Consider the following 60,948-nt stretch of genomic DNA (forward strand, 5'->3'; position numbering starts at 1 on the left):
ATTTGCGGGAATTATATCAAATGGCAAGTAACATAGCAGTTAGCACCCGGATGTAAGGTCTCATATTTTGAGTTCGTTAAAAACCCATATAACATAACACTTAAGTCAGTAAATAAGATTATAATTTGATCGTAATATCTAAGCGATTAGTGCACAGAAGCCGTACGAGATTTCCTCCGCCGTTTGCACCTGCGCGTAGTTCTCACGTATGTTACACAATAAATGCTTTTTTTATTCATTCGCAATCATTTTAGAGCCTCCGTCAGCTCAGGATGTGATTTTTTATCCGGACAACCTTGTTTGCAACAGGTTGTATTCTATTAGCCATTTGCTAAAAAATGTTCTTATCGCATGCAAACACGTTCTGTTCTGTCTGAGAATTTTCTGGCCTCCGTTTTCGCATACGATTTTCTATTTATGTTTGAAAAGGATTAGTTATAATAAAGGGTTAGTTGTAATGTTCTATTTAGACTTGTTTATGACTTATTTTTCAGCTTCAAGCTGTACTGAAATAAGTAAAAACTTTACTGTTTTGGACCGGCATTTCGAACCAGTGGTAGGTAAATTAAACTAGTTGACAATTCAAAAGCACTTGTAAAAGTTTACTTGAATAAAAATTATAAATAAATATTTTGTTCATTGGTATAATATACGTACACGGTGGTACCTTATAACTTGCAGTGATTTAAGACTGAAGATTCTGAAAAACAACATTGCTGGTTAAGCCAGAATTTTCCTAGAACCGGCCACCTACCTAAATAAAAATGTACAAATTAAATTAACAGTACCTGCGGTTCAATGTTATAGGTACCTATTAGGTACCCATAAAATCAATGATTAAATGGATATTAGCAAATTGCAATCCAGCAACTCTAAAAAATACAGTTAAACCAACCGCAGCGTCGTCAACCAGTCGCCGGTTATGAAAGATAAGGTGAGATTGCAAATACTCGTATGTCTTTAAAAGGCATAATAATTTTCGTATACTCATTACCTTCGGCCAGAACACCTGCCGAGGTTCCCACGCCGCAACCTTACTGCAACACCATGACCGCACGCGTAACGACTCCCAATCAATCAATCTCATAATCTATGGTAATTAATTTTTGACGTGTATATTAGGTAGGTAGGTATGCTCTACGGGTTTTTCTTGCACCGTCCATATTCATTGATTGCTTAAATTGAATGAAGATAAACTAGTAACGTAGCAATGGTAAGTACCTACCTATAAACATTGACAATCCTCGGCTGATGTGCGGCGAGAAATGCCTATAAAACCGAGGGCCCAATTGGCGGGTCCTCTTTTAGGTAAGGAGAAGAAACGCGCGCCATTTTAACTCTATGGGTCAACTGTCTACAACTAAGGACTAAAATCGTACCTACTTGACACAAAAAGTTAAAATTGCGCGTAAGGAGTTAAATTTTACTACTTTAAGTATATACTTAATAGGTACCTAGTCGCAATAGGTCGCAGTCCCGAACACTCTATCAAACAAAAATAATTAGACGCCATGGGCGCCATCTCCACGAAGGAGTGAATCGCGGCGATAGTCTCGCCGTGTGACAAAATTCGATACAAACTATCGCCCCGTGCAGATGGCATATTCTAGTGTTGACAATAATTAGATAATAATGTATAATACATAAATTTAACAGGCTATGCTTCGTCATTTCTGTGACGTTATTTCTCTTTATTTGAACGAAAACAGAACGTCGTCATTTAGGTACCCAACCTTGATTCAGTTCGTAAGAAAATACGTGTACAAATAAAAAAATTGTTTGCTTCTAGATACGCATATAAGTAATTACAAACTTCATATGTACCTACTTGCATATTTTTTGTACAGAAATGTACCGTTAGTGTACGGTAAACAGTGACAGGTTTCGTGTACATTGGCGTACATACTGGACAAGTTTGCGATATTCGGAGCAATCTCGTGGAAAAAATGTTACAAGGCATAATATTCTGCAAATTACCATTCACTGTCGGTGTCAGGACGGACATAATGTGGACAGTACCTACTTTAATTTTTGTATAGTTTATGGATATCGCGTTTAAAGCCTTTTTCTGTCATTCAGTAAAGGTTTATAGCGATAGTTTCCTATTCGTACACAGTTTTTATAGAATACTGGCTTATGGTCGCAACTTCGTACGCGTGGGTTTAGGTGTTTAAAAATCCTGTGGAAACTCTTTGATTGTTCGGGGTAAATAGGAGCCTATGTCAATTTCCAGATCTTAATCTATATCCATACAAAAATCGCGTCAATCCGTTGCTCCATTGCGACGTGATTGAAGGACAAACCAATAAACAAACACACTTTCGCATATGGGTAGTGGTTGAACTATAGGTATATGTAGATAATTCTCGTGAGAAAGGACGGGATGAGGAAGAGGCTGCTACGACCTCCATCCCGCTGGACTGATGATCTGAAGAAGGCAGCGGGAAGTGGGGGGATAAAGAAGGACTTTTTTTTTGAGACATAGCCTCGAAGATAGTTTTGTCCAGAAAATACACGTGTAGGCTGTTGAGTTGGATTGGATTCCTTGGATTAAGGAGAAAGGAGGATTCAGCGTACCTGCCTACGCTAACTTACTCATATTGTAATATCATTTTCTTAATTTTCAGGTAACTTTAAATAGAACAGAATATTTTAGTTAGGCAGTAAACAGTTGGTAGGTACCTACTGTTTTTAAATGCTTTAATAATTTTATAAGTAAACCTATTAAAAAGTGAAATCCCAAGAAATGGCTACAACTTGGCTTCAATTTAAAGCGATTGCAGGATAACAGGAGCGGTTAATAAATTAAACGTACACTATCGATTTCCAATTAAAATCAGATGCCGATGTGGAACCTCGAGTAGCAACTTGTCTGAACTTGAACAGCAATTGGATAAGTTAACGACATTGTCCTTTTGTCAGTGCGCAGGTGCAGTGATGTCGGCCCTGAGAATATCCCTGCTCTGGACACTCTCACGCCTCCACTGTTTGCAAACCAGTTCCTGCATTAAAACCGTGTAAGTGCCGTCAGTGGTACCTAAGGCTGCTTGTAGACTGTAGCATTTACAGCCTATGAACCATTCAGCTAGTCAATCAACTGGACTCATACAGAGATCAAGAAACTAAGTTGAAAAACACTTAGAGACAGTACCTAAATCAAAATCAAAAATCATCTTTATTTCCAAAAACATTGTTCTATTGTGGTTGGTATAATAGATCTTAGTTTAAATTGCATTTAGTAAAATTTGAGATCAAAAGTGGTAAGTAAGTATTCTGCTGACAGGAACATCTGCAGTACCTATAATTATGGTCTTGTAAAACTGAAATAAAATACATGAAACATTCATTGTTGCAGGTTGCCAACTAGTGTCGGTGTTGATCAATGTCCACGTCATCGCCGCCGCCGTGAGCGTGAAGACAGACCAAGCGCGGTGTCCGACAAGTATACGAATTTCGAACATTTGCGCCTCCCTGCGCGAAACTTTTAGCTGGACGAAGACGTCACGCAAGTGGTCTGCGGAGAAAATAAAATATCATAAAAATATCTTTGAAACCAGCCTTAGATAACTTGCAAATGAAAAAAGACATCTAGACTGGTATCAATTCAAGTTGAAAGTTACTAGATCTGTTTAATTGCTCTTCTTGTTTGAAACTTGTAATATCAGTTGCAGATATAATTAATTACCCTGAATACACTTCAAGTATCTTTATTAATGTTAAGCTGTGATAGCGTAGTGGTTAGGACGTCCGCCTCCTAATCAGAGGTTGGGGGTTCGTTCCCAGGCACGCACCTCTAACTTTTCGGTGTGTGTGTGTGTGTGTGTGTTTTAACGGCGAAGAAAATTATCGTGAGGAAACCTGCAGGCCGCATGCCTAAGAGCTCTCAAGTCTGGCAATCCGCATTTGGCCAGCGTGGTAGACTATGGCCAAAGCCAAAGCCCTTCTCACTCTGAGAGGAGACCGCGTGCTCTGTAGTGAGCCGGTGCGGCGGCGGGTTGCTCATAAAGATGACGTAGGTACCTATCTATCTTTTATTGCGTTCTGCTTTCCTCAACTGTATTCAGGGAGTGAAATACATTTCATAAGAGTTGAACACTATGTACAGTACGCGGCAGAAAGCCTTTAGAAGAGAAGATAGCAGATTTGTCGAGCGTTGTCCCTGTCGTTGAGACCGATAAAACGTCATAGGTACAAGTGACAGAGACAACGCTCTACAAATCCGAAATGTCATTTTAAAGGCCGATGTACATTACTTTCGGTCGCGTACTGTAAAGTTCACACGGATGCAAATCAATAATGAATCAAAGTCACCCCGGTTTATTTGAAAATTACCATAAAATCAGTCGCACGACGACATCAATTGTTTGCGAGGGTGTCCGTGTGAATGGCCGACCGGAAGCGGCGTTGATGCGTGTAATCTATTCCAATTCCGACGCGTTGCAATAATAATGGTGCGTACGCGCAGACAATTGGGGCAGTTTACATTTTGTAATTGGGGCAAAAGTCACTTTCAAGCTTTCATAGTAGGCGATCCTGCAGCATGAGTTGGAATAAAAACTAAGATGTTGATTTTGATGAATAAAAAAATATCAGAAGTGAAAACTTAAAACTATAAAAATAACAGTGGTTTTATTTGGATTTTCTAATTCATTGTAGTAGTAGAGAGAGAGCCAGCGCGTGAAAGACCTTCGTTTATCGTTATTTTATAAAAGCTGAAAGTTTCTCTGCGTATTGTCCCCAGCACAGGGAGGAACGCTCAGCAAAAATAACGAAGTTTTGGCACGCGCTGGCTCTTGCCTCTTTGTCCATAGATACTTATCAAAAATTTAATTTTCATAATTTATTAAAACCAAACACTAAATAGTTTAATTTATACATATAGATACATCTATCGACACTCCGAGCACTAATAGGTAACGTTAGCATGTCGGTGATGCGACCTTGCAGTTTTACCTATTCTAAAATCACCCAATGCGCCTAATCTCTATCATCGTCATCATTTTATAGCCCTACTATAAAATGATTAACAATTTTCACTTCAAAAACTTCAGTGATTGGCTCAGATCAGTTTATGAACATGAATGCAAAAAAACCTACCAATAAATGCACTAAGCAATACCTTATTACTTATTAAGTTATTTGTCAGGTTTTCAGGTAATTGACAAAAGAATTTGCCTTCAGACATGAAAGTTATTAATCATCGTCATTATCGATAGTATTATTTATGCCACATTGATTAATCAGGCCTGTTTATGAAATCCATACACCGTATCTCCTTTAAAGGCAGCAGCCGCTCGTACCATATTCCGAGAGAAGGTAGTAAGGTGATACGGCGTCAGGCGGTAACCGAATCTCAGTTACGAGGCAGCCAGGGTGACCATATTACTGTGTCAACATACGAGTATCAAGTGCTTCTAGGTCCCCTACTGAAGTAATATTCCATTACAACTTTTCTAATTATCTATGCAGCATTTCTGCCCACTAAAACTCCGAGATCTCTCATGAACACATCTAAACCTAGAGAAACTTAAGACAGTAATTGTCTGTACGACAACATGACACTTGACAAATGCCTACTATTCTAGATACCTACCAACAGCCTTTAATGCAGAGAATGCATGGAGAGTCACATTAGGTCCCCAGCAACAATCCCTGAATTCTTTGCCGATCTGGGTGGTCTGCTTTGGATAGAGTGAGCTCGGCAGGCTTTAGTGTTCCAGTGGCGAGTTATACCAGCAGTCACCTTTGCAACAAACGACGGTATCTACGAAACCCAGGACCAAAGAAGAAGAATCGTATCCAACGACAAATCGGTTGTCAAAAAATCTGTCTTCGTGAATGAGCTAAGTAACTTCAATCGAGTACATAGTTTCACTTTCCAGCAGCACAAAATTCGCTGAGGATGGGCTCCGAAGGGGGTTTTAATGGGTAGAAACCCCACATAATCCAATCTTTCCTATCCTATCTAGAGCTACTAGAAGTGAAGTTCATCTGGTGCTCGTTGCGGTAGAATGACAGCTACAATGTCACAATCGCAATCACCTCTGATTGGTTGAGGCTCGCTTACTTATTACCTACAATGCACTGTTGCAACAAGAATACCATAAATTCAGCCAATCACACCCATTGAGATTGTAATAATGATTAATGCAGTTTTTCCGCAATCGAGTGGCAGAATTCGCAGTAAGTAAATTGATACACTTTTCAATGTGCTCAAATAAATTATTATTAGTGAGACTTTCATGGTTAAAGTTACATCATGGTAACCCTGGCTGCAGAGCACACGTCACAGCGCGCGCTGCGCTCTGCTGGACAGACAGACGGACCGCCGAACCTTTGGCATATGGATGACAACTTGTATCATGCAAACATAGCCGATCGGTCCGGCTTGGGTCCGCACATTTATGCTAGAGTCCTATCACACTAAGTACGACAAACTTAGCGAAGTAATGAGCCTAAGAAATCGCATGTGCGTATAGATATAATATTAGGTATACACGCTTATTTACTTTGCAGTCATAAATAAACCACTACATAATTACAAATTTTACAAATTAAATTCCAGCATCGCACTGATTTCATGTTTTTTCGGGCGATTTCGTGTCTTAGATATTATTGTACGTGTTTTCATTCGATTTTCACCAATAGAAAAAGGGATTATCTAAGAAGGTTAATATATAGGTTCTAATTTCGAAAATAAGCTACTAACACAGTTTTACAATGTATAAAACTGTGCTACTGGTATGATGGTAATTGTGAATTAAGTCTGAAATAATTGCCCAATCTGAGAGCTTCTGTGGCGTGCTCCGCGTAAATAAATAGCTAAAGTTACATGAAAACAATGTACTTACTTACCTACAGTGGAATAGTTCTTCTCAAGCTACCTATGCAAAGCCGAGACGGGTCGCTAGGTAATTATCATTTTGGAATAAGTACGATAATTAATTTATTTTGGAAAAGTTGAAATCTCAGATTGTGTAAAGATTTTTATTCTACGAAGATTTTTGTCTAGGAAGTTTCTTTCAATTTTCATGGTTTGCTTGATAAGTCCACAAAGCATAGGTATAAATGTGATTTCATTCTTCTAAAGTTTCTACTACATCGATCAGTGCACAGTGCACACTGCACACAGTACCTACATGTGTGAAGAGGTCTTTACAAGTAATTCACGCCGAGTTGAATTTTTCACGCTTGTACACGTACCAATGGGAAGCTATTAAGCGTGTTTAAATTCGATCATACCACTGTCTTAGTGGATTAATGAGTCATTTACTTGTGTTACATACAGCGATGAAATATTAGGTGTCTGCGCGTCATTAAATATTTTAAGTACCAGTCAATGTGAAAGCCATAAAGTTTTATTAGATATACGAATGCGATTTCAGATAAGTACAATCTTATGCCGAGAACACATTGCTTGAAAGCGTGCTGAACAGCTCTATGAAAATCTAGGAATCCAGAAGAAATAATATTACATTACGATACGTGTGACTTATAAGTAGTCCATTATTGCACGGTGCACAAATATAATAGTGAAGGCACAAGCATCGCTGTGTGATCTAAAGGCCTCGTAACGCTTCCGGAATAGGAACTGGAGGTTCCATTCCATGCCATTTTTACACCGTGCAAAAAAGACGAGTTATATTCAAAAGCGTGTTAGGTCACGCAGTGCTATTTAACAACGTCCATAACTGAAACCAACACCAAAATAAAAACAGTTGTTCTAATAAATTTGTCCTTTTTTAGGGTTCCGTACCTCAAAAGGAAAAAGAAACCCTTATAAGATCACTATATTATTGTCTGTCTGGTTGTTTTATAAGGTACTTCCCGTTGACTTAGAATCATGAAATTTGGTAGGTAGGTAGATCTTAAAGCACAAGTAAAGGAATAAATCTGAAAACCGTTTTGTGGTTACATCACAAAAAAAAATTTAAATGTGTTCATGAAAAAATAATTAGTATTTTCAATTTTCAAAGTAGGATAACTAGACCATATGAAAGGGCTACCTATACTTGTACATCCTAAAACTGATTTTTATTTATTTTTATGCCTAATAAAATTGATCGTGCAAAATGTCGAAAAAATATGACGTAGTTCGGAAAATTCTGTGCGCGAGGCTGACTCGCACTTTTGTTATAATATTATCATCGGCACATCCGCAATGGCCCACTATTTAGCACAGGTCTCTACTCTCCTTTCAGAATGAATGAGAAGTGGTCAGACCCATACTCCATTAGATTGGCAAGTGCGGATTTTTTCACACTAAAATTTAAAACTTAGTATTCTAAATTTTAAGTCTCTCTAAGTAATACCAAATTCTAGTAAAGTTTCCGTTTAACAATAAAATGTTCAAAAATAAATTACAATTAGCTGAAACAGACGTAACCAATTGTTTCCTTATTAAAGCAACCCCTCTTCCTGTCGTAAAGCAGACCTTATTAACCATTACTCAGTTTAACGTCTCTTCCTAAGTAGCTGAAGTACGCAAAACGCACAAGTTTCATTGAAAGAGATAATTAGATTATTGCACTGGTTGTGGTTATTTTTTGGGTTCCGTACCTCAAAAGGAAAAACGGATCCCTTACAGGATCACTTCGTCTGTTTGTCTGTCCGTCATGTCTGTCAAGAAAACCTATAGGGTACTTACTTTCTGTTGACCTAGAATCATGAAATTTGGTAGGTAGGTAGGTAGGTCTTATAGAACAAGTATAGGAATAAATTCGAAAACCGTGATATTGTGGTTACATCATTTTGAAAAAATGTGGTCATGAAAAATAAGTAGTATCTTCAACTTTCAAAGTAAAATTACTACCTATCATATTATATCAGGGCTTTACCTTTACATTCTAACCACCAAGTAGTTTCTAAAGCAGATTTTTATTTATTTTTCTGCATCTTAGTTTTTGATTTATCGTGCAAAATGTCGAAAAAAATACCTGAATACGGAACCCTCGGTGCGCGATTCTCTAATATAAATATTAACTTAATAAGAACCTAATATAAATTTAATTTTAAACTTTGTATTGACCATTGTTTATCTTCATGCTACAATATGAAAAGTTCGCCATCGACCAGCATACCCAATCAGTAAGTAGGTACCTACCAATTAACGGGCTTAAAAATAAAACGACAACAGATACGAAATGAAAAATACCTGTAACGAGAGCATTACCGGTGAAGTAAATTATCGACTTGCGGTTACTTGACCGTGGTGCCCTATGCCCATAATCGGAGACTATAATGATGCCCAATTCTTGAAGTTGCACCGCAATTGTAATTTGTAATTTGACGATCGGAATCGGATTTTTTTCGCCTTTATTAACTGCTCTTATACTTACATATTTGTTTGCCATGGAAACTTTGTCGTGATGGTAGTCTTAGTAAACAAAAACTTCTTGCAACGTTTCATCTTTTTACTCATTCATAGTAAAGAAATTGCGGAAATTATGACTTCTTGATTTTATACTATTCCACACAGATATATCTACTAATATTAGTAGGTACTTACAAGTATATAATTACAACTTATTATAATTTAACTTATTTAGCAAGCACGCAGGCATATCTTATACAGTAAGTAGGTATTAGTTCAACTTTTACGACGAATACAAAACAAAAGAAACTTTTACAAGAGAATCTGAAAACTTTTGTTTGTTTTTAGAGCTTTCCTAACATTATTAGATACTTCATCTTTACCAACATCACGACAAAAATTCTTACAAGACTCCGTGGTAAAATTGCCTCATCAGGTGACAATTTTTGACAATCTGACTGACTGAAAACTATGCTGAAAACACAGTCATTATTTTTGGCACTATTCCACGTGGGCATGATTTGTACAGTAATTAGATAAATCTTGAGTAAGAATAAAGTAAGTACCTAATAGGTTCGACTTCGAATACGGCTTCAATGATGTCGATTACCGGCATACAATTTCAGATCAGCTCAATACCGATCGAACAGAAATTACCGCTACAAAGAAATTATTTTAATGCGTTTTCGAATTCAAATTTAGAGCGAATTGTGTAATTATTGTTAAAGTTAACTGTTAAAGCTCATAAGGCCAGTTATTGAGATTTTTATTGAAGTACCTAGGTATTTATAGTTTTATCTACCTACCCCTTTTTGATTTCATGTTTCGAAGACGGAAGAAGAATCCTTAAATAAATGCAAAAATATCTACTCGTCAAATTGTCTAGTTAATTTTGGTAATAATATTAATTAAGTAATTAAAGAAAGTTCTTTCTTGAGAAGGTAATCACTGAATTTGTATTTCACTTTTATACTTAGCCAATTTTTAAGGTAGGTAGTTAATTGTTGTCATGACAGTCTGTCAGAAAATCTTTTAAACGAATAAATATCTACTTTGCTCCTACTCAATGGTATGTAATTGGAAAAGTGTTATTGACATTGGGAGGTATGTACTAAGTATGGGCAATTTATGGCATTTTTCAATATTTATTTTTAAGTCGAGACAGAAACGATATGTTTACGTAGACCCCACTTTTACGGCAATCTCATCTGAAGACCAACACCCCAAAATTCGCAAACCGTAATTTCAAATCAAAACTCTTTACAGCTTATCTTCTTCTTCTTCACAATATATCTACATTATTGACAGCATCATGAAGAATTCCAGGCTGCAGATCTCCACACAATGTTTTCCTTCACCGTTAAAGCAAGTAATATTTAATTGCTTGAAACGCACATACCTAACTCCGAAAAGGTAGAGGTGCGTGACCGGGATCGAACCTCACTGCTTAGTATATGAAATATCTACCAAACCTACCTACTTTTATACCAAACTAAGCCTTAAAGGCATCGATGTTTAAAGGTAATCAATAATAATAAGTTGTAATAAAATCGTCGTTTTTCTGCAAGTTTAATACCCTCAGATGACCTGAGTCATGCCTATAAATAACGTACCCTTTATAAGGACTACAGATCAATCCTTCCAGCGATCAAGTGTCCACGTTTGGACGTTCGGAGTAACATGTGGCAATCCGCAACATATATGCGGATGAGAAACCAGTCTAAGACCCTGATGTCCACTGTCGGTGCAAATACGCAGTACGCCCCTTATCCGATGAGAATGATAATAATAAAAAAACCGGCCAAGTGCGAGTCAGGCTCGCGTAATGAGGGTTCCGTACTACAGTCGTATTTTTTCGACATTTTGCTCGATAATTCAAAAACTATGATGCATAAAAATAAATAAAAATCTGTTTTAGAATGTACAGGTGAAGACCTTTCATATGATACCCCACTTGATATAGTCACTTACTTCGAAAGTTGAAAATACTAATTATTAGTTCATGATCACAATTTAATTTTTTTTGTGTGATCTAACCCTAATTTCACGGTTTTCAGATTTTTCCCCAAATGTCAGCTATAAGATCTACCTACCTGCCAAATTTCATGATTCTAGGTCAACGGGAAGTACCCTGTAGGTTGACAGACAGACGAACAGACAGACAGACAGACAGACAGACAGACAGACAACAAAGTGATCCTATAAGGGTTCCGTTTTTCCATTTGAGGTACGGAACCCTAAAAAGAACGATGATTACTTATTTCCATTCCACGAATAAATCACTTCTATCATTTTTTATTTATTTATTTATTTAGGGCATGAACATAAAGTGACAAACCCGCACAAATATTTTAAAACTATAACTAAAGCAGAAAACTCTTTACAACTTGGCCATTTGCGTGGGTGATGGATCTGACTCCTAACTAGATAACCTGTGTCTAGGATGTCAAACATGGACTTCGAAGTCCTAAATAATTATTTGGTACTACTACGTAAGATACGGATCTCAAATTACTGCTTTTTTAGGGTTACGGAAAAGGAAAAACGGAACCCCTATAGGATCACTTTGTTGTCTGTCTGTCAAGAAACCTTCAGGGTACTTCCCGTTGACCTAGAATCATGAAATTTGGCAGGTAGGTAGGTCTTATAACAGACATATGGGGAAAAATCTGAAAACCGTGAATTTGTGGTTACATCAACAAAAAAATTAAATTGTGGTCATGAATTACTAATAATTAGTGTTTTAAATTTTCAAAGTAAGATAATTACATCAAGACGTGGCCACGTGGGGTATCATATTATGAAAGGTCTTCACCTGTGCATTCTAAAACAGATTTTTATTTATTTTTATGCATCATAGTTTTTGAATTATCGTGCAAAATGTCGCAAAAATACGACTGTATTACGGAACCCTCGTTGCGCGAGCCTGACTCGCACTTGGCCGGTTTTTATTCGATGAACTCACGTTTTTGTCGGACTATGCCCGACTAGTTTCACCGCCGCGTCGCCGAACAGCCCCATGAATAAAAGAACCGAAAGTTAGTAAAGAATAAATTAGTCAGGCATACCTACTTGCTCCGAAAAGAAACGTGAGTTAGCCGTTTTATTTAAAAGCATATTTTATAATTATCACACAATCTATACTATGACGTGACTATTATTATGACGTAGACATCCGCTAAGAAAGGATTTTTTAAAATACAACACAATAAAATAGGGATTTGAAATTTATGTAGGTAGGTACCTAGTCCACGCGGACGAAGTGAATAAGCTAGTTGATAAATAATTCAATTCATTAATACTGCTTATCTACTAGGTAGATGATGCCCGCGACTAGTCTGCGTGGATACCTATAGGTATTTTAGAAATCTTTCAACAACTCTTTGATTTTTCGGGATAAAAAGTAGTCAATGTGTTACTTCATTCTTCAGCCGAGTCGGTTTGTCTAACAAACATTTAAACTTAAACATGTAGAATATTATTAACTAGGATTTTATTCAAACCAATTAGCAAATGTAATTGGTAGAATCCCATTCAATCCATGGCGTCACCTCTAACAAAGTGCAACTTTACTCCATACCTATGCAACACAGAGCACATCTCGTTAGTCAACATTACGCGTGTTTCGTATATCAAACGCCTTACATCTGTGGGAATTGCGTAAGCGCCGTTTTGGTATTCGCCTTCTCGCCTGTTTGCAACTACAAGGTGTTATTTCAGAAAAGTGTCATTTGTAACTAACAATCATCATCATCATCATCCTATAGATTCCGTCCACTTCTGGACATAGGCAACAATGCTCAAACCTATATACCTATCCATCCTATATCTTCTTCTGAAGATATAAAAGGAAAAGGTGACTGACTGACTGATCTATCAACGCACAGCCCAAACTACTGGACTGATCGGGCTGAAATTTGGCATGCGCAGTTAGCTATTATAACGTAGGCATCCGCTAAAAAGGATTTTGTAAAAAACAACCCCTAAGGGGGTGAAATAGAAGTTTGAATTTTGTGTAGTCCACGCGGACTAAGTCGCGGGAATAAGCTAATTCAATCCATAAGGGGTAAAACAGGGGTTTGAAATTTGTGTAGTCCACGCGGACGAAGTTGCGGGCATAAGCCAGTTAATAATAAAACTTACATTCAATGCACCTATTGTTCACGGAACACACCATCCTTCTAAACTCGATAGAAACTAATAATAATTTACAGCCATTGCAAATATTTTTCTTAAAAATATTTTTTTTTGAAATAACACGTCACAAACAGACGTTTATTCAGATTTCACTTCTTTTACATGTGTAGGTAGTATAGGTACAGGTAAGTAGATACATTTACAGTAAAACAAAAGATTGATTAAATCCAAATCAATTTTGTATTAAAGTAAACCTAGCCAGCATTATACAATACTAGATGATGTACGCGACTTCATCCGCGTGAGATTCCCGTGGGATTTGATTTATCGGGATAAAAAGTAGCCGTCCCCGGGATGCAAGGGCAAGCTATCTCTGTACCAAATTTCGTCAAAATGAGCCACGAAAAGCTAGCGGACAGGCAGACACACTTTCGCATTTATTATTATACGTATTATACATAGTATGGATAAGTAAATTAAAAACAAATTGCGGTAAATCGAGAATATTATCATTTAACTAGCTTATGCTCGCGACTTCGTCCGCGTGGACTACACAAATTTCAAACCCCTATTTCACGCCCTTAGGAGTTGAAGTTTCAAAAATCCTTTCTTAGCGGATGCCTACGTCATAATAGCTATCTGCATGCCAAATTTCAGCCCGATCCGTCCAGTAGTTTGAGCTGTGCGTTGATAGATCAGTCAGTCAGTCAGTCAGTCACCTTTTCCTTTTATATATTTAGAAGAAAACTTCAATATTTTTATTTCCACACAAACAGAAAAAAAAAATTATTGGTTATCAATATTGGTACCAATACCAATATTGGTTTCTTCGTGCTCGTAAGCGCTTGGCGGCTTGTCTGAGCACTGCACATTCCTCTGTAGTCTTATACTTACATACATACTATACATACTATTAATGTAGGTAGGTAGTTTTAAAATAAAATAATTATGTCCGCGTATACCAGCTTCAATTTCTGCATACGAGTTGGACCTCACCACGCCAAAATGTACTATAAGCACCGAAACAAAAACTTTACTTTTTCGCTAAGCTATGCAGTGCCTCCATAGCTCAGGGGTTAGAGCACTGGTCTTGTAAACCAGGGGTCGAGAGTTCAAATCTCTCTGGAGGCAACACACCAAACTCACTTTTTCTAATTTTTTGAGATTGATCGTTACTAAATAAAATTGCTGTTTTCTAACACACGGTGACTTGGTAGGTACTACTTTTTATCATAAACGTATATATAATACGCGACAGGTGGAGATGGCAATCGGGGAGGGAACCCCCCGCACACCCGCACAGCTCCCGCGCCAAGCCGGTGTGGGTGACCGCGTGTGCGGTGCGTCCCCGTGCCTGATACTTCGATTGCCACCTCAACCTGTCGCGGACATACATAGGTAGTAGGTACTAGGTAGGCGTCCTGCCTTATTCTACGAGTATAAAGCTAATATTACGTAACACCGATGTACCTACATAATTTTTTTATACCTGAATTTTGAAGATTGGACTATTTATTTTATTCGCACTTTACCTACTACGTAATAACACAAAGAAAGTCTGCAATGCGCACCCTACATTATCAAAAATTAGGTTTAAAAAAAGATGAGTTCCATCCGAGTAAGCCCCATTTGGTTATGGACAGTGTGTCCTTTGCAACATCAACTGTGCTCTGAGCAACGCTACGAGCTGTCATCGCGCAGGTTAACCTTCCCTACGATGCCAAAGCTCAGCCTTCATCTTCACGATGCGGCGCTTTCCGCCCTGTCTCCGGGGACTTTCCACAGGGTGAGAGAACCATAGAGGTTCGTATGTGACCCCGATAGCTGAACTGGTTGGAACTCGTACAATGTTTCATAGAACAAGCGTATATATACCCTAAAAGTTAAAAAACTTTAATAGCGCGATATAAACTTTGCCAATCTTTATAATTTTTCTTAATAAACATTATTATTATCTTTCTAGAAATATTATTTATGCTATTTTATGGTTGTTTGTGATTTTTAGACGAGGTTTTAGGAGGTTTCTCCAGTACTTATGTCTAAAATCGAGACATCTTTTCAAGCAGCCACTTGGGCCTAACAGTGCCATCTATGAGCAATGTAACGTACTGGTACTATTAAGTTAATTGAGAAAATTATATGAAAATTCTATATTCCTAGAGGCTAAATTGTTCATCGAAGCTAGGGGCCAATTTTTCCGTCATCTTTTATTTGAGGAATTTAGAGTTTCTTATCTCTCTGTAAAAATGACAAAAATCATCAATTAAATTTTATCTGGCAATTGAAAAAGTAACTTATGTGCCCGTCAACTGACCGTAAAAAAAATATAAACATAATATTATAATAAATATTAGCATTTTTTTACTACTCTTGCTTGATGAATAAGAAAGCATAAAAAGCAGCCATGACCATAACTCTTCGTCTGGAATCTCAGCCTCAGATGGCCGTAAAACCCAACTTTGCTGTAAATGGTACAGAGTTTTGAATATATTTGTTTGTTATGTCCATGATTCGTAATGAGAGTATAACTCGTACAATTTAAAATGATCTCAATTCAAAAGAGATAAGGTTGATAAACAATCGTGTGCTTCGAGATGCGCAAGCGCAGGTGTGCGGCCGCCTGGTCGTCGCCGCGGCTACTACTCTCGGTTATGGTATCTCATTTATTAATTTGCACTGACCAATATGGCAATACATAATAATATTATCGATGGGATTGAGATAACAAAGATACCTAAATTATTTGTATTTCTTGATTAATGGACTCCATTTTGATTTTTTTGTTGCATTATGCTAAACGTATTACTTATATCTTAATAATACAAGAAAATATATGTACGGTTCTGGGTTTTTAAATAATATAAAATAGCACTGTTTTAAGTAATACTCTTTTGAACTAGGTTATATAAATTTTGTTATAGTTATCGACGTTTTAATCTGCAGTACAAGTTACAACTATTACGTTAGATACAATTGCTCGAGTTAATGCTGTAGGCGTCTACTCTGTTTTTCTAGTTTACATGGGATGCTAATTGCTAATATTAGGTACATACCTAATTATTTTAATGTTCCATATTTCATAGAATACGCTACCATCTCAATCTTGTATTTATGAGTATTTAAACGTCACATGAAAGGACATATTAAAACAAACGTTAGTATTATAATTTATAATCCTAACGTTTGTTAGAATTCCAGAACTGGGACATTTGCTCAGAATGCTCAGCATATTATGTGCTTTTAATGTAACGTTTAGATACTCTTAAATACTGCCTTAGTTCTACTAGGTAATGTGATATTTGTCTGTCTGTCTGTCTGTCTACTAGCTTTTCACAGCCTATACATTTTTAACCGATTTTGACGGAATTTAGTAGGTACATAGATAGCTTGCATCTCGGGGACGGATATAGGATAGATAGGTACTTTTATCACGAAAAATCAAAGAGTTCCCACGGAATCTAAAAAATCTTAATCCACACGAGCGGAGCCGCGGGCATCATCTAGTAAACAATAATGTTAAGTTAAAAATAATGACTTTTCCTTACAGCCCAATAAGGTGAGAAAGCCTCTTCGTTATGGATAATCTACTTAACCTCATTTGGTTTTCCAGTTTCCCATTCTTCCAAGGACTTTTTGGATCCGCTTTTTAACTTTAACGCTTACTTAGTTTATGAGATACTCCAAAACAAACCAGGCTCTATCAAAACAAAGCAGTCAGCAACTGTCACAAAACCAGTATCTACTCAAGTTGGAAATAATATTATGTTAAGCCCAACCACCTGAAGGCTGTTCTAAATAAATCGTTAGAGATTAATTCCTGACGGCATTCTTCGGCCGGTCGTCGCCAAACACGGAACTTCTAATGCAAAATTCCGGCTGTTTTTGCACGAACCAGTTTTTGGAAAAAACCCAATCGGGCACGAGCTTGCTCTGTTTGTTAATTTTGGCATGAATACCTATTAAAGTTTGTTGTGCAACACCATAGGCTTATATAAACTGTAATTTAAAAGTAGTACCTAGTACCATAGGCTAAAGTTTTATCGGCGCTCGCTCTAATCAAAATAATGCATAAATAATTATTATACTCGTATAACGATCTTATGTCGAACGAATTTAGGGTTTTTCAATCTATCTGTAAACTGTTGAGAAATTACTTAGCAACGTTGTTAGTTGTCAAAAAAACGAAAAACCATACATATTTTGACAAATAATAATAATGCAAGTTGCTGTACCTTGTACCTATATCCACTTATCGACTGATTAGAGATAGATCGATTATAATGCCTTAGGTAGTGAGTATGTACGTATTTTGTTAGCACAAAATTGGCAGTGCTAGCCGTCATTTGTCAATGATTCCTATCATAGCAGACCAATGCTAATAGCTAGATCCAATTCGGCAAAAGAACTTTCGAACGTTAATTAAATTCAATGTTTCGAGAATAAAGCAACTAACAAGCATTTTCTTGTAAAAGCGATAATTTAACAGATGCTATCTAAATGTTTACTGACTTGACATATTTCTCAATTCGACTCAGTAATCATGCTCTCTAACGGCCAAAGGTATGACAAAACAAATTGAACTGAGCACTGTAGAATGTGACACTTCTATAGCTGAATCTGAATAATGCAAAGAATATTCAGTACTATCTCTTTAATGTTAAGATGGGTTTCAGAACGATTGGAATCAACTCAGGATATTTGGATTGGTATAATGTGGTAAATTCTGTACTCAATTATAATGTCACAGGTGTATGTTGTGCACATAGCGGCTCATTAAAATATTTATTTTTAACACTAAATTAGATACTTGTCAGAATATTTAAATTACTTGTCCACTCTATTTTATCCAGTGATTTAAATATTATAATTATTAAAAGATGGGACGGGTTACGGGGTAAAAGTCGGGACATGGTCGGGACAGGAATAATATAAAGTCAAATTGTTTTCTTTTTCTTCTTTCTCTCAGTTATCTCTATATATAAAAATGAATCGCTAAATGTGTTGCTGATCGCAAATCTCGAGAACAGCTGAACCGATTTCGCTAATTATTTTTTATAATATTCCTTGAAATACGAGGATGGTTCTTACGGAGAGAAAAATTTAAAAAACATAGAATCGACTGTTAGGCGGTACGAAGTTCGCCAGGACAGCTAGTAACTAATAATAATAGAACATAATTACTTATTCTTAAAATAAGCTAAAATCTATAAGTAGGTACCTACAAAATAAATACGAAGTGTGCCTGTCTCTACTCTTTATTTTACGTTTTGACGGCTCAACACTTTCTAAACCGATTTTTATAAAATAGCACAGAATTTGAAGAAGAAAAAAATGAGAATTTTGGCAGAGATAATCTGGGTAGGTACCTGAATAATGGGTTACTACTCTAGTCAGGGTTATTAAAAACTCATATTCACACAGATGTACCTAGTCCCAAACAAAAGCAAGTCTACTATAACTTACTTATTTAGTGAGATATGCTTCATGGCGTGAAATTTTATTTTTAAATCGGGACGTTTCTTTCCATTGAAGATGGTAGACCGGACAACACTAAATACGAGTCTTTCGGTAGTCGACATATGCTCAGTTTAATTATAAAAACGTCAAATAAAAATGTGATAAGTGAACAAAATATTAAACTTTCTCCTTAAAAGCCATGTTTAATGAGAGAGGTGTTTTTATGGCACCATTAAACTCCACGTAATATTATGTTAACGAAATTTGTTTCTGTTGTAAATTAATTTTGATTGTGTTTAAACGTTTGAACGTGTTTTAACGGCAATTCATATAATTATTTGCTTCTTATTAAAACAAGAAAATGAAAAAAAACGAGAATTGAATGGTAATAAAATATAAGTAAGTAGCTACTGACCTATTTGAAATTACAATAGCTCCTTTCCTCCTTTTACAATAGGCTATACGGGTGATTGTCTGAATTTCCCGAATAGTAGCAGTTTCTAGGCTCATCAAATCAAATCAAATGGTTTATTCAAAATATGTAATAAATTAAACTTTTTAAAATTCAGTCCAGTTCAAAGTCAGTCATCTATATCCCTATAGGTAACTACCTCCCAGGAGATGCTTAGTAGGTAGGGGGAGTAAGAGAAATAAATAGTAATCTCTTGCTTGAATATTTTTCTATGTATAAAAGGAAAAGCTGATTGACTGACAGTCTGACTGACTGATCTATCAGATATCTATTATGACGTAGACATCCGCTTAGAAAGGATTTTTGAAAAATCAACCTCTAAAGGTTCGTACGCACCTGAGCGGCGCGGCGCGGCGCTTCAGTCCGACTGCAGAACGCGTCACCTCAGGCCGCTCGACGGTGCCTACCGCACTACAACTTCAGTACGCGGCACCTCGCGTCACTTGCGCGTCACTTTTATACCCGTTCGCGTACGAGCGCGAAGCGCCGTGCCGCGCCGCTGGGTATGTCGCACTAGCGTCACTGCACTGCGCGTCGCTTCGCTGCGCTTCAAAATATTCTCTCCAGCCGTGCCGCGCGGTGAAGCGCTGTGCAGCGCCGCTCTAGTGCGATATGCGCCATACAAAATGATAGAAATGATATTTTGACGCTCTGTGCCGCGACGTGCAGCTCGCTGAAGCGCCGCGCCGCGCCGCTCAGGTGCGTACGAACCTTAAAGGGGTAAAATATGGAACTGAAATTTGTGTGGGTCACGCGGACGAAGTCGCGAGCATAAGCTAGTTAAGAAATATAAAGGGTGTGTTGTAGATGTAGACCCTCTTAATTATTTTATCCCCTTTAATATTATCTCATCAAAATGTTTTTATGTTCACCCAACGATGGATATCAAAATGTCGTGTTTACAGAGTCTGTTGATAAGGCTTTTGTGCATAAGAGATTTCTAACCACACAATACGTGATGTGTGAGTGTGACCCATCGAACGTGATATACGGACCTCAGGGTGACCCAGTCAAGCAATGTACCTATATATTTTTAGACCTGACAATTTACGTATCCGGTTAGCTTTAGACCGTACAAAAAGTGAAGACGAAAAACATACAGACAGCAAAAACTTGAGCACTTCACTACAGCCGTACTTAGTTACTTCATACAGGATCTAAGGCGATCAAACGTCATATAGACATATGACGTTTGACCCTCAGTACTTTACTGTTTTTTTGTTTATTACTTCTCAGTTAAATCTGAGTTGCAAACCAGTAGTAGAGTCACTGATGAACGGCCTACATAGGCCTTAGGCGCATACATAGCGAAATCAAATTCTCTTTCCCAAGATTATAACGTGTTAGTTACAAGAGAGGACTCCATGCACTGTAGGTCGCCAATAAGTCATTGGTCGTTATAAGGAGTTGGATACTTGAGATATGACTTAGCTACCCAAGAGAAGATTTCCATTCGTTGACAGGCAGTGGCGTGCACAGAGTTCGAAGCCAGGGTAAGCATTAGTAAGATAGGCCTTAGATACACCTTATATAGACCTACTGAATGGCAGGTCATAAAGAAAATGGGCACTGGTCATTTCAACTAGGGTAAGCAGCACTTTTATGCTTCTATGAATTGCACGCCACTGTTGACAGGTTACACAAGGGCTCTCTAAGAAGCTTGATTTTAACATTTTCAAATAACGTGCCTAAATCTGTATATATATCTATGTATATAGGATAGACGGGAAAAATTCGTAAGTTGTTTCTTGAAGACCCCATACAATTTTGACAGATTCACGAAAATTTACGTTACTCCAGTGTTTTGAGATAAAAACTTGGAGCACAGAAACGAGTTTTCTCACTAGAATTTAAATGACATTATATTTTCAGTATATCTAAATATGGGAACAATAAAACACGTGAATTATACTAACGACTACACATTACACACGGACGCAGTGATAAGAATCACACTCTCAGGTGTAAGGGTAATTAAGCTAATCTTCACCTTTGACACTGGATTTTCGAGAAACACGAGTCGTAAAGCAAGATACACACTAGCGAATTTAAGGTTTCATCTATCTATATCTATACTTTTATCATCATCACCATTGAAATTCTTAAAATGGCATTTAAATGTAGCCTAGGTTCTTTTCACTAAAAAGAGTTTAATACTAATAAATATTTTAAGGTAAATAATTACAAGACTGCCAAAAAAAGGAGTAAGTATACTTACCTGAATGTTTTCAGGGTTCCTGTATGGGAGTTTCTTTATTCCACCATAACTTCTAAATACCTGAGCAGATCTGTAAGTGTATAGGTATAGGGTCTCCTTGAATCCTTACATCTTTTCAATTGCGATTCCTTGTCTGTCTGACAAGAAAACCTACAGGGTACTTCCCGTTCACCTAGAATCATGAAATTCGGGAGGTAGAACAAGTAAAGGAATAAATCCGAAAACCGTGAATTTGTGGCATCATAAAAAAAATTAAAATGTGTTCATGAACAAATAATTAGTATTTTCAACTTTTAAATTAAGATTACTATATCAAATGGGGTATCATATGAAAGGGTTTTGCCAGTACATTCTAAAACAGATTTTTATTTATTTTTATGCATATTAGTTTTTGATTTATCGTGCAATATTTCAAAAAAATGCGACTGTAGTGCGGAACCCTCGGTGCGCGGGTCTGACTCGCACTTGGCCGGTTTTTTTCCGACTGCGGCGAAGACCAAAGGAGGTTTATGTGTTTGATTATACTTACTAAGCTCTATGTAATAAGCCACATTTCGACACCTCCCACGTAAGTTGTTGTATCCCCAAAACCGCAACTTTTCAGTAGAGCGTTTTAAAGATACAAATTGAAATTAAAGCTTCATTTTTCAATATTTTTTTGTGAAATTCGGTATATGGTTATAATTTACAGTACTTTTAACTATTCTGAAAAATATTTAATAAAAATACTTCAAATTTCTGAGATTTTGTTCATACAACATTTTACGTGGTGTTTTATCTTTGGAAAATGTTGTATGTGATACTTACAACAACTTACAGGGGAAAACAAGGACTGTGTGTCATTGTATGTGTTAATTACAACGGTGTACGTTGCTTAAATTATAAAAATAGTATTGTATATGTGATACTATTCATCATTTTCAACAAATAGAAGTCTTCTGCTGGACATAGGTCTCTTGTAGGGACTTTCAGTCACCACGCTCTTGCGTCTCCTGAATCCAGCGGCTCCCTGAGACTCATTCGATGTCATTTGTATACATAGTGTGGGTCTGCCAACGCTACGCTTTCTGGTGTGAGGTTCAAGTACTTTAGGACCCCAACGTCTATGAGTCCTTTGAATTATGTGCCCCGGCCATTGCCACTTCAGCTTCCTTAACCGTTCATGTCAGGTACTCTGGCTTTTGGACAAATATCCTCATTGCAGATTTGATCACGTAGAGAAACTTCAAGTATAGCTGTCTCCATCACCCACTTAGTGACTCTGAACTTTCTTATGTGTCACATCTCAAATCCATAATATTATGTCATCACTGGCAACATGCGCTGTTCGAAGACTTTAGTTTCCGTACGCTGCCTAGCTGAATCGGACTCGGTGGCTGATCTGTTTCTCGAAATTGGACTTACCTAACTTGGTTGTGTGTCCCAGTTTTACACACTCTTCTATAATTTTAAGCAAAGAGCTCTCAAACACTACTGGGTGGGCCAAAACATAGGTATTAGACATGCTTTTCGTCTTAGTCATGTTCATTTTCAGGCCCACCTGTTATGAAACTTTAATAAGGTCACTGTGCAGTACATCCGGTTTCCCAGTCTCTGCGATAACAACTATGTCATCGAAAAATCGAAGGTGAGTAGCTATTGATGTTAATGTCAAGTTCATTCCAATCCAGAAGCTTAAAGACGTGTTCTAAAGTAGCAGTAAAGAGCTTCGGAGAGTTGCGTCTCCCGTTAAGTGTTACTCTCTGTCACTGCAATTGGATTGGTCTCCTCGTCTGGCCCTGTATGTGGACTGACATGGTGGTGTTTTCGTACAGGTACCTACTTCAGCAATCCGGAATCTCAATAGCGACCTTAATACAGCCCAAATTTCCACTGAATCGAAAGCTTTCTCAAAGTTCACAAACGCTTAGCAAAGTGGCCGATTATAGTCTTCAGTTATATGTATGTATAAAATGTTGCAGCTTCTGAATGTGATCTATGGTGCTTAAGCTATTTGAGAATCAAGCTTGTTCAGGATGCTGAAAGTCGTCGAACCTATAAGACTGACTTACGATAACAACAGCTTGTAGACATGTCTCTAAAGCGAAATGAGTCTATGTTTCTTCTTGAGTAATGTTTAACTTTGTAATTACAGTATGCAATAAACCAAATTAACTTGAATATAAGATTCACTATTAATTTGCACACCAGAAGGTACCTAGTAGAATGTGTAAGGTGACTCAATTAATACAAAAACTGCTTCTGTATGCAAATTCCAGTGAATAAACTATTATTTATTAAGGTGTTATCGCCTTTTTTGAAGAACAGGACCGTTACACTACAAACAAATCATCTTTTAAAATTTTGAAAATAAAATAATAAGAACCACTACGCTCCTGTGCCAAGCTCTTATATTTTGCCAATATTTTTAAGCTCCTGCTCCACTCTATGATATCTTTCTTCTTCTGAGTCGTTCACTCTTGACAGAGTGGTCGTGGCTATGAATTTTTCACTGATGCTCGTGCGATCTCCCTCCAGCGACTTCTGTTGGTGGCATTATGTGCACACGTGGAGACAGGCGTGTTGGTTGCGGAGTGGATTAAGTCTGTCCACCTAGGGGAACGCCCACGTGGCCGTGTACCCTCCACCTGACCTTATACCACGAGGTGTTCGATGGTACCACTCTTCCTCGTAATGTGCCCAAAGAACTTGGTATGGTATCTTTAATCCGGCGTTAAAGTTCCGAAGTTGCGTGTTTGTGTATCAGAGATCTACCGGTAGGCAAATGCATCTGCTCTAGATTGTAGTCACATTTGTTGTCTTTTTTCCATGAGCTTGAGAGTATGGTCATAGAAATTATTTATTATTTTCGGATAGGTCGTAAAGAAAGTCTCAACCACCTGGACAGTCCCTAAGTTATTGGTAAGGTAGGCTCTGAAATAATACAATATTGTGTTGATTTTTGGTTACTTACATGATATCCTAGTGGTATTATAAGCGAGTACTTATTTCACTATCTATCATAGGTTTACATCGTCAACAATCGAAACTTTAGCTTTGTTTTATTGGCGTACAATGTTGTATGTAAGAAAAAAAAATGTCATAGCAACGTAAAATATAGCATGTGATCATACAATAAAATTTTGAGTAACAAATGCCGATGTAAAATGTTGTATGTATTACTTAACACAAAAATCAATATAATTCTGCAACGTAAACGGTTGTATGTCATTATACAACACAGTTTTTTGTATCCTCAACGACGTAAATTGTTGTAAGTAATCTATACAATAGTTTAGCTTGGCATCACTATTAACTTAGTAAAATATGATAATAGAATAAAAAAATGCGTAGACAACCAAGATATATCGGAGACTTGACTCACAAACCTGGTGTTTGAAGTCCGGCGTGATCTGTTGTATGTGTTACATACAAGGCGCAAATGCGTGACTTCGTCCTACGTAAAACGTTGTAAAGGTCGATGTGATGTTTAACGTCGTCATCGTTTGTAAAATACAACATTATACGTCTCATAAGTACCTTAAAAAATAGCATTTTTAGCATTTTTTAAATTTGAATGTGTAAAATAGATAAAAATAGGCATTGTTATGTAAAAAACGCAAAATGCCAATTTTGTGGCTTACAACAACTTACGTGGGAGGTGTCGATTTGATCAGTTGCATAGTCACCAGTGTGCGCCGGCTAGTACCTTCTACCTACCTACCTACTAGAAGAAGTAGTAGATACAACCTGTACGAGTCGAACATAACTTCGGGGACCTTAGAACTGTTTAATGGTTATCGCCAACAGAATCCGTCTCGCCTAATGGCCGTTTAATTCACAGACTTATCGAGGCGTCGTCGTTTATGTACTTATCTAATTAAAGACATGGCAGACATTGTCAACGATTACACCCTCAAGTTATTCTTACGACTTCCTCGACGTCAATACATCGTCTGAAGATGATAATAGTTATATTATCTATATCATCTTCAGTTACCTCCACAGATAAGAGAAGTAAGGGTTGCCTCCGTTCCGTTCCGTCGAAAAATGATTTGAGTTATACCTATAGTACTCTCAAGTAGCGTAGTACTTTACTGCTATAGATATAGTCAAAAACGTTTCAAATCAAATCAAATGAATTCCATAAAGCACGTACTTATATATATATATATATATTATTTGTAAATCATTGGTTTATTCAAAATAGGTAATAAATTACACTTTTTGAAACTCGGTTGTTGCATTTGTAAGATCATTTATTATAGTGGTGATAATTTTTACGCGAACTTAAAAACTAAAGCTACGAGGGTTCCAAACGCGCCCAGGTCTGAGAAGAGCCCACAACAAACTCGGCCGGCTTTCTCTATATATTATGTTTTATAAACGCTACACTTTCATGCTGTTTGTTAAAAGTTAAAACACAATTTATTACAAATCTTTTCGTATCCTGTCACGCAACTCAAACTTGTTGAAGAACGTTCCATAAAGCACGTACTTTACGGTATATTATTTGTAAATGCAAGGAAACGTTTATTTTTACATATCTTCGCAGCATTTCCTCTATGCATAACTGAAATTAATTTTAATAATATGATTACCTACTATTATTCTTCTTAGCACTAGCTTAACTCTTTATGTTGGTTTAGTTAAGTAGGTAGGTAGGTACTTTGTATCTGAAGTTTATCCCGTTTGGTTTCAATTATATTACCTATACTAGCTTATGCTCGCGACTTCGTCCGCGTGGACTACACAAATTTCAAACCCCGTTTTCACCCCCTTAGGGGTTGAATTTTCAAAAATCCTTTCTTAGCGGTTGCCTACGTCACAATAGCTATCTGCATGCCAAATTTCAGCCCGATCCGTCCAGTAGTTTGAGCTGTGCGTTGATAGATCAGTCAGTCAGTCAGTCAGTCAGTCAGTCAGTCAGTCAGTCAGTCACCTTTTCCTTTTATATATTTAGATTAATATATTCTATAGGCCAAAATCTTTAGCGATGTTCCAGCATTCCTCTACCCATTATATTGGACCGTAACCTTACTTATTATGTAGTAAGTACGTCGCACAATAATCATAATAAAATAAGCGCCTATACCTATTTCCAAAAGATAAATCCGTAAGTACTTTATAAATAACTAAGTAATAGGTTACTAATGTCGAATAATTAAAAAAGTTTTTTTAAATGATTTGAACTTTGAAAATCATGAAAAATACTAAACAACATTACCTACGTCATCATCCCTAAACGTTGCATAGCGGTTGATGCTTGGCCGTCTTCTTCCGAATATTACTTAATCAATAAATACATAACAAAAAGAAATCGTTGAAATACTCACTCCCTGTACAACGTTCATTAAGTATCTATCTACCTTTAATCACGATAGGTACATTTTTAGTGTCTTCTATTTGTTGTATTTCTAATAGAGAAACAAACATTTCCTTGCCCAGTGGGTGCATACGAGTACATGGTGCTGTGATGCGAGTGCAGGTGTTTATAATCTCGGCGAGGAATGCAGGGGCAGGTGACAGGACGAGCGTTCTCCGGCGTTAGAGCTCAAATCACGTCTATAAACCGCAGGACTATGACCACCCATAGACTTGGGAACATCTTAGGAAGATATGTTTTTGAATATTAATATTACCATCTATTACTTATAATAATAAAATTATCTTTATAGCAAATCAGTGTGGCTATTGTTGTACACAATCTCTAAACTGAAACCGGTAGGTACCTACTGTAGATTTTGCCCCTTCCTTTTATGATGCTTCCTGCGGAAAAGGATATAATTTTTAAAGCTATCAATTTAGTTAGGTATAGTTTAGACTTTAGAGATCATAGAATTAGGTACAACTTGTAACGCATTAAACCTGCCTCTACATTCCGGGTTGGAAGATGTTTTCTCAACAAAATCAATCAAGCTAGGGATGTTCTGGCTGAAGCCCCAACACCTCTTTATTCGCCGACAAGCATGCATGGAGAGGAGACACCAGGACATGTACTGCTTAAATACAGCGGTGTATCCACTATCTACCCAACGAGAAGCGTACATTGGCTCCCTCAACATTTCCTGAAGTCCTCGCCGACCTGGGTATCCTGGATTCTAGAGTGTGTTTGGCTGGCTGGTGGCTGGAGTGATCCGGCGAGAAGCTGTACCAGTAGCGGTCTCACTTACAACGGACAACGTCTAAATGCGCCAAAGAAACCCAGGACAAAGAAGATGAAGCCCGCGGACTCTAGCATTACTATAATATTGAATGTTTTTTCTTAGCACCATATCTAAGTCTATGGCAGTGTAATAGCGTAATTCTAGACTACTGCATATATATTACGGTATGGTAAGTAGGTAGTAACAGGATTAAAAAGTGTCGCGACAGGTGGCCAGCGGGCCGGGCGGTGTTAGAAAATCGTTAGAACAGAGATAGACGTTCGCTTCCTTCAGCTTGCCTTGCTTGTAATTTATACAGACTTGTTTCTAAAGGGGAAAAATGTACCTACCTATACAACATTTAAATCACTTTAATTAAACGTGATATTTTTATCTCTACACGGATGTGGTTTTTTTTCAACTATCTTCTATTTTCTATCTACATATACTTATAAAAGGAATGACTGATTGACTGATTTATCAACGCACAGCTCAAACTACGGGACGGATCGGGCTGAAATTTGGCATTCCGCTAAGAAAGGATTTTTGAAAATTCAACCCCTAAAGGCGTGAAATAGGGGTTTGAAATTTGTGTTGTCCACGCGGACGAAGTCGCGAGCATAAGCTAATTTTTCATATGATTAGAAGTTGTTTTATAGTAAGTATTCTTGTTTTGTATCTATTCTATCGTTTTGTACTATATTTTAGTAAGTACATTCCGGGTAATAGAGATCCTGTTTTCTGTGGCTAGGTACCTAGATATTACAAAGGTATGACTTTGAAACCTTGTTGAGTCTATATACGACTGCAATGATTTCTCTAGTCTGCCTTTTGTCTATTGCCATACACTAACTATTGAAATAGTTATGCAGATAGCCATAGTTTTTTTAGCAGATTGAAATTTTATACTGATAGGAGCGTGAATTAATGATTATTTTATGAAAACTAACAATGGCTTTTATATACATCGGCTGTGATTTCTGTTACTATATGTCAATAGATAAATGAGTCTTGTATTCTATGTGGGCGCCTTGCACCTGCCAGTTCTTACGCAGGGCTGCGCTCTGAAGGAAACCCATTTTCTCCTTCTAGTTGGTCATCTATTTATATAAAAGGAAAAGGTGACTGACTGACTGACTGACTGACTGTCTGACTGACAGACCTATCAACGCACAGTTCAAACTTCTGGACGGATCACGCTGAAATTCGGCATGCAAATAGCTATTATAACGTAGGCGTCCGCTAAGAAAGAATTTTTCAAAATTCAACCCCTGAAGTTTGTATGAAACTGTCAGTTTTGAAGTGTCTATAAAGAAGTTTTGTAGTTAATATTTTTGCAATTAGCAGTATTACATATTTTATTAAGCTCATATGTTAAAATCTCATAGTTAAAGATCAACCCTAAGGGTGTAAAATAGGGGTTTAAAATTTGTGTAGTTCACGCGGACGAAGTCGCGGGTATAAGCTAGTGGAAATAATATAGGTACCGACTACGAAACACGAAACTATGATTATGGAAAATTAATAAAAACTGTTACCAAATCTTTATAGCTATTTACATTACTTAATAGTTAACAATCTAATATCTACCAGTCTACCTACCAACTCTTACAAGATTCCAATTAGATAACTGTGTTAGTATAGGTTAATTTGAAGAGAGGAGAATAAAAGATCGATGTGGTACCATAAGTAGAAAAATATCCACACCGAATCAAAAACCTTCTTTTTTCAAAGTTGATTAAAAATAAAAATAAATCTCGAAAATAATATTTTTCTAAGTATTACGTAATATCTACTTCTGTAATGAGTAACTAGAAATACTAGGTATTCGACTTCAATAAAAAAAACTAAATCGCAAATTACTACACGAATAAAATCTTGAGCTTTTCGTAGCACAGCAACCCTAGAGGCACAATAATTACAGAATAGTCTCTCTAACACGATTCTAATAGGAAACGCATAATGGCTGCCCCGCGGCCGCCACCTGCTGCACTTCTCCAATCACAATCTAACACTAACCACCGCATGTGGCATGACCGTACAAAATACAAATAGATATGTCGGCAGTTCATTGTGAAAGATCTAGGCATATCAAATTCACTCGTATACCTACCTAAGTACCTAATCATCGTTACTAACAAATTATCAACCAAATTGCTCAGAAGGGAGGACTACAGGACTTCCGGAAGAGAGGACAAAAAGAACTATGATAGTACGCACAAAATACAAAATAGTATGTGTTTAGTTGTGTATATATGAGACTAGCCGTCTGCCCGAGAGGATTTCCCATCGGCAATATATGTCAGGAACTATTTGGCTTTACTGAAATACGTTTCTTATCAGGGGCTAAGTCAGCGATGACTTCAGCAACGCTGATTCAACACAACTGACTTTCATTTAAAAACACAAGCCCAAATAAATATTAAATTCCACATTAAGAACTTCAAAAACGATTTATTTATAAAAATACTTATTCTAAACCGGACTGGACATTACAGATTAATTAGGACGTACGAGTTAGACGGGCGTTGACATCAATCAGTACAAAATAAAAATCCTGCATATATGGAGCAAAAAATCTAGCCATCCGCAATCAACTCAACCAGTCATCAGTCAGCTTACGGCTAGTACAGGAAGTCTATGTCACGGCGTAAAAACTGCATGAATATTAGCAGGCCAGCCGTAAACTAGACCGGACTCATTAGACGTAGAAATGGAATATGAACATTGAACACCTGCCGCAGGAAAATGACGATTTTCTAAAACAGCATGGGCAAGGCCAATTTACAACGACTGTAGTAGATAACGATTTACGATACGATATCTACTCGAGTCGTAGTCGTAGTATTTATTTATTTATTTATTTATTTATTTATTTATTTATTTATTTATTTGCATAGTCGTAGTCGTAGTATAAACACTTTGCTTCGGTTTTAACACACAAATACCCACGAAAAGAGTATAATATATTTTCAGGTTGTATGTGTGTGAGTTTTACCATACTTAACTTTTAAAGGCCTGGACAGATTTGAATGTTTGGGGGTGTCGTTAGAATTCTTACAACATCCCTAATGTCACTAGCTAGGTATATTTTTTTGAAAAATATCAATATGGCGGCTGTATGGCACCATTTTCAAATGTGAAAAAAATCTTTTCAGTTTGTTTTCTAGGGACAGTCGTGTTTTTTATTTTTTCTAGATTATGACTTGTTCTCGAACTATATATAAGATTTTAACAGTTTCAATAATAGATAATTAGCGTTGTATGTTTGCTCCATTCACGCCGGCTCCACACGTTGGCCCCAACGCTGGATCCAACACTGTTGGCCTAACGTGTGAATCGGGAAATTAGTATTGGCCACAACGTTGGGGCCAGCGTTGGGGCAAAACGTGTGGAGCCGGCGTCATACTTCAGTCTAAGTATATCACTGGATAAACACTGGAAAAGCACAAAATCAATAGTAGAGCTTTTCGACAATACATTACATCCAGTCATTGGCGTGTGGTGTGTGAATAGCCAAACAATTTCGTATATTCTACAAGTAATAAGTTGTTTGTATATGTATAATAATCCTATCTAAAGTACCATCATCATCATCATCATGATCAACTCATCGCTGGCTCACTACAAAGAACGGGTCACCTCTCAGAGTGAAAAGGGTTGTGGCCACAGCCTATCACACTGGTCAAGTGCGGATAGGCAGACTTCACACACCTTTGAGAGCATTATGGAGAACTCTCAGGTGTGGAGGTTACCTCACAATGTTTTCCTTCGCCATTAAAACGAGATATTAAATTACTCGCACATAACTCTGAAAAGTTAGAGGTGCGTGCCCGGGATCGAACCCCCGACCTCCAATTAGGAGGCGGACGTCCTAGCCACTGGGCTATCACAGCTACCTGCTCTAGTTTATCTAAAGTAGGTATATTACATTTGCTTTAATATTGGTGGAGATAAGGATTTTGGATTTTGTTAGCCAACAAAATATACACAAGAAAATTCTTAGAAACGTCTTTCTAAAATTATACGGCTCTGCAATTATAACCTTTCTCAGAAATTTGCCGCTTAATTTACATAATTATCTAAAAATCTTATAATGTTGTTCGTGTTACAAATATTATTACCATAGTCATGAATTAAAAACAACTTATTCACAATTAAAGCAAGTTAATAATATCATTAGTGGAACTGAGTGGTCAAAAACCTTAATTTTCGTGTACGAACATGGATATATAGGTAAGTAGGTAGGTACAATATATTTACTCTAGTTTATCTTTTTAACGCACACGGGGTGTTCGGAATTTTGTCTGGTTAAGTTTACAAAAATATGGATACATAGGAGATGTAGCTTAAGAAATACAAGTTGTTCTACATGAAATAAATAAATTTTGATTTTGGAACTGACCGAGATGCAAAAGCCATTGGATCGCAAAACTGGAGGACATAATATTATTATTCACAAAATAGATAATGTACAGGCGAAGCTCTTTCATATGATACCCCACTTGATACAGCTATCTTACTTCGAAAATTTAAAACACTAGTTTATGACCAGAATTAATTTTTTTTTGTGTGATGTAACCACAAATACACGGTTTTCAGATTTTTCCCCGAATGTCTGCTATAAGGTAGGTAGGTACCTACCTGCCAAATTCTGATTCTAGGTCAACGGGAAGTACCCTGTAGGTTTCTTGACAGACCGACAGACAGACAGACAATAAAACTGATCCTATAAGGGTTCCGTTTTTCCTTTTGAGGTACAAAACCCTAAATATCTTCATTTTTCAGCGTGTTTCTCAAAAAAAAACTTTTTTTCAGAACACGCTGTATAAAGTTAAGACGGGCCGGGCCACCTGTGCACACTGCGCGGTTCTCACCACGCCCCCGCGTCGTGTCAATATTGACGCTGATTAAATCAATCCACTATCTCCCAAACCTGTTGCAGAGGAAGTGCACCTACGCTTGTTCGTGTTAAATTCCTATATTGAGTAATGTCAAAACTCAGTGAAACACGCCATTTTACTTTGGATCATCCACCTGAATGCCTACCAAGTGATTTGAGTCGTGGGCCGTGGTTCTAATTGACGAGGCGACGAAGATTATGATAAGGTTTATAGAGATTAATTTTATTACTGTCATCATGGTAATAATTTAAATACCTATTAGATCACTGATTACGCAAATACGGGAGTAGGTACCTAGATAGTGATGATTGAATTTATTTGGGGAGGATGGGGTTTATCAGGGCCTTAGCCGAATCCTTTCATGAGAATAAGTTTTGCTTGACTTGACCGGGTATACCTACCTACCTACCCTGGTTCCTACAGCATTTTAAAAAAAACCTAAATCCATGCGAAGTTGCGGGCATCAACTAATATAAACAAAAGCACCAGCGAAATTTTTAATAGATTTACAAAAAAAATGGTCAAAAATTCATGTTTACTTTGATGCAAGCTCGGTTGCATTTCCTCAATCAAATAAATAAAAATTATAGGTAGCGTTAATCGGTGTTGGCGCCGTTAATAAATTCCTATACCTATTTGAGGGAAATTTGAATAACTGGTTCCGTCATCGTTTCGTTAAAAACGTGCCTACCTATATACTTTCATAAATAATAGGTAGGCAGCAATATAGGTATCTATATTTATCTAAACCTAATCTGGTTACATTTATCTCAACTTAACTGCAGTCGAATTCAATCCTAGCACAGACGTGATCCTTATTTGTATGAAAAGAGACATTAAATCAGTTACAGTAGGTACGCGGCAGAAAGTTCAGTATGGCCTTTAGAATGATATTTCGGCTTTGTAGAGCGTTGTCTCTGTCACTCATACCTGTGACGTTTTATCGGTCGCAACGACAGAAACAATACTCAACAAAACAGCTATCTCCTTCTAAAGCTCGATGTACATTATTTTCTGCCGCGTACCTACTGTTTAGTCAAAGAAAAACCATAAACTATACATACATTATATGTATAATAAAAGATCAAATCGAGATTTGAGCCATAGAAGATTGCTGTGCCAGAGATATTATGATTTCATTTTGCTCATGGAGAGGGTCTTTACCAACGTCTCTAATATTTTCTCTCTACCCTATAGGTATGTAGTTGTAGGTACCTAGCAAGCAGTGGCGTGCAGGTCATAGAAGCATAAATGCACTGCTTACCCCAGTTGTAATCGTTCAATGCATAATATTATGTTATTTATGACCTGCCAGTAAACAGGTTCCTACCTAACTAATGCCTACCCTGGCTTCAAACACAGTGCACGCCACTGCTAGCAAGGTATCTCAAGAAATATTTATCAAAAGATATTATAATTTTATTTATCAGGGATGACTATCAGATATTATTATGGAAACGTTCAAGATTTGCAATAATTGACTATAATTACAGACTGAGGAATATGCATACCTAATACCACACGAGTAGATATCACTAATACTTACGTCGCACTCTATATTTTTAGCTCATTCCAATACAAAAACGTGTTCTAGCACGCGCTAAGTGATGATAATGATGGTACAAAATGACTCTCGATTATTACGAACCCTCTGTTAGTTAAATGTTAATGTATTTTTTGCTGTCCCTTCAACGTAGCGTTCGTTTTTGTAACACATAATATCACACATTATGTAGTTAATACAAAATATGAGAATCAAGTAGGTAGGGTACATAGGTAATCGCATTAATAGGTAACCTAATGCAGTATGCAAATTAACAGATGAATAATGATTACCCAGATGATTTTAAATCATTTATAAACAGACACCAACCTAAATATCTCATTTTTTTATTCAGATACAAGTTAGCCCTTGACTGCTATCTCACCTGGTGGTAAGTGATGATGCTGTCTAAGATGGAAGCGGGCTAACCTGGAAGGGGGTATGATTTTTATTAAACCCACACCCCTTTGGTTTCTATACGGCATCGTACCGAAACGCTAAATCGCTTGGCGGCACGGCTTTGCCGTGGTAACTATGCCATGGCCGAAGTCTCCCACCAGACCAGACCAGATATTTAGAAATTTTAAAATTCCAAACCCCTGCCGGGAATCGCACCTGGGACCTCCCACTAATAAGGCAACAGAGTTTACCACTGCGCCAGGGAAGTTAATTAAGTAACACCTGACCTAAACTAGAATTCGAATGACTACCAGCTATAGGATTTCATTAAGCGTAGGTCTAACTAAAGTCTTTGTACCTTTACCTTATTTTTCTCGGTATCACTCATCATAATCACCATCATCAGAATGAGGAGTTAGGTCCATCACGCTGGTCAAATACCTACGTATTGGCCGATTTCACATACCTTTGAAAACATTATGAAGAACTCTCAGGCGTGCAGGTTTTCATTCACAGTTACAGCGGCTTAAAAAAACTCCGAAAAATTAGAGGTAAGTATGTTCTAGAGATCTAACACCGGAACTCCCGAGTAGGATACCGCCGCGCTGGCCAAAGTCTAGTCGCCAGGCGGTTTCCGCTTAGTTTTTTTAATAAGTAGGTACCTAGTAGTTTAGAAATTTTATCCATACCAATATTATAAATGCGAAAGTGTGTCTGTCTGTCTGTTTGCTAGCTTTTCACGACCCAACAGTTTAAACGCTTTTGATGAAATTCGGTACAGAGTCAGCTTACATCCCGGGGAAGGACATAGGCTACTTTTTATCCCGGAAAATCAAAGTTAGATTTAAAAAACAAAATCCACGCGGACGAAGTCGCGGGCATCAGCTAGTGTTACACACATTTGTTCATCTTAATCTGATAAACAAAGTTAGTAACTTTATTTGCTCAACATAAGACGCTATAACCTCCTCGGGGGCGATCGGAGCACGATCTCAAACAAATAGTGATCACTGCAAATAAAGGCTAAGGGGAAATACCATTATGAGTGTTGTATTTACTTGGTATCACAAATAATGGGAAGAATGACGCTATCGCAAATATTTTGAAGTAGGTACCAACGATTAACTACGAATATATATATATATATATATATCTACGAATAGGTAGGTCTAGGTATGTCTCTCATCATTTGATTAAATTATTTATTCTTCTTAAAACTAGTGATACGAAGCAAATAGTAACAAGATATCCTGTAAGAACCCGGGGAAAAACCGGCCAAGTGCGAGTCAGACTCGCGCACTGAGGGTTCCGTATTACAGTCGTATTTTTTCGACATTTTGCACGATAAATCAAAAATTATTATGCATAAAAATATGAAATGAAAATCTGTTTCAGAATGTACAGGTAAATCCCTTTGATATGATACCCCACTTGGTACCTACTGTTATCTTACTTGGAAAATTGAAAATATCTACTAATTAGATACTTGTTCATGAACACATTATAATTTATTTATTTTGTGATGTAACCACAAATTCACGGTTTTTGGATTTATTTTTTTACTTGTGCTATAAGTCCTACCTACCTGCCAAACTTCATTATTCTAGGTCAACGGGAAGTACCCTATAGGTTTTCTTGACAGACACGACAGACAGACAGACAACGAAGTGAAGATCCTATAAGGGTTCCTTTTTTTCTTTTTAGGTACGGAACCCCAAAAATAGCGTAGATCATCCCTAGAAAGAGTAGCCTTCCACAACTACAAATATACCAGTAGGTAACGAGTTGATACAATGGAGTACCGAGAAGTCAATAAGCATGCACCTACATAACATAAGATGTTCTTATCAAACAAATACTTGTCTAAGACAAGTTTACATCATAATAAAATATTATTACCATATCTGCATGCTGTTATTTATCGAACAATTAAGACTATACTAATAAGACGTTGTTTATTTTCCCGAATGTAGTGTCAAATTGATAGCTGCAACAGACAGAGCAGCTTGTTTCTTAGAAACCACCCCACATCCATCCAAATTACATCGTCCTCGGCAATTAACGGAACAAACGGACCGATTAAATTTTTTGCATCACTTCCCTAGAGCGATTTAAAAACTATATCGGACGAATTGGCATCGTTCGCCAAAAAATCTAAACGGGCATTAAAATCGAAACGGATGAAAGAGCCAGCTCACACATGTTACAAAAGTATTATGCGCTTATTTTTTTGCTTTTATTGATTACTAGATGACGCCCGTAACTTCGTCCGCGCACCTCGTCCGCGTCTAAGATTTAGGTTTTTTAATCCTATGGGAATTCTTTAATTTTTCAGGACCAAAAGCAGCCCATCCATCCCCGGGATACAAGCGTATCTGTACCTCATAAAAACGATTAAACGGATGGGCTGTGTGCAGACAGACAGACACACTTTTACATTTACTTCTTTACTTGTGCTGTAAGACCTACCTATCTGCCAAACATGATTCTAGGTCAACGTGAAGTACCCTACAGGTTTTCTTGACAGACACGTCAGACAGACAGACAGACAGACGGACAGACAGACAGCCAACGAAGTGATCCTATAAGGGTTTCTTTTTTCCTTTTGAGGTGCGGAACCCTAAAAAGCACGTCAATGATTGTGACGTCACGTACCAGTATTTCATAGAAGCTCGTATACTAAGCGCGCGTTTTGACGATTGCTAATAAGTTACTGATTTGACTAGTCAAGTACCGGATTCAAAAGTTGCGGGTGTGCGGTGCCTCCATAACGCTCACCTAACAACCGGAGATTTTTTAATAATTGGCAACAGCTGCAGCGGCAGGATAGATCAGGTGTTTTTTGCCAATTCTATATGGACATATCCATAATGGCTTGTTGTGAAATCAATGACGCTAAATTACAGTTTCGAAAGTCGTTAGTCGACAGTGCTCTTATTAGTTTGCCGACGTTTACAATAAAATGCAATAAAATCGGAATGATGGTCAATTGGTCATGATTTTAAGTGTGATCCGGCCCGTTTAGTTTAACAGACCCGGATTGTGGTATTTCAATAGGTATCTAATTCTCGTACGATATCTTATCTTTTCGTTGGACGATTTTAGATATTCTTATATGCTGTTGATAATTCATAAGAACTTTTTTTGTGTAACCTATAATAATAGATATTATTTTAATGGTTGGTAGTTTTTTCTGTTCCGTGGTTGGTAGGTACTAGGTAGTTGACAATTACCTTAATAAGTTTCCATAGGATCACAGAGAATTCAATGGTTTGTGCATAGGATTTCAATAAAGCGAACAAAAATCCAAAATTATGTGCCTACATAATATTAATACGATCAGTCTGAAATTAGGTAGGTACCTAGTTATCTATAATTAAAATTGAAAAAAGCTGAAAAGTAGCTACGAACTTGTATCTGAGTTTATTGTTTCTGATTGTTTTAGTTAAATTCACAGACCACAGTCCGTTACCTTATCAATAAATACAATTGACAGTTTTCGATTCAAGATAACTGTTACCCACACCAGATTACTTCAGGTTATCAGGAATGGGTGTGTATTTTAACCCTGTGTCATTGAGGAGTGTGACAACCCAGGCGTCTTCAGGCAGCTGACCCGATCGCAGCAGCTTCACGGCTGCAGCCACGTTGGCACCGCTCGTGTAGCCCACAAATAATCCTTCCTTCTCACCGATAAGTTTCTTATACTCTACCGCTTCCTCGTCAGTAACACTAAGAGTTCCATCCATGTGGTCATAGTTAAATAAATCAGGCACTAACCCGTATCCCGAACCTTGTAATAAATGTAAAGGCTTAGTAATCGGATCACCTTTGATAGGCTCCGATCCAGCCGGTTCCACGACGTAACACAATACTTCTGGATTTACTTCCTTCAAAAATTTTGAAGTGCCAGCAAACGTACCTGCGGTACCCACTGTATTTACAAAAGCATCGACTCGATGCCCAGTCTGTCTCCAAATTTCAGGTCCGGTGCTACAATAATGTGAACCCAAATTCATTTTGTTGCAGAACTGATTCACATAGTACGCTCCCGTCTTCTCTTTTATTCTTAAAGCTTCTTCTTCTGCTGCTTGTGCATCTGCTAAGGTCACATTACCATAGCTACCTTCCACCTGAGGTACCCTGACGCACGTCGCACCGAGCGCTTCCATATGTATCGCTCTTTGCACACTGTTACCTTTCGGCATTGCTAGGGTTAAGGGGTGCCCTAGAACTGCACACACCACTGCTAGACCACATCCCTGATTTCCTGACGTAACTTCTACGACTGGATGTCCTGGTTTCAGTTCCCCGTTCTTACGCGCGGTATTTATCATGTGTATCGATGACCGATCCTTGACTGACGCTCCAGGGTTCATGAACTCACATTTGGCTAGAATACGTCCAGGTCCAGGCCATAATCTATCAAAAGCAACCAAAGGTGTATTTCCAATGAGGTCTAATGCGGATGAGCATATTTCAGTCTTTGTTTCGCTGGTCTGTGCCATGTTGTGGCGAATTTTCCGTAATCACTAATTGTATCGTAACTTGTAATTAATACTAAAGTGATATAAAGCGCGTTTGATCCTTTTATGCACTCGACATACCTTCCTATCTCCAATCACAATCAGCAGAACTAGAAACAATCACGATTGTGTCAAGTTCTGCTGATTGTGATTGGAGTGCATGAACATGCACATTCGAGAAAATTGTACTGGGAGGTCTAATACGTTAAGCAAACAAGGATGTCAATATTGCAGAAAGATAAGAATTGTTTTCCATAGACTATAATATAATCACATTATCGGACGTGATCGGAATTTTGCGACCAAGTACGAAGTCAAACTTGTTATCAACGTTAAAAGATAGGCGACAGTATCTGTTTGATAATAACCCCTAGGTAGGAAGTAGGTCTGTGAGCTAGTAACAAAATACAGAAATTTTATTGGAGTTTGAAGATCGTTTATCCACTTACAACTATAAATAGCTAGAAGCCAAGAAACTTATATAAAAAGCTTATGTCGCTGGTAAGGGGACAGTTCTAGAGACCGAATATAGGGCAAACGATATTGAATAGTACGTGACAGGTCGAGGTGACAATCGAGGTGGGGACGCCCCGCACACCCGAACAGCCCCGCGGTAACCCGGTGCGGGATAGCGCTGGTGATGCGCGGGTGTGCGCATCACCAGCGCTATCCCGAATCACAGAATCAATGGGTAATTTTTTGAAGAATTCTCGGGCATGCAAGTTTCTTCATGATGTTTTCCTTCATCGTTCAAAGAAGTGATGAAGAACAAACTCTGCAAAAGAAGACACGGGCACATCTCGAACCATTAGATTAGACTATCACCAGTAAATTATCTCTGATCACCAGTCACCACTTTGTATGCTATAAATATTAAAGAGGTTGGAATGCGTGTGTCAATTTGTTTAAATTGACCAGCGCGGTAGACTTGATTAATAATAATTTGTTCCTCAGTTTTTGGAAATCACTTCGTCTATATGCCCTGACATCACTTAAGTACTTAATTATTTTAATAGGTTAAAAAACAAAAATAATGTACATACTTAGATAATTATTATGTAGTCCTATTAGATTACACTCAACCAGATACAGATATCCCAAAGGCAAACTATGCACGTGCCTAGGGGCGTGACTCCACGACGAGTTACTAACTACTTACTATAGTTACGCAAGTAGATAACTTATTAATTATAATAATTATTATTATAAGTAGTAGTTTGTAGTTTGTACGGCAGTAAAATCATTATGGTACACAGAATAACGTAAAACACTACCACCGTAATAAAAAAAAATTATGAATTTAAAACACAAGTTTATCAATGTTTGTTGTAATAATTAAGAACCACTTCCTTTTTGGAAGTCCGTTAAAAAGTAAAAACATTTTGATAATCCTAGTATCTACTTAAATAATGAGTAAAAATAGGTATACCTATAATATTGTCATTATCACACAGTTTGTATTAACATTAATAATATCTATGTATTTATTAATGAGCATCAATAATATTATTGTACTTGTATACAAATAAGCAATTAAATAATTAGTAATTAGATATTAAAAAATACTTTTATTTTTGTCGAAATTATGTGAGTTCTTCGGGAACGGGTGTATACTTCAGGCCACTGTCATAGAGGACGGTAACGACCCAGGCGTCTTCAGGCAACTTGCCCGACTTCAGAAGTTTGACGGCGGCCGCCACGTTCGCACCACTGGTATAGCCCACGTACAGACCTTCCTTCTCCCCAACAAGCTTCTTATAGTATGTGGATTCTTCATCAGTAACACTGACAGTTCCATCCATGTTATCGAACTCAAACAAATTAGGAACACATCCATATCCAGAACCCTGTAGTAAATGCAGAGGTTTCGTTATCGGCTTACCCTGAATGGGCTCCGAGCCTTCTGGTTCGACAACATAGCACAACGTTTTAGGACTTTTTTCCTTCAAGAATTTCGACGTTCCCGCAAAAGTGCCCGCTGTGCCCACTGTAGTCACAAAAGCGTCAACGCGATGCCCAGTTTGCCGCCAAATCTCCGGCCCAGTGTTAAAATAATGTGAAGCGGAATTCATTTCATTGTTGAATTGGTTCACGTAAAAGGCACCCCTCTCTGCGACCAGCCGTAAGCCTTCCGCTTCCGCTGCCTTCACGTCCGCCAAGGTCACATTCCCGTACGTACCTTCAACTTGTGGGACCCTGACACAGTCAGCGCCGAGCGCTTCCATATGTATCGCTCTTTGTACACTGTTGCCCTTGGACATGGTGAGAGTGGCGTGGTGTCCGAGCACGGCGCAAACGACTGCAATGCCGCATCCCTGATTCCCAGACGTAACTTCCAAGACCGGCCCGCCCGGTTGCAATTCTCCAGTTTTGCGAGCGTTTTGTATCATATAAAGCGATGACCGGTCTTTGATTGATGCTCCGGGATTCATGAACTCACATTTAGCTAGGATACGTCCGGGCCCCGTCCATAATCTGTCGAGAGCGAGGAGAGGTGTGTTTCCGATGAGTTCCAAAGCGGATGATAAGATTTCGTTCTTCACTTCGCCCGTCTGAGCCATGTTGTCACGAGTTATTATAAAAGCGTCGAATTCAATACTAAAGCGAGTCGACGTACGTATGTCTTTTAAACCATTACAATTCAAGGCGGTGTGGAATAAAGCACACGGACGAGCGGATTGGGCCGAGTGCAAGATTTAAAATGTTACGTAAATATACTATCATCATTAGGTACCTACATATAAAAAACATAAGATGATATGTAATATTGCTGATAGGAATGTAGGTACTTCGCATTGGTTATTGGTATTCGTAGAATCAGTAAGATAACAAAAAACCGGCCAAGTGCGAGTCGGGCTCGCTCTTTTAGGGTGCCGTACATAATTATGAACAATATAATTATTATTTTAAGTGTATCAAATATTTCATTTCCGAGTTAGACAGAGTGAAGAAAACCCCCAAAAATGTTCTTTAGTTTTGGTCACAGCTTACAAACTACTTTATGAATTGTTGTTTTCAGTACCTAGTTATTGTTTAAATACAGTATAATATTATAATATGTAGGTAGGTACATAATAAACTGACCTCTGTCTGTGATGGCCCCCCATTGCTTTATTTTTAAAAATAAAGAAGAATAAAAAAACTTGTATTTAACTAGATGATGTCTGCGACTACGTCCGCGTGAATTTAGGTTTTTAAAAATCACGTGGGCACTCTTTGATTTTCTGGCATAAACAGTAGCCTGTGTCTTTCCCCGGGGTGTAAGCTAATTAGCTAACTATGTACCAAACATCAAAATCGGCCGAAGCTAGCAGACAGTCAGACAGACACACTTTCTCATTTATAACATTAGTATGGAAGTAAGGATTTTGTACTCTACTCTATGAGCGCTAGACATAAGAAAAATTAAAAATAGGCATATCTACCTATCTACGCAGAAATCTCGAAACTAGTCTCACATGACTACACGAATAGAACAGATATGCCCTTGAAAAGTTTAAACTTTCCTCCGAATCCGATATACCTACCTACCTAGTCAATTTCAACAAAGCCGTTTTATCAAGCATTTCGGTGGCCTTTTTATTATTACGATTTTTTATGATTTAATAAACTAATTATCTATTTCGGAAACACAAATCTTTAATTTTTTTGTGATGGAACCATAAATTCACGGTTTTCGGATTTTTCCCTGCACCTACTTGTGCTATAAGACCAGACTACCTGCCTTTCTTTACTTTTTCCTTTTGAGCTACGGAACCCTAAAAATATAAGAACTGTGCACGGTGTTAGTAGAACGCTAGCAAAAACTTAGCGTTATTGTTATAATAGGCACATAAACACAATCCAAAAACCCATAACCATTTGCCTCATTTTGTGGTTTTAATGATTTAGTATTTTTCAAACTCGCAATGTATAGCGTGCTAAACTCGGGTCAATGTCCCGCCCACGACGCGACATTGACTCCGAGTGGCCTACTTTCGGAACATTCGTTGACCTCTAGCGTCAGTAGTAGTCATTTTTATTTGCAATATATCGTGAAATTTTACCTAATACCTATAGGATTTTTTTTTCTTTCGCATTATTTTGGCGTTTTTTTTTGTGGTATCATATCAATGATCATCAATACTATCACCTGTCTTCGTTTTTGCCAGCGTTCTGGTTACACCCTGTATACGTAGTAACGTTCTCTGCACTACCGATTTTATGCATGTCGCGTACATTTTGCTGTTGGAAAATCCACCCATAGGTTCCATAAATATCTAGCACGTCGTTTGCAAAGTAAAGTAGGGCATAGATACGTTGACCTCAGGTCATATGATAGTAGTTACCTAGGTCCACAAGGAAAAACGGATTAATCTAACGAGCGAAACATCAGTGGCAGAGTGAACAGGAAAATGAGCATCCGTTCGATTTCCAGTTTGTCACTTATTGTTGACTACCTTATACCCGCGACATCGCCCGCGTGGACTACACAAATTTCAAACCCCTATTTTACCCCCTTGGGGGTTGAATTCTCAAAAATCCTTTCTCAGCGTGTCTGCGTCATAATAGCTATCTGCAATTAGTGCATGCCAAACAACCCGATCCATCCAGTAGTTTGAGCTGTGCGTTGATAGATCAGTCCGTCAGTCAGTTTATCATTTTACATATATTATAGATTTAAAGAGTAGGTACGACTATGTGCAAGTATCAGTACAATCAACAGCGTCTCTATGCAATACCTCCTACTTAGCTACTTACACAATCTCAAAACTAAAATGACAGGAGTCTATTCTAAACATATTGCTATCCCTTTAACAATGCTATTGCTATGCCATGAATATAATACAAAGATTTGATTTGAATGCTCCCTTCGAATAATAAATAGATTCAGGCCTGTGAATTTAGTTTATAGGTTCTGTGGTAGGTACAACAGAACGTAGTAAGTATTGTTAGATCTATTTGGTGATAGTGTGTTAGATGTATTGTGGAAAGTCTGGACACGGCCTAACACGCTCTGACATTTCTCCGAGAGTCTATGGTTTGGCATAGACTCTAGACTCTCTGGTGACGCGCAGAACGGCGGGAGTTCATGGTACTTACTTGTAAATCAATTTAATAAGCAAACCGTGATTAAAGTACCTATGTAAAAGTATATCAAAGTGGTTTTCATCTTAACAGTATGAAACATTATATAAATACCTGCCTACCTAACTTTGGCTTAACTTTTACGAAGTTACAAAAGTATTTACGATTATGAAACGAAAAAGATTGCTTGGTTTGATCTTAAAGGGCCATCAGGATTTGATAAGTGATAACGTCGTGTCTACGTCGTAAAAAGATTAGACGGTTTAAAAGTTGTTTAAGTACCTACCATGTTATACTTATTAATACCGATAATCGATACATGCTAATGGTTACGTGTGTTCCTATTCCTACCTTTTTGGACTAAGTATTTCCTAATTTTACAACATAACACCTACGCGTACGGTCGCAAAGAACAAACGATGAACCACAATTTAGGCGAAAATCGCCTAAATTGTCGCCGAAAAAATATTGCAAGGTTTCGTTAGAAACGCTTTCCTGAAAGATCACGTTTCTGTAGATAACCGTTTGTTCTTTGTAACCGTCGATACTTATATCTACCTTCTGTGCTATTATTTAGGAATTTAAGTAACAAAAAATACCCAGTCAAATATGGATTCAAGTACCTCTGATTTTAATACTATCATCAGTCATCACCATTAACATTTCGTTAGCGTGTCCGTCTGAACGCATCGCAGTGATCAGATATGGCGTTCGTATTTCATAAGCGTAGGGCAGAGGTGCGAATGCCATATAAAAACAGAACAGAAGCTATTTATCAATAATTCATTAACAAACACTCGTTAATTGATTGACATTTATTTAAATCGTTGTATCAATCTGGTGAGGACGGAGGAGTTGGAATCGTGGAAGGAATTAATTTCTAGGGCTTGAGCAGACTGGTGTGCCAGCCAGGAAACCTCCCAATGTGCCTGGATGCTGCTGGTTCCTTTTGGATGCGTCTGAGGGGAAGAGCAGTTTTCGGGCCGGTGCACCCCAGTAACATGGTTAATAAAATAATCTCTCAGCGGGGATATGACCCATTCCTATGTTGTGACCCATTCGTCAGGTGACGCGTAGGAACATCGCTGGGTTTTAGTGGGTATTCCGGTCGCCTCCCGGCCGGCGAGGCCCACATACCCTCCCTCGCCCTCCAGTTGGCTGGCTGGCAACAACATTATGGAGAACTCTCCAGAATGCAGGCTTCCTTGCGTTTTCTTTTACTGTTAATTAAAGCAAGTGATACAGAATTGAATTGCTTAAATCGCACAAAGGGTTACTAACCGAAACGTTAAAGACCGCGTGTCGGGATAGGAACCCGTCGTCTTAACCATAGGCTGTCTAGGTAGGTAATTACTAATTAGCCACTTTTAATCTGCATTAGATGCAAAATATAAGTAGGTAAAACGATAAAATGACTGACGTACCTAATACATATCAAGTATGTACAGCTCCAACGGCTCTGTTTTGCATTGCATCTAAGTTTTCTCGACAACGTAGACCCCGCCCTAAGAAACGATTTTTAGTAATCTCATTGAAGTCAGCTAGTTATAAATACCTATATGTACCTACCTACCTACCTACTCATCTAAGACAACCGATTATTATTGATTCTGTACAATGAACGCATTTACAGTCAAAATACTGAGAAGCTGTACAGTTTGATAAAACGAACAAAGATAAATGAATGAGATGAGATCATGTTCCAAATATACTAAAAGTGCAAATAACTGTCACCCTTGCGCAATTATCACAGAAGTAGAATTCCAATGTTTAACATTACCATCAAAATGTTCTAAACGATACTCGCCTCTGCACGAAATTGTTCTGTACTTGTCCATTTCAGAACATGGCCCATGAAAACGGAACTCTAAGGACGAGTCTATATGAACTATTTTTTATGAGATCTCGATGAAATCTCGCGGCAACATACAATTGAATACCCACCAGATGTCAATATGCAGCCGGTCCATTGTTAACAAATATGGGTACAATTGTGCACAATGCTTTACATTATTGTATTTAGTGAAGGCAAGTAGCCTGAACGAGCCAAATGTCAGCTATTTGATAATTGGGGTATCCGAAGAGCCAAATATGGCGCGCACGTTCAAAATGTCACTTATCCACTTTATTGCCGGGTAATCGAATGCAATTTGTCACACTTTGAGCGGTTTTTTTTCTATTGATTTAATATGAAGCGCTTATGTTTCCATTACTTTATCTATAACATCTAATTTTCAGCTCCTTGCTTTCTCATTGCATGCATGCATGGATTGGTCAAAGCCATTGCAGTCCATTTAAACCATTGATTAAGTTTTGCTTGGAGTCTTATTGCAGATTCTATAATATTATCATCTCATGTAATAAGAAATCTGTGATTACTTATAATATCATATTCTGCTACTAATTACAGTGCTAGATACAACGAGTACCTAACTTATAGTTCTTCCAAGCGCTTCTAGGCGCGTTTCATTTTAGACTGCCCCATCCATCGATGGCGCAGTCGGCATTTGATGGGATCACACAATCAAATCAAAGATTATTAAAACTCTAAATCCACGCAGACAAAGTCACGGGCAACATCTATATTTAAAATCTATATAGAGATAGATATAGACTAGAGTACCTAGATGATAAACTTCAAATCAAAATGCGCCATTCATTATCAGAATGCTTAATGAGGCAAGGCATTAAACCGCTGATAACTTTTGTTCCTATGGAACTAAGATAGTATCTGACAAAACGTTTATCAGTATGATCCTAATAGGTATCATTTTATCAATAACTAGATGATGCCCGCGACTTCGCCCGCGTGGATTTAGGTTTTTTTAAAATCCCGTGGAAACTTTAATTTTCCGGAATAAAAAGTAGCCTATGTCCTTCCCCGCGATGCAAGCTATATCTGTACCAAATTTCATCAAAATCTGTTGTACGGATGGGCCGTGAAAAGCTAGCAGACAGACAGACAGACAGACACTTTCGCATTTATAATATTAAGTATGGATATGATGAAATTTGAAAGTCAGTCTTATAAAGTTGTTTCCATACAATTAAATCAGCGTCTAATCCGTGATAGCCAAATATCGCTTTCCCACGCGTGCACCTGCATCGCACCGCACAATAGCAGCGATCCACGCCCGCATTCCGCCTCCATCTCGCCTTTACACCTACTATAACTAGGGTTGCCACCCGTCCAAGTTTCCCCGGATTTGTCCTATTCTCTATCCACGGAAAGAAGTTAGTAGGTATAGGGCTCTGTCTGTTACGTACGTTACAAATGATAGAGTCGAAAATCTCAGTGGGCGTAACATTTTGAGGCACCAACCAACCACAAGCGAAACTATGTTTTTGAACTGAATTTGGAATGTTTTTTGAAAAAATCTTTGTGAATGGTTGGTGATTCAAAATGGTTAACGCCGACTGCGATTTTCGTCTCTGTCAGTTGTATGGCATTACGTAACAGAGAGAGTACTATACCAACATCTTTCTGTGGATAAAGTATAATTGGAAGGTATCTGGGCAGTTTGGGTTTTAGAAAATTTTTTCAAGCAGGTAAGGAATCCATTTCGAAAGCTATTGGAAATATTGATTGATAAATATCAAGACAGAGTTTGTTTTTAGGGTTCCGTACCTCTAAAGGAAAAAGGAACCCTTATAGGAGCACTTCGTTGTCTGTCTATCTGTCGGTCCGTCTGTCCGTTGTGTCTGTCAAGAAAATCTATAGGGTACTTCCCGTTGACCTAGAATCATGAAATTTGGCAGATAGGTAGATCTGATAGCACAAGTAAAGGAATATATCCGAAAACCGTGAATTTGTAATTTCATCACAAAAAATATATTAAAATATGTTCATGAACAAAATAATTAGTATTTGCAACATTCAAAGTAAGATTCCTCTACAAAGTGGGGTATCATATGAAAGGGCTTTACTTGTATTTACATTCTAAAACAGATTTTTATGCATAGTAGTTTTTGAATTATCGTGCAAAATATCGAAATAATAAGACTAGTACGGAACCCTCGGCGCGAGTCTGATTCGCACTTGCCCAGTTTTTCGGTATTTCTTAAATGATAAGAGAAAAAGATGTTTAATTTTTAGATGTCAAAGTTTAAGGAATTTTATATGAATAAATTGATAAATAGGTACTAGATCCTTTTAATAATTTATTTTATTTATGTGGTAAAATAATAGAACGATATGTCCAGGTTTCACACTCAAAAATCCGAGGTTTTCCTTGTCCTAGTTTATAGATTTTGCAGATGGCAATCCTAACTATAACCGACTTAGGCCCTGTGCAGACTTGCCCGCAGACAACATACCTTGACGCACAAAACACGTAAGACAAGAACTGTGTGAACAAATCACAGGTTTCTGCTTACAGCCTTGCTGTTACTCGTGATAGCCTAGTGGTAGTGGACCGCGGGAGGTCGGGGGTTGGATCCCGGGCACGCACCTCTTACTTTTCGGTTATATGTGCGTTTTAAGTAGGTAATTGAATATCATTTGCTAGCACGATGAAGGAAAACATCTCGAGGAAGCCTGCATGCCTGAGAGTTCTTTATAATGTTCTCAAGGGTGTGTGAAGTTTACCAATCCGTACTGGGCCAGCGCGCGTGCAGACTGTATGAGAGGAAATTCTGAGAGGAAACCCGTGCTCAGTAGGGGGCCAGTAATGGGTTGGCCATGATGATGACGATAAACTTTCGTTTCAATGATTTTAGCATTTTCAATTTGATTGAAATACCTATTTAACGATTGTTGTTACGTGGAGCGAAGGGGGAAATGACAAGCGAAGCGAGTAGGTACTTACTGAAACATTCGTAGTGAAACGAAGGTCGTTTAGGTGAAGCTCAATGAAGGGACAACGGAGCGAGTCTTCTAGCGTAGCCCATTTGAAAAAAGTCATTAACTCAGTCAACCAGTTAATCAGTCAGTAGAGAAATTGGTAGTTTTTACTTGTTAAAAGTTAAATCTAGTTACAATAAAAGCTTTCAGTCAGAACTAGTTTTTAGTATTTTAGTAGACAAAACTGTAACTTATTTGAGTTATTCATCTCACCGTCAAACAATAACGTAACAAAAAAGAGAAAGGGAGAGCATTCGGCTCGCTCTGTGGGAATCAAATCACGACGCGCGCAGCATCGTGAAAGGATCTTAGGACACTTTTATATACAGGCTGATTTTTTTTCGACTTTCATTTTCCACCTTCGGGAATTCTTGTTTGCTGCTGCCCGGTACCAGTCCAACAACTATGTAAACCTAACTATACCTCATTATCGTTTAAGCTACAGGGAGCGTCTTGTCGTGCAGAGCAAGGTGGAGGGCACCAGAGGGCGAGGAAGGTCACCCATGCGATGGACCGACCAAATTAAGTCTGCTGTGGGCGGTCCTTTGCACGAGTGTACCAGGCTGTCAGCCAGCAGGGAGAAATGGCGAATGCTCGTGAGGCATATAACATCTGCCCTCAAAGACGTTGCTTCGTGATGACCACGACCGCTCTGCCAAGAGTGATACGACAAAGAAGAAGAAGGTTTACAAGATGTTTTAAATAGTATCACTACATTTGCCACATTTTGCACTACATTTGCTACATTTTGCAACGTGAACTCACCGGACATGACCTCACTGAACAGTGGTCACACCCAGCGACCCGCCTGTAGTTGCAGGCGGCGTTGGCACCACTGGAGATGGCCAACGCCCTGAGCCGTTACCCCGGGACCCGCCAGAGTTCGCGTGGAAGACGTGGATGTGCTGGATTCAGGTGACGGCCGGTACGACCATGGCGTGGCTTCGATAGTTTAGCATTCGGCAAATCAACTGACCATACATGACACGACGAATGCTTTGTTTGGCGAATTTCTAAATAAATATAAGCAGCCTGTATAAAACCCGTGGGCAGGTACGGATGCACCTGAGTATTTCACGCGGCGACTGGCCGGCGCCGACTGACCGTCACCCGCTAACCGACGTGTTATGCCGACATCATTAGTGTGCTGGTAAGTACTGGCTAGTATAATGTCCACTCTAACAGTGATTCAAGTTTTTTTTTTAAAGAATATTAGCCATGGCCCTTGACTAACATTCCCCTTTCCTCTCCAATTAAAAAAAAAAACTTTATTATTCTCTTTAACGGTAACAACTGCTTTAGTTAGAAACTGTGTTACAGTTGTTACCGCCCACCTCCAGATTGAGAAATTAGGTAGGTAAAAATAAAAAATAAAAAGCACAATGTTAAAAATCAATGAAAATTATGTTAGGTTAATGTATGTGTGTGTGTGTGTTTGTGTGTGTTAAGCGTGAAGCTTGTGCTAGGAGTCGATATCTGACTTCATCTTCCACTTTGATTTTTCGGGATTAAAAGTAACTTATGTCACTCTCCAGGTTTTTAGCAATATCCATACAAAAAATTACATGGATCTGTTGCTCTGTGGTTGTAGGACAAACCAACAAACACACTTTCGTATATACAAATGCTTCGTGATGTTAGGGATAATAACAAGAAACCTTTATAGTTTTGAGTTGTAAAATAAAAAAAGAGATTTGTTTATTTATCCAAGCCACGGAACCTTTGGTCGGCGATTCTAACTCGCACTTGCCAGTTTTTTTTGTATCAAACCATGAACTCAGCAACAGCAAGAGCAAATACTGTCTAACATCATCCGATTCAATGATATTATAATGGGTACAAAAACCAGGAAATTAATGAATATGTAAGTAGGTACCTACTGCCAACACTAAAACGAATGCCTTCGACTTATTCAGTGCTTATTTTCAAGTTCATAATGTCAGACACTTAATTTCATCATAACGAAAAAATTCTGCGCTTACATTTCTGGAATTAAAATCTACCAAATAAGTGAGAATGCGTAACGTATCTAGGTTTAGGTAGTTGATTGAATTTAAAGTTTCTGCATTCTCCCAAGTTGACGCACATGGAACAACTATCTATGGAGAGTGGAGACTATGCTTAACTATAGTTCGCGACAGGTTGAGATACCAATCGTGGTGTGAGGCGGGGGAACGCCCCGCACACCCGCACGTCACCCGTACTTACCCGCACCGGGTAAGCGCGGGGGCTATGCGGCTATGCGAGGCATTCCCTCCCCGATGGACATTTCGACCACTTCGTCGTCGAAATGTCCATCGGGTCGGGTCGAAATGTCGTCGTTGGTCGTTTGGCACTTTTAAAGTTGTGCCTTTTCAAATAGGTTCCTAGTACTAGTACATTTTAATTATACATACCTACCTACTAATATTCTAAATAGGTATAAATGTCTGTCTGTCTGAAACCCATCCGTTTCACAGAATTTGACATTTGGTACAGAGATAGCTTGCATTCCAAAAATAGACATAGTCTACTTTCATCCGAGAAAATCCTACAGAATTCTCCCACAGAATTTTTAAAAACCTGAATCCACGCGAAGTCGTGGGCATCATCTAGTTTTTAACAACCACTGCAATCGTAACTATAGGTATCCTCTTCAAGATAAGATAATAAAGTTAATTAGATATAATAAACACTACGGGCTAAGTTTAATCGACCTTCGTGTGCCTAACTTCACAGCTTACTGAATAATAATATTCAGTGGTTTTGGTTCGCACTCGCATTGTGTGTAGTGCAGCTACTCTGTGGCGAATATAAGTAAAATACACGAATACAGGTTGTTGCGTAACGTGATTTTTTCCTTAGCTCGAGTTTAGTCTGTGGTTGGACTCGGAGTGGTTTGGTTTGTCTGGCTTATTTGTGGTGTTATCTGTTCTTACAATAATAGCGTAACTCATTATTTTTAGCACTGATTTTATTACAGGTGTATACAATGGCTAAAGTGACTATAAGCCAAGGAACATTAAGAGGCTCGAAAGTGAGAACTGACCGCGATGTAGATTATTATGAGTTCCTGAGTGTTCCGTACGCCAAGCCTCCGGTTGGAGATTTGAGATTTAAAGTGAGTATCTACCTACCTACTCTTGCATAAAAACAAAAACAATACCTTTCCTTTTCACTTTGCCGTAGCTATAGTAGATAGGCTAAAAATAGACTGATAATGAAAAATTGAGGTTTGATATTTTTTATTTCATATATTATTTTAAATTGAGATTGAATATTTTTAAACCACACAAATGATTTTGTTTTTATAGTTTGTCTAGATTTCTTCTGGATGTTAAAAATTTGTAGCAAAAGTATTGTGAACATGTAAATGAGAACAATGAATCCATTACATTTCAGAGTCCTCAGCCGCCAGAATCCTGGGAAGGTGAGAGAGATGCTACATCCATTGATGAAAATAACATTTGCTGCCAAATCGATGTAAAGAAAGGAGTTCAACAGGGAAGCGAGGATTGCCTCTATCTCCATGTTTATACGCCGAGGCTGCCGAATTCTGATACCGAACTACTGCCGGTAATGTTCTTTATTCATGGCGGAGGCTTCGTTTACAGCAATGGCATCGTCAAAGAAGAGTTAGGACCAGATTACCTGATCGAAAATGGTGTAGTAGTAGTGACAATCAATTACAGACTAGGTGTGTTTGGCTTCTTACAATTGGGCATTCCGGAAGCTGCTGGAAATATGGGCTTAAAGGACCAAGTTCAAGCACTAAAATGGGTGCAAAATAACATCGACAAGTTTGGTGGAGATCGTGACAATGTAACACTTTTCGGTATAAGTGCTGGATCAGCGTCCGTGGAGTACCTCATACTGTCGCCGTTAGCAAAAGGACTTTTCCACAAGGCAATTCTACAATCGGGTTCTACTCTCAACCATTGGGCGATCAATTTTGAACCTAAAAAGATAATCCTAAAATTGATTGATTTATTGGGGTACAATGGTAACACTGAAGACAACCGAGCCATACACGAGTTTCTGTTGAAGATTCCTGCCTCCCAGATAGTCGAGCCGTGTTATAAACTCATACGAGATTATAGCCATCGTGATAGCTTTTTCTGTGGATTTGTTCCCACTATTGAAAAAGAGTTTGGCAATAACGAATCGTTCGTATCCGAAAATCCTTACAAAATGTTAAAAGAAGGCAGATTCAATATCGTACCCGTCATAAAGGGCTTTTGTAGTCGGGAAGGCTATTTAACTAGCGCTTTTAATCCGAATGCTTCTCGCAATTTGATTGAAACCAAAAATTTAATTCAGTTTTGGGGTTATGAGATGGAAGCGAGTGACAAGCAAAAATGGGAATCAAGTCTTTTAGCCGCTTACACGGAAAATATACAACCAGACGATGAAATTGACAAAATAGCAGTGGATTTCTTCGGAGATTTCGATTTCGTGGCAGGAATTTGGTTGAGTGGCAAAATAATGGCCAATTTAGGACTACCGGTTTATTTTTATGAACTTTGTTATGACGGAAATATAAACTTCTTTAAGCATTATATTGGAATCAAGAGGAGAGGCACCGCTCATGGTGATGATTTGGCTTATATTTTTAAACACACAATAACAAAATTCGCTGACGAGAAAGACATTGCAGTGAGGGCAAAAATGACGAAACTTTGGGCGAATTTTGCAAAGACAAGGTAAGTTATTAAATTCATGAATAAAAAATATGTACGTATTATACGTATGGATAAACCTTTATAAAAAGAGACTAAGTAAACCCAGATATCGCTAAAACTAAAAGAAGTTATACCTAGGTAGAGTCTGGCTAACGAAAGATAAGACTGGAAAAGCGCAGCAAATTAAAAAAGAGATTTCGGCTTCGTAGAGCGTTGTCTCTGTCACTCATACCTATATGACATTTTGTCGGTATCAACGACAGTCAATGGACAATATTTCCTGTCGGGTATTGTACCTAGATATGATAATATTCTTTTATTTTTTGCAGTGTGCCAACATGTGATGATACTTCTGTGGAGTGGCCAGCATTCAACGAAAATTCGCCAGTTTACATAAGCATTGATGAAGACATAACAATCAAGTCTAATTACGAACCCAAAAAGATGGCTATATTCAAAGAAATTTACGAAAAGTATGAGAAATAAGAAACAAAAACTGTTAAATATTAAGTTAAATATTAATATAATGTTTATACTAGTTTTATATCTTCCTCACAAAATAAGTACAGTACACGGCCGAAAGTAATGTACATCGAACTTTAGAATAACAATCCAATACATACTCTATATCTGATGCATCAAAATATTGCATTTTGTACAAATTAAATTTAATAATACTTTTCATATAGCTCCTTGAACAATTTTATCCTTTCGGGGTAAATTTCATACTTCATAGTTAGCGTGTCATTGATGAGCAAGCATGCCATGCCGGTTTCCGCAATGGGTTCCCATGTTGTTGGTATAAGACTATCTGTTTTCGGTGTTGGATCACTGTAAACAAATAAATAAATAATCTATGAGTTAATATAACAATTTATAAATAATACAGTAATGATAGCCTCGTGGCTAAAGACGTCTCCAATTCGGGAGGTCGGGAGTGTTTGTTCAATTTCACTTGCTGTGATAGTGAAGGAAAATATCGCTAGGAAACCTCTGAGAGTTCTTCGAAATTCTCAAAGGTGTGTGAAACCTGCCAATCTGCTCTTGGCCAGCATGGCAGACTATGGCCTACACCCTTTTTATACTGAGAAGAGATATGTGCTCAGTAGTGGGCCGGCGATAGGTTGATCATGATGAAGTTTTTAATTATATGAAATGCATTCAGGTATCACTACCCTTATCACAACCCTTATTATAAATGCGAAAGTGTGTTTGTTTCTAAATAATTTTGTTTGTTTCTTGGTTTGTTGGTTTATCCTTCAATCACGTCGCAACTGAGCAACGGATTGACATGTTTTTTACATGGATAAGTAAAGATCTGGAGAATGACATAGGCTACTTATCCCGGAATACCAAAGAGCCCACACCGGATTTTTAAAAACCTAAATCCATGCGGATGAAGTCGCGGGCGTCAGCCAGATTGAAAATATTATATCTGAATTATTGCAACAATCAACATTAATTTTGTTCTACACAATCTCTTTAACTAAAATGACAGGTTTTTTACCTCTTTTATAATGCTCCCTATAATGTCAATATCAAATTATTATTGAGCATTGAGGAAAAGTTGGTGTCCCAACTCCCAAGGTGCTAGAATGGTGACCTCATACCAGTAAGCGTAGTACAGTCATACCCCCCACTAGGCCGACAGATGACATCAAACGAGTTGCAGGGAGCTTCTGGATTAGGCGACGCGGCGCAAGAGAAGCCTCTACAAGAGTCCTATATCCAGCAGTTGGCGTCCATCGGTTAATGATGATTGATAAAACTATAATAAAATTAAATAATAGTAACTCACCCAAATCTAGCAAAGTTAGTCCACATTTGACACATCCTATCTCGTACCAACTTGTCTGTATCAGACAGATTACCCTTGAGCAAGTCACTCTTAACTAGATACCCTCCGTCATCACCATGACAAGCACCTTCCTTGTCAATTTTAAGCTTCTTTTTCAAATAATTTAAGTTTCCATCATACTTGAACTCATAAAAATATACAGGAGAGCTGTTTTTGGCAATCAGCGAAGTTGCAACATAAACACCGCCCAGAAAACTAAGATCAGTAAAGTAGTTGATTGCAAAGGAATCCTCATCTTTATATTCCTTATCTCCTTCTAAATAAACAGCTTTAAATTTAGTTTCATATTCAATCTTCTCTATATCATCAAGGTGGAATGGAAGCAAATCAACAAACTTCTTTTCTTTAGCAATTTTTTCATATACATTAGGGACTGGCAGCATTATAAGACCTTCACGAGTGCAAAAGCCACTAATAAATGGCACTTTATTAAACTCTCCTTGGGCTAACATTTTATAAGTAGATTTAGTTAAAAATGGCTCCCAGTCACCCTGTTTCTCAATACTAGGAACAAACCCAAAATGTATTCCCCCTTTGAATTCATCAGCTGCTATCACCAGCATGGCAGTGGCTATGAGGTCCTTTGTAGACATAGTTTTCAAAAACTTAAGTAATTCCTGATTATCAGTTATAACTTTTTTCTTTAGTAGAGGAATCATTGCAGCAAGCTTTTTAATCCTGTTATTTTGTGCCCATGACAGTATAGATGAGCCAGATTGAGCTATAGCTTTATGGAACAGTCCTTTTGCCATGGGAGAAAGTAAAAGATATTCCACTGATGCACCACCAGCACTAATACCGAAGATGGTCACATTGTTGGGGTCCCCATTGAAATTGTTTATATTCTGTTGCACCCATTTCAACGCCTGTACCTGGTCTTTTAAGCCCATGTTACCAGGTGCTTCCTTGCAATCTAAAGATAGAAATCCTAGTACTCCAAGTCTATAATTCAAGCTAACGACAACAACATTTTTCTCAATTAGATAATCTGGTCCATGAACAGAGTCGTCAGTTCCATTTCCATTTACAAAACCACCACCATGAAAGAAGACCATCACAGGGAGTAGATCAGTATCGGAACGAGGTAAACATGGTGTATAGACATTTAAATATAAGCAATCTTCATCTCCTATGAGTTGGAGAGTCTCTCTATCAAACTGGGCACATATATTACACTCCTTAGTGGCATCTCTTATTCCTTCCCAAGGCTCAGGTTGTTCAGGGGCCTAAAACAAGTTTTATCATTAATACATAATATTATAAAAAGAAAAATTCTAACTCATCAACACCCAGTCATCTCAATCAATCAACTCTTGGGAGCCAGAAAGCTAAAAGTTGAGAGGTTCTCTTTCATAATTCCCACATATTTTTCGAAATTCCCACAGAATAGGGAATAAAGATAATTTATATTTTTGCTGAACGAAGCTGTGGGCAGTTGCCAGTATTAAATAAAAGGTATACATAAAGGTAAATAAGGTAGGTAAGGTAAAGGTAAAATGAAGTATCAGAAAAATAAATGACTAAATCACCATGGAACACAATCTTTAAAAAAATATTATTATAGTAAGTAAGTATAGAAGCTGTGATAGCCTAGTGGTTAGGACATCCGCCTTCTTATCGGTGGCCAGGGGTTCGATCCCGGGCATGCACCTTCTAACTTTTTGGAGTTATGTGTGTTTTAAGTATGTAATTAAATATCACTTACTATAACGGTAAAGGAAAACATTGTGAGGAAACCTGCATGCCTGTGAGTTCTCCATAATGTTCTCAAAGGTGTGTGAAGTCTACCAATCTGCACATGGCCAGCATGGTAGACTATGGCTAAAACCATTCTCACTCAGAGAGGAGACCCGTGCTCTGTAGTGAGCCAACTATGGGTTGATCATGATGATGATGATGAAGTATAGGTTATTTCTATAATTATTCCCTACAAGCTAAGCTGTCCCTCTTTCGCTCTGGTGGAATAAGTGAAAATCCATTCTCTGTAAGAGTTCTACATTGCAAATAGAACCCATGAAAATGTCAAGTTTTGAGAAAGACCGAATTGTTTGACTTGTACATATTATGACAGTCAATTTGTCCAGTTATTCCTTTTAATGATAGACAATAATGATAACAATAGCATAGTTAATACCTAATGTGAGAACTTATTAGTTAGTTATTAAATAGGTCAGGTTATGTTGACTTATACAAGTTCTTCTTCTTCTTCTTCTTCATGGTGTTTGGCAGCCGTGCAGGGCTATCCAGACTCTGCATCACGTTGACCGTTTCCTAGTTGCCGTGTAGTATACTAGTTATTAAGGATAGGATAATATTATGTGAACTTACAGCGAATCTTAACTCTTCCACTGGTGGTTTGGCGTACGGGATGCCCTTAAAGGATAAGAACTGCGATCCACTCGTTGTTTTACAAACTTTTCCTGATAACTTTCCCTCCGTTACGTTTACAATTGGGTTCATGATGGTTATTCTTCAATATAAAGTCTAAAGATCACTATAACATAGCACCAAGGGGTCACGGGGCAAGCTAGCGAGTAAAGAGAATGTAGGTAGGTATAATACAATCAAGCCTAGCTTATTCGATAAGGAATAAATTATAATTACCTACATAAAGAAATAATTAACAAAAACTACAAAACTACTTTAGTCTCGCGGATATTTTGAATTCCTTCAGTGTTTTCACTGACAATTTTGATTTTACCCTAGTTTTTGTAAGAATTCGTCCTATTTTTTTTAAATACTCCGATTTCAGGTTGCATAATTTATTATTAATATAAAGAACAACATCATTCCACGTTTTTAATATCATTTAATGATCCTTAATCTTGAGTCTTGTGATTAAAAAGGTGTTTTTATCCTCATGTTAAATCTAAAAAAACACAATATATGGTTATAGACAGTGGTCATGGCAGCTAAGTTTGATTTTAATTTTACCCCAAATTACACTAAATAACTGTCAACATAAAGCTCTAAGCCGTACCTAATAAATATCGATTTCGCCCTAAAATAAGGCGAAATTCCTGAAAGTGGAAACACTGATCTACTTGCAGTTTGACGTTTGAATTTATTTCGATTTCGTTGCTGTCAAGTCAAATGTCATGTTGTTAAAAAAATAGTGTTGTTGTCAATAATTATTTATCATCATAATTATTAATAATTACTATTAATAATTGTGGTGTGGATCAAAACTTATAAGTATAGAAATCTAAGAAACATGATAATATGGATAAATATTTATTTATGGATTATCCTGCCCTCTAGTTATGACTTGCTGGAAAAATTCTCAGCTACGGCAGCTACTACGGGCGCATGCGCAATTCCAACTTTCGCTACGAAGAAATATTACTACATATGTAGATAGGTATAGTTATAGGTGCCTGGGTGCTAGGTAATAATTAATAAAGGTACCTACTTCATTTTAATGCTTTCATGAATGAGATGGGGATGAGAATAGGTATTAAGAATGACAAGATTTCAATCAATATTCTAACTAGTCTTTAGAATTTCTGTCCGCTCCACTGTGGTAGCAGTGCTGAGTACGGTGTACCTACCTATTGTACTATTTGTATTTTGTATTACCTACTCATACTGGCTGGCTGCACGAGTACGCAAGCTATAAGCTGCTAGCCCGTAGCCGTAGAGTGTCACTTGTGTATATTTCTATCTACTATGTCTACACTCTACAGGTAGGTAATCGTGAGTAATAAAATTCATAGCACATAGTGTAATGTAGATAGATGTAGGTATTCACATCTTATAAAAATAAACCCTCTTACAAATTCCAAGTCATTGTTTCACGTACATATAATTAGAGCGGTACCTACTAAACGATTTCAAATTCAAATCCCGGTGCGTTGGGACTGAGATAGCCGGATGCGCACCTGTGTGCCGCTCTGTCGTGAGAACCGACCACGATCTCTTTCCATGCGAAAACAATATTACGTATACATTCACATGATACAATTCTATTCAATTTTCAACTCTAAATGCCAAGGCATAAGAAAACGCTAAAATCTAAGTGAGGAAGCAGGGAAGTCGTATACATACATATAAAGCTGTATCAGGTGTTTTGCGGTGTTTGTTGTGTTATTTTGTACGCTTTGAACATCCGCGTAAGTCTATTATTGCAACTTCTTGCCCTAAACAGTGACCATGCTTTTGGCTATAACGTGAGATGGAATTCAATTTTTCTTTCACGTACAGTTTTTACTTAGGTACCTATGTATAAGTGCCTACACAGATTGTTTCGGATGAGCCTGAGCGTAACCACAGAATATATAATAGTAACACACTATACTCTATCCACAGAAAAAAGTTAGTATAGGGCTCTTTTTCGTAATCCCATACAATACAAATGACACACGAAAATCTCGGTGGGCGTTGACCATTTTGAGTCTTGTTTTCGAAGATATTCGAAAATATAGTATTGTTTGAGATTAGTTGGTGCCTCAAAATGATTAACCCTCGCTGAGATTTTCGTTTCCGTCATTTGTATGGGACAGAGAGAGCTTACTAACTTCTTATAAAATAATTAAAAATGTGTTAGGTTTAATTAAGAATATTAAAACATCGTCCATCTCACTCTTGAGTAAGTCGCATCCGTAAATGTTGATTAGAACAGCATGTGCTCACGCTCGACTTACTTAGAGCGACCAAAAGGAGAATAAAGTCTCAATAATTATGACTTGCTGCAGCATGTTATTCCTACACCCGAACACGTGAGATGTTTGCAAAATTCGGCTCCACGGCCGGCCGTGTGAACCCGATCACAGAGCCTTTACAACATAAAAAGCCTTTTTAAAGGCTATTGAATTCGCTTTTTAGATTCAAAATACAAAATACTTTTCTGTGTAGCTCTCTTTATATTAAGACATTAGCTTTTTTAAAATTTCCTAGGTAGGTAGTTATTAGGTATCCCAATTGCTTAATATGAATAGTGATTATTTCATTAATACAGGAGTAGCACATGACTAGATAGTAATTAAAGTGATAAACTTAATTCATTAATAAGTTATTAACAATCCTTTCAACACACTTGCTCATAAAGTGGCTCTAATTTCACCGCAATTAGGCACATAATTGACACCTACAATCAAACTGTGACTTTTTTATTGCTATTATTCACAAGTGAGTTATAGAATTTATTTAATTTAATTGGTTGATTTGCTTTGTTCTTAAAAAAGGTTCGATACAAAAAAGATCGTGTTCAATAGTACAAATAAATTAATGCACCTATTGCTTTATTATTTCAACTTGCAAGTACATACGTGTAAAATAAATAAAACTGGATAGTATGAAACTCTACATAATTAGGTATTAAAACACTCGTGTTTTAATAACCTTTACTATGCAACCGTTTCGTAAACTACTATTATACCTATCTATTATTACCTATATATATATATATATATATATATATAACAAT

The 60,948-nt window shown here is 37.7% G+C and overlaps 4 protein-coding genes and 1 non-coding gene across 6 annotated transcripts; 2 read left to right on the forward strand and 3 right to left on the reverse strand.

Annotated features, from left to right (window-relative positions):
- The first annotated feature begins 14,508 nt into the window (after positions 1-14,508).
- On the forward strand, positions 14,509-14,581 carry TRNAT-UGU (transfer RNA threonine (anticodon UGU)). Its single transcript has one exon. It is a non-coding gene; the product is annotated as a tRNA-Thr (tRNA).
- A 23,372-nt stretch (positions 14,582-37,953) lies between these two features.
- LOC117988465 (cysteine synthase-like) lies at positions 37,954-39,172 on the reverse strand. The gene has a single exon (XM_034975616.2). The coding sequence runs from the start codon at positions 39,074-39,076 to the stop codon at positions 38,099-38,101; it is 978 nt and encodes a 325-aa protein (XP_034831507.1). The 5' UTR covers positions 39,077-39,172; the 3' UTR covers positions 37,954-38,098.
- A 1,475-nt stretch (positions 39,173-40,647) lies between these two features.
- On the reverse strand, positions 40,648-41,790 carry LOC117988464 (cysteine synthase-like). Its single transcript, XM_034975615.2, has one exon. The coding sequence runs from the start codon at positions 41,653-41,655 to the stop codon at positions 40,678-40,680; it is 978 nt and encodes a 325-aa protein (XP_034831506.1). The 5' UTR covers positions 41,656-41,790; the 3' UTR covers positions 40,648-40,677.
- Positions 41,791-50,147: 8,357 nt separating this feature from the next.
- Positions 50,148-54,203, forward strand: LOC117988461 (juvenile hormone esterase-like). Of its 2 annotated transcripts, none has more exons than XM_069503101.1 (4): positions 50,148-50,154; positions 51,967-52,104; positions 52,386-53,686; positions 53,995-54,203. In XM_069503101.1, exons 2-4 carry the CDS (start codon positions 51,976-51,978, stop codon positions 54,149-54,151), a joined length of 1,587 nt encoding a protein of 528 aa, XP_069359202.1. In that variant the 5' UTR covers positions 50,148-50,154; positions 51,967-51,975; the 3' UTR covers positions 54,152-54,203. The 2 variants fall into 2 exon arrangements, with proteins under 2 accessions (XP_069359202.1, XP_069359201.1); XM_069503100.1 differs by lacking the exon at positions 50,148-50,154 and adding an exon at positions 51,867-51,885.
- LOC117988462 (juvenile hormone esterase-like) lies at positions 54,170-58,194 on the reverse strand. The gene is made up of 3 exons (XM_034975613.2): positions 57,852-58,194; positions 55,464-56,749; positions 54,170-54,496 (listed from the first exon to the last, which is right to left on the reverse strand). Exons 1-3 carry the CDS (start codon positions 57,981-57,983, stop codon positions 54,334-54,336), a joined length of 1,581 nt encoding a protein of 526 aa, XP_034831504.1. The 5' UTR covers positions 57,984-58,194; the 3' UTR covers positions 54,170-54,333.
- Positions 58,195-60,948: the final 2,754 nt, after the last annotated feature.

Source organism: Maniola hyperantus, chromosome 14 (assembly GCF_902806685.2).
Source record: "Maniola hyperantus chromosome 14, iAphHyp1.2, whole genome shotgun sequence".
Lineage (NCBI taxonomy): Eukaryota > Metazoa > Arthropoda > Insecta > Lepidoptera > Nymphalidae > Maniola > Maniola hyperantus.

What these genes read in the sequence shown, in the direction of transcription:
- LOC117988465 (XM_034975616.2), bottom strand. Translation starts at nt 39,076, where the DNA reads ATGGCACAGACCAGCGAAACAAAGACTGAAATATGCTCATCCGCATTA.
- LOC117988464 (XM_034975615.2), bottom strand. Translation starts at nt 41,655, where the DNA reads ATGGCTCAGACGGGCGAAGTGAAGAACGAAATCTTATCATCCGCTTTG.
- LOC117988461 (XM_069503101.1), top strand. Translation starts at nt 51,976, where the DNA reads ATGGCTAAAGTGACTATAAGCCAAGGAACATTAAGAGGCTCGAAAGTG. An exon ending in TTGGAGATTTGAGATTTAAA is followed by an intron (nt 52,105 to 52,385) that starts GTGAGTATCTAC and finishes ATTACATTTCAG; the next exon opens with AGTCCTCAGCCGCCAGAATC. An exon ending in GCGAATTTTGCAAAGACAAG is followed by an intron (nt 53,687 to 53,994) that starts GTAAGTTATTAA and finishes TATTTTTTGCAG; the next exon opens with TGTGCCAACATGTGATGATA.
- LOC117988462 (XM_034975613.2), bottom strand. Translation starts at nt 57,983, where the DNA reads ATGAACCCAATTGTAAACGTAACGGAGGGAAAGTTATCAGGAAAAGTT. An exon ending in TGGAAGAGTTAAGATTCGCT is followed by an intron (nt 56,750 to 57,851) that starts GTAAGTTCACAT and finishes AACTTGTTTTAG; the next exon opens with GCCCCTGAACAACCTGAGCC. An exon ending in ACTAACTTTGCTAGATTTGG is followed by an intron (nt 54,497 to 55,463) that starts GTGAGTTACTAT and finishes ATTTGTTTACAG; the next exon opens with TGATCCAACACCGAAAACAG.